This window comes from Aegilops tauschii, chromosome 2, assembly GCF_002575655.3.
Source record: "Aegilops tauschii subsp. strangulata cultivar AL8/78 chromosome 2, Aet v6.0, whole genome shotgun sequence".
Lineage (NCBI taxonomy): Eukaryota > Viridiplantae > Streptophyta > Magnoliopsida > Poales > Poaceae > Aegilops > Aegilops tauschii.
Window position 1 is genome coordinate 619,791,300 of NC_053036.3, and position 72,089 is coordinate 619,863,388.

The following is a 72,089-nucleotide window of genomic DNA, read 5'->3' on the forward strand; positions in this document are numbered from 1 at the left end:
CCAGGTCTGAGCGGGGTACCGGACAATAGCAAATCGAGATTGGAGTGTTAGGAAACGTAGCATGTAATTTCAAAAAATTTCCTATGCTCACGCAAGATCTATCTAGGAGATGCGTAGCAACGAGGGGAAGAGTGTGTCTACGTACCCTCGTAGACCGAAAGCGGAAGCGTTTTGACAACGCGGTTGATGTAGTCGAACTTAATTATTCTAGATCCGATCGATCAAGCACCGAACGTACGACACCTCCGAGTTCTGCACACATTCAGCTCGATGACGTCCCTCGTCCTCTTGATCCAGCAAGGTGTCCAGAAAGTAGATGAGTTTCGTCAGCACGACGGCATGGTGACGGTGATGGTGAAGTGATCCACGCAGGGCTTTGCCTAAGCACTGCGAGAATATGACCGGGGGTGTAAACTATGGAGGAGGGCGCCGCACACGGCTAACAATTGATCTTGTGTGTTCTAGGCGCCCCCCTCCTCATATATATAGGTGGGAGGGAGAGGGAAGAGGCCAAGGGGCGCCCCAAGTGGGGCCGAATCCCACTTGGGCTCCTGCCCTGGTTCGCCCCCCTTCCTTGTATAGGCTCCAGGGGAAGGAAGGGGGAGGTGCCCCCCCTTTCCTTTCTCCCTTGAGGAGGGGAAGTAAGGAGGGACTTGCCCTCCCCCCTTTCCTTTCCCTAGGGCTGGCCGGCCTAGTGGAGGGGCGCACCAGCCCCTTGTGGGCTAGTCTGTCCCTCCCTTGGCCCATTAAGACCATATCTTTGCCGGGGGTGCCCGGAACCCCTTCCTGTGACCCTATATGTACCCGGTACCCTCCGGAACACTTCCGGTGTCCGATACCATCATCCTATAGATCAATCTTTACCTCTCGACCATTTCGAGACTCCTCGTCATGTCCGTGATCTCATCCGAGACCCCGAACAACATTCGGTCACCAAATCACATAACTCATATAATACTAAATCCTCATCGAACGTTAAGCGTGCGGACCCTACGGGTTCGAGAACTATGTAGACATGACCGAGACACCTCTCCGTCAATAACCAATAGCGGAACCTGGATGCTCATATTGGCTCCTACATATTCTACGAAGATCTTTATCGGTCGAACCGTTATGACAACATATGTTATTCCCTTTGTCCATCGGTATGTTACTTGCCCGAGATTCGATCGTCGTATCCACATACCTAGTTCAATCTCGTTACCGGCAAGTCTCTTTACTCATTCCGTAATACATCATCATGTAACTAACTCATTAGTTACTTTACTTGCAAGGCTTCTCATGATGTGTATTACCGAGAGGGCCCAGAGATACCTCTCTGATACTCGGAGTGACAAATCCTAATCTCGATCTATGCCAACCCAACAAACACCTTCGGAGATACCTGTAGAGCGTCTTTATAATCACCCAGTTACGTTGTGACGTTTGATAGCACACAAGGTATTCCTCGGGTATCCGGGAGTTACATAATCTCATAGTCGAAGGAATATGTATTTGACATGAAGAAAGCAATAGCAATAAAACTGAACAATCAATATGCTAAGCTAACGGATGGGTCTTGTCTATCATATGATTCTCCTAATGATGTGATCCCATTCATCAAATGACAACACATGTCTATGGTTAGGAAACTTAACCATCTTTGATTAACGAGCTAGTCTAGTAGAGGCTTACTAGGGACACGGTGCTTTGTCTATGTATCCACACATGCATCAAGTTTCTGGTTAATACAATTCTAGCATGAATAATAAACATTTATCATGATATAAGGAAATATAAAATAAAAACTTTATTATTGCCTCTAGGGTATATTTCCTTCATGGAGCACACCAAATGCCCGCTCGATATCCTTCCTGCAAGCCTCCTGAACCTTCGCAAAGTGGGAGTTCTTGCCTCCTGGCACAGGGTTTGAGATAGTCTTCACAAATGTGGACCATCTCGGATAGATGCCATCTGCTAGGTAGTATCCCTTGTTGTAGTGCTGCCCATTGACCTCGAAGTTCACCGGAGGAGAATGACCTTCAACAAGCTTGGCAAAGATAGGGGAGCACTACAGTACGTTGATGTCATTGTGAGTTCCTAGCATACCAAAGAAGGAGTGCCAAATTCATAGGTCGTGTGTGGCCACTGCCTCAAGTACCACACTGCAACCACTTTTGGTGCCTTTGTACATTCCCTGCCAAGCAAATGGATAGTTTTTTCATTTCCAATGCATGCAGTCGATGCTTCCAAGCATCCCTGGAAATCCTCTAGCTGCATTCTGTGCTAGGATCCGACCAGTGACTTCAGCATTGGGTGATCGCAAGTATTGCGGTCCAAACACTGCCACCACTGCCCTGCAGAACTTGTAGAAACACTCAATGGTCATGAACTCGGCCGTGCGCCCATAGTCATCCCGTGAATCACCGGGAGCTCGTATGCAAGCATCCTCATAGCTGTCGTGCACTTTTGGAGTGAGGTGAATCCAAGTGTGCCGGTGCAATCCTTCTTGCACTTGAAGTAGCTGTCGAACTCCCTGATGGACTTCACAATCCTGAGGAAGATCTTTCGGCTCATCCGATAACGGCGCCGAAATACTTTGTCGCCGTGCAGTGGAGCGTCGACGAAGTAGTTGGAGTAGCACTAGTAGAAAACTGGGCTTTGGTCACAGGGCAATATTCATATTAGTCCCGGTTCAGTCATGAACCGGGACTAATGTGAGCATTGGTCCCGGTTCGTGCGGCCAGGGGCCTGCCGGGCCTCGTGGGGGCATTGGTCCCAGTTTGTCCGGCCCCGTTGGTCCCGGTTGGTGGGACAAACCGGGACCAATGGGCCTCGCTCCTGGCCCACCACCATTGGTCCCGGTTGGTGGCTTGAACCGGGACCAGAGGCTCACCCTTTAGTCCCGGTTCATACCACAAACCGGGACTAAAGGGTTGGTCCTAGTAGCGGTCAGAGTTTACTCCCACCTCGCCGACCGAAGGGCGCTCACACCTGTTTATCAGCCCGTCCCTCTCTGCCTCGTTGAGCTCCTCTCAAAGTGAAAATAGATGCCCTTATACAGGGAATTTGACCTAAATTCACAGTAAATTTCTTTGAATTTCATAGAAATTTATTATGAATTTAGGTTGAATTTTCTCTATAGGCGCATCTATGTTCATTTTTTATAGTAAATAAAATAAATAAACCTTAATAAAATAAATAAATCTTAATAAAATAAAATAAAATAAACTATAGTAACTAAAATAAATAAAACTTAATAAATTAAATAAAAATAGCAGCAGTAAAATAAATAAAAATAGCAGCAGTAAAATAAATAAAAATAAAATAAATAAAGTAAAATACATAAGTAATTAGAAACAAAATGGAATAAAATAAATAAGTTTTTTGTTGTAAGTAGAAACAAAACAAAATGAATAAAGCAAAAGAGAAAACAATAAAAAGAGAAAAAATTATGCCACCTACTGGGCCACCACGGCCTGAATACGACTTGAAACCCATCCATGGGCCAGGATTCAGGCCCGCAGAAGGCCCAGTAGGCCCCACAGGCAAAGAGAACGGTTAGGCCCGAAAGCCTGCAGTTGAGAGGAGCTCGAGAGGGTGGGCGCAACAGCGCTTATAAACCACTCTCGAGCTCTGTCAACTAGCGAGGTGGGACTAAACTTTTGACGTGGGGCAGCACAAGGCCTTTGGTCCCGGTTGGTGCCACCAACCGGGACTAAAGGGGGGCATTGGTCCCGTTTCGTGGCACCAACCGGGACCAAAGGCCTTTAGTCCCGGTTGGTGCCACGAACCGGGACCAATGAGTTGCCTATATATACCCCATCGCCACAGCAGAGCACTCCACAGTGCTCTGTTTTTTCTGGCCAGCGAGGGAAGGGCATTTGGGTGCTCTAGCTCACCTCCTATGCACATGAGGTGTTCGATGAAATGTCTGAGCCACACTAGTTAATCTTTCTCCTCTCGAAACTCGACCTCCGAGCTCCATTTTCCCCGAGATTTGTCTAGGTTTAGCGGCTCGTCACGTCCCGTCCCCGTCTTCACCGCTGTCGATCGCCCGCGCCGATCTCGTCGCCAGCACCACTGTGGTGAGCCTCTTGTTCTTATCTTCTTTCTGAAAGAAAAAAAATTCTTACTTTAGATAGATACTTGTCTAATTTTGTTACTTTTATTATTCCTTCTTATTACATAGTGCGATGGTTTTGGTATCCGCCCCCGTCGGCCCTCGTCCTGTCTATGATTCGGATGTGGTATATATTATCTTTTTATAACTATTTGGTTCATTTATTGTTTATGACAAATATGCCGACCAACGTGACATAGATTTTTTTTATCTAGGAGGTGGTTGAACCGGAAATTCTAACCGACCCTATTGTCGAGAGGTTAAATTTAGTTGAAGAAGAAAACAATTACTTGAAGGAAAAAATAAAAAACATTGAGGAGGAGAAGATGATATTGGAGTTGCATGTTGCGGATGTCGTCGATGATCACAAGATCAAGATGGATGCAATGCGCTTGAAGATTAGAAAGATTAGAAAATATGCCATTCATACCGAGGCTTGGTATCATTATGCTGTTGGATCAATTGTTACCTTGGTTGCGATTATGATCGCATTTGTTTTCGCATTGAAATGTTTTACATAGTTTCAATGTATGGTTTAATTAATTAGATGCTCTGGAGAGCTATATATATGTTGTTAGATGAGAACTATGTATGTACTTTGGTTTTAATGTGATGATGAACTACTATTAATTTGGTCACTTAATTATCTATTCATGATGTTCTGTAATGGTTTTTGACACATTTAATTATATATAATGCACGCAGATGAACCGGCAATGGATGTACGGTGACAGACACACCTCCGAGTACATTAAGGGCGTGCATGATTTTCTCGAAGTGGCTGAGGCAAACAAGCAGAATGGTTTTATGTGTTGTCCATGCCCTATATGTGGGAATACGAAGTCTTACTCTGACCAGAAAATCCTTCACACCCACCTGCTTTACAAGGGTTTCATGCCACACTATAATGTTTGGACGAGGCACGGAGAAATAGGGGTTATGATGGAAGACGGCGAAGAAGAAGAGGACGATGACAACTATGTGCCCCCTGAATACGGTGATGCTGCAACGGGGGAAGCTGCTGAAGATCAAGAGGAACCAGACGATGTGCCCAATGATGCTGCAAGGGGGGAAGCTGCTGAAGATCAAGAGGAACCAGTGCCTGATGATGATGATTTTCGCCGGGTCATTGTCGATGCAAGGACGCAATGCGAAAGTCAAAAGGAGAAGCTGAAGTTCGATCGCATGTTAGAGGATCACAAAAAATGGTTGTACCCCAATTGCGAAGATGGCAACACAAAGCTCGGTACCATACTGGAATTGCTGTAGTGGAAGGCAGAGAATGCTATGCCTGACAAAGGATTTGAGAAGCTATTGAAAATATTGAAGAAGAAGCTTCCAAAGGATAACGAATTGCCCGACAGTACATACGCAGCAAAGAAGGTCGTATGCCCTCTAGGATTGGAGGTGCAGAAGATACATGCATGCCCTAATGACTGCATCCTCTACCGCGGTGCGTACAAGGATCTGAACGCATGCCCGGTATGCGGTGCATTGCGGTATAAGATCAGACGAGATGACCCTGGTGATGTTGACGGCGAGCCCCCCAGGAAGAGGGTTCCTGCGAAGGTGATGTGGTATGCTCCTATAATACCACGGTTGAAACGTCTGTTCAGAAACGAAGAGCATGCCAAGTTGATGCGATGGCACAGTGAGGACCGTAAGAAAGACGGGAAGTTGAGAGCACCCGCTGACGGGTCGCAGTGGAGAAAAATCGAGAGAAAGTACTAGGCTGAGTTTGCAGCTGACCCAAGGAACGTATGGTTTGGTTTAAGCGTAGATGGCATTAATCCTTTCGGGGAGCAGAGCAGCAATCACAACACCTGGCCCGTGACTCTATGTATGTATAACCTTCCTCCTTGGATGTGCATGAAGCGGAAGTTCATTATGATGCCAGTTCTCATCCAAGGCCCTAAGCAACCCGACAACGACATTGATGTGTACCTAAGGCCATTAGTTGAAGAACTTTTACAGCTGTGGAATGGAAACGGTGTACGTACGTGGGATGAGCACAAACAGGAGGAATTTAACTTGCACGCGTTGCTGTTTGTAACCATCAACGATTGGCCCGCTCTCAGTAACCTTTCAGGACAGACAAACAAGGGATACCACGCATGCACGCATTGTTTAGATGACACTGAAAGTATATACCTGGACAAATGCAGGAAGAATGTGTACCTGGGCCATCGTCGATTTCTTCCGACCAACCATCAATGTCGAAAGAAAGGCAAGCATTTCAAAGGCGAGGCAGATCACCGGAAGAAGCCCTCCATGCGTACCGGTGATCACGTACTTTCTATGGTCAATGATTTACACGTAATCTTTGGAAAGGGTCCCGGCGGACTAGCTGTTCCGAATGACGCTGAGGGACACGCACCCATGTGGAAGAAGAAATCTATATTTTGGGACCTACCCTACCGTAAAGAGCTAGAGGTCCGCTCTTCAATCGACGTGATGCACGTGACGAAGAACCTTTGCGTGAACCTGCTAGGCTTCTTGGGCGTGTATGGGAAGACAAAAGATACACCTGAGGCACGGGAGGACCTGCAACGTTTGCACGAAAAAGACAGCATGCCTCCGAAGCAGTATGAAGGTCCTGCCAGCTACGCTCTTACGAAAGAAGAGAAAGAAATCTTCTTTGAATGCCTGCTCAGTATGAAGGTCCCGACTGGCTTCTCGTCGAATATAAAGGGAATAATAAATATGCCAGAGAAAAAGTTCCAGAACCTAAAGTCCCATGACTGCCATGTGATTATGACGCAACTGCTTCCGGTTGCATTGAGGGGGCTTCTACCGGAATACGTCCAATTAGCCATTGTGAAGCTATGTGCATTCCTCAACGCAATCTCTCGGAAGGTGATCGATCCAGAAATCATACCAAGGCTAAGGAGTGATGTGGCGCAATGTCTTGTCAGTTTCGAGCTGGTGTTCCCACCATCCTTCTTCAATATCATGACGCACGTCCTAGTTCATCTAGTCGACAAGATTGTCATTCTGGGGCCCGTATTTTTACACAATATGTTCCCCTTTGAGAGGTTCATGGGAGTCCTAAAGAAATATGTCCGTAACCGCGCTAGGCCAGAAGGAAGCATCTCCATGGGCCATCAAACAGAGGATGTCATTGGGTTTTGTGTTGACTTCATTCCTGGCCTTAAGAAGATAGGTCTCCCTAAATTGCGGTATGAGGGGAGACTGACTGGAAAAGGCACGCTTGGAGGGGACTCAATAATATGCAGGGACGGATATTCTTGGTCTCAAGCACACTACACAGTTCTACAGAACTCTACCTTGGTGACCCCGTATGTCGATGAACACAAGAACAGTCTGCGCTCCAAACACCCGGAGCAGTGTGACGACTGGATTACATGTGAACACATCAGGACTTTCAGCAGTTGGTTGGAAACACGTCTCAGAGGTGACACCACTGTTTGTGATGAGTTGTACTCGTTGTCCAGGGGACCATCTTCGACTGTATTGACTTACAAAGGATACGAGATAAATGGGAATACATTTTACACGATCGCCCAAGATCAAAAGAGCACCAACCAAAACAGCGGTGTCCGCTTTGATGCAGCAACCGAGAGGGGAAAGGACACATATTATGGTTACATAATGGACATATGGGAACTTGACTACGGACATGATTTTAAGGTCCCTTTGTTTAAGTGCAAATGGGTCAATCTGTCAGGAGGCGGGGTATAGGTAGACCCACAGTACGGAATGACAACAGTGGATCTGAACAATCTTGGGTACACTGACGAACCGTTCGTCCTAGCCAATAATGTGGCACAGGTTATCTATGTGAAGGACATGTCTACCAGACCGAGAAAAAGAAAAGATAAGGAAGCGAATACATCATACGATGAGCCAAAGCGCCACATAGTTCTTTCAGGAAAAAGGGACATTGTGGGAGTGGAGGGCAAGACAGACATGTCTGAAGATTATGAAAAGTTTCATGAAATTCCTCCCTTCAAAGTCAAGGCTGACCCAAGCATCCTGATAAACGATGAAGATTATCCATGGTTACGGCGCAATAAACAAATGACACAAGCAAAGAAAAAGTGAAGACTTTCTCCCGCAACTATTATGATGATACCATGCCAACTTTGTAACAGACGAGTATGATACCATTGTCCGTTTGGTACACGAAGTGCATCTAGTTTTTGCCGTAACCCTCTCAACTTTCTTGCACATGTTATGTGGATGAAATGATGATACCATGCCAACTTTCAACCTTTTCAGAGTTCATTTGAAATGCTTTTCAATTTTAGGGTCTTATAGCTCAAAATAATTAGTAAATGCATGAAAAATAACAAATGAAGTCAGAAAGGGTTGAAAATTGATGATGTGGCTTTGAATGGTGCATTTTGAACACACAAAAGTCAGGAGTTCAAATAAGTTTAAAAAAATGAAATCCCTTTGTAACAGACGAGTTTCCGTATGAAATCCTGATACTTCGAAAGAGATTGTCCGTTTTGTACACGAAGTGCATCTAGTTTTTGCCGTAACCCTCTCAACTTTCTTGCACATGCTATATGGATGAAATGATGATACCATGCCAACTTTCAACCTTTTCAGAGTTCATTTAAAATGCTTTTCAATTTTAGGGTCTTGTAACTCAAAATAATCAGTAAATGCATGAAAAATGGTGCATGAAAAATAATAAATAAAATAAATAAGTAATTAGAAACAAAATAATATAAACTTTAATAAAATATATAAGTAGAAACAAAATAAAATAAACTTTAATAACATAAATAAAATTTATGAAACTAAATTATCAAATTATTTTCTGTTCAAAACATTATAAAATTATCGAAGTATTTTCTGTTCAAAATCATTGAAAGCAAAAATAATTTTCATAAAGAACTTTTTTTGTTAGAAACTTTAATAGCAAAAAGAATTATCATAAAGTAAAATAAATAAGTAATTAGAAACAAAATAAAATAAAATAAATAAGTTTTTTGTTGTAAGTAGAAACGAAACAAAATAAATAAAGCAAAAAAGAAAACAAAAAAAGGCAAAAAATAAAAATTATGCCACCTACTGGGCCACCACGGCCTGAATACGACTAGAAACCCATCCATGGGCCAGGATTCCGGCCCACAGAAGGCCCAGTAGGCCCACAGGCATGTACAGAGAGGTTAGGCCCGTAAGCCTGCTTTAGAGAGGAGCTCGACAGCTCAGGCGCACCGCACCTTATAAACAGGTGCGGCTTTCTCTCAGCTAACGAGGTGGGACTAAACTCCCACCACCACGCCGCTGTGCAAGGCCATTGGTCCCGGTTGGTGGCACGAACCGGGACCAATGCCACCCTTTGGTCCCGGTTCGTGGCACCAACCGGGACCAATGCCCCCCCTTTAGTCCCGGTTGGTGCCACCAACCGGGACCAAAGGTCTCTCCCGGTTGGTGGCACCAACCGGGACTAATGCCCACCTTTAGTCCCGGTTGGTGCCACGAACCGGGACTAAAGGCTTTGCTATATAAGTTCACACTTAGGAAAATTTCACTCTCACCTTGCAGTTGCCGCCCCGACGACGCCGACGCCGCCAGGCTGCCCCGACGCCGCCCGCCGCCCCCGCCGTCGCCGTCGCCGTCGCCCGTGCCCGTCGTCGCCGTCGCCCGCTCCCTCGCCGTAGCCCGCCGTTGCCCGCGCCCTCGCCGTCAGCCGCGCCCCTGCCCCGACGCTAGCCGCCCCGGTCCGTCCCCGTCTTCGCCGTCGCCCTGCCCCGCCCTTCGCCGCCGTCGCCCCCTACCCCGAGCGCGCGCCCACTGCCCCGTCGCCATCCTTGCCGCCGACCCCACGGTCCTCCTCACCTTGGTCCGGCCGGCGCCCTCCCTAGCATTTTTTTCATATATATGCTTGTTTTTTTTCATATATATGCTTGTTTTTTTATATATATGATGATATATGTGCTTGTTATCATAATTGTTTTTGTTCACATATATATGTAATGATTTTTTATAGAATATGATGTTTTTCTCATAGATGATCACATATATGATGTATGCATGGATGTGGATGAAATATGATGTTTTTTTGTTCATAGAACATGATGAAATATGAACAATGCATTAGGCAAAACCTTTACTTTTTTTTCGAAATTTTCTATTTGAACTTTTTTTATGAATGAGAGGAAAAAGGAAAATAAGAAGAGGAAGAAAGGAGAAGAAGAGGAGAGGAAGAAGAGGAGAAATAAATAAGAAGAGGAAAAAAGAAGAAAAAGAAGAGGATAAGAAGAAAGGAAAGAAGAGAAGAAGAAAAAAATAGAAAAAATTCTATTTTTTCTTCTTCTCTCCTCTATTCCTTTCTTCTTCTCCTCTTTTTTTTTCTTCTTTTTTTTCTTCGATCTTCTCCTATATTCCTTTTCTTCTTCTCCTCTTTTTATTTCTTCTTCGTTTTCTTATGTTTTATCGGGTTTGTCGTCGTCGATATACCCCTCTCCTGATAACTTCAACACGAGGGGGGGGGGTCGATATACCCCCTCCCCGATAATATTATTTTCCCATGTACGTATGTCGTCGTTGTCGATATAACCCCCTCCCGATAACTTCAACACGTGGGGGGGGGGGTCGATATACCCCCTTCCCGATAACATTATTTTCCCATGTATGTATATCGTCGTTGTCGATATATATAACTCCCTCCCAGATAACTTCGACATGATGGACGGTCGATATTTATACCCCCTCTCGACCGTGATAACTTATACCACGGGAGCACCCCCCGGCCCTCTCGCTCGACCAAAACTCTCGAGGACACCCAAACCCTAGAAAAAAATGATGTCGGTCTCCTACCCCCTCCCGCCGCGCCCCTACCCTTGAAGCGTTGCCGAGGCCACCCCAAACCCGGAATAAGCTAGATCTACGTTTGCACTAATATATCCACCTGCGGTCATGTTTGTGTAATAATTGCCATGTTGTAATATTTGCAGAAACAATGGAGCACGGACGAGACGAGCAAGCAGAAGAGGTGTTGGGGGACATAATCTTAGCCGGAGGTGATATCTTGTCGTATCTTAACGACAATGATGGTCTGGAAGAACAGGGTGAAGAAGCAGGCTACGGTGATCGAGGAGTGGAGGAGGAAAGACATGATTATGATGGCTCCGGTGACCCAATGCTGGTGCAAGAAGGAGCCCGTGGTGACGGCTCCGGTGACCGAACAGAGTCCGGCCAGGTAAATATATTAGTTAAGCCTGTGCTGACTAGCTAATTGATGCATTCATTGTTTTGGTATGTACACATATTAATTAACACTCGTCTTTCTTCTTTTTCTAGCCCTCCGGATTGAGCACAACTTCGGTAAAGAGACGAGGCCCGAAGAGAAAGTTGCGCTCGGATGAAAGGTTTGAGATCACAGCAATCGCGCGCGACGGCCAACCGATTGAACCCATCTGGACAAAGGATGCATTTGCTGCTCAGTGCGGGGTTCTAGTTAGGGACAAGATCCCGATCAGCATCCAGCAATGGTATAAGCCTAAGAAGGAAGTCCCTGAGGTGTCTTATGTCAATGATATGCAGAAAGATGATCTTTGGACTGAGCTGAAGGCAAATTTCACCCTACCGCCAGAGGAGGATCCGGAGAAGCCAGTTAAAGAGCAATTAATCAAGTCTCATGCTCTTAAGAAGATGGCAGACCTATTCAGGAGGTGGAAGAATGAGCTGAAAACGTTTGTCGACAAAGAAGAGACACCAGAATTCATCGACCGGTATGAGAAGATCAGAGATCACTGGCCCGCATTTGTGGCCCACAAGACATCGGAAAAGAGTAAGAAGATGTAAGCGACAAACAAGAAGAATGCTGCGAAGAAGAAGCTTCACCATCGCACGGGGTCAGGTGGCTACCTCAAAGCCCGGCCTAAGTGGGCCAAGGCTGAGAATGATCTGCTTGAAAAAGGGATCGAACCACAGACAATGAACTGGACAGACTGTTGCCGAACTTGGTTCTTCGGGGCTGGCGGAACCTTGGACCCTGTATCAGGGAGGTGCGTTTGGACGAACGAGCTTTTGAGAATACCAGTCAAGAAGATTCAGCAATATATGGATGCAGCGCAGGAAGGGACGTTCATTCCAGACAGAGAGAACGACGAGCTCAAAATGGCCCTCGGGAATCCTGAGCACCCTCGATGGACACGAGGCACGCCAGGCTCCGTTCCGTGGAAGGCTGGTTTTCCGGACGCAGGCGGTTACAAAAGCCAGGAGAGGAGGAAAAAAATGGAGCAGACCCAAATTCAGAAGCTGCACGAAAGGGTTCAAGCGCTAGAGGAACGAGACGGCAATCGACATGCCGAAACTACCCCCGAAGCTACCCCGCCATCTCAGCGGAGAAGCAATGTGGCTTCCACCGAGCTGCTTCAGCCGGAGCATGTCTTGACGGCTCCTGCTAGCTACCCCGTGGATGCTATCACGGAGTCTCAACATTGCCACCTTATGGCGCAATGGCAGAACTTCAAAGTCAAGGCGGCTGTTGGCTCTGTTTTACCTCCTGAACCCGGCGCAACCTACCACTGCCGGCCGATTCCAGAAGGATATGCTAGGGTGATGGTGGATGAAATAACGGAGGGATTTGAGGACCTCCAGCTTGACCACCCTACCGGTGAAGGGGAGACTCGGCTGGGTTTAGCTCTGAACCTATGGCGGAAGGAGCTCATTAACCTTCCGAACTGGACACCTCCGGCGAGTAAGGGCACTCCGCCGCCGCCTCCTCCTCCGGCGAGTGATCAGGGCACTCAGCCTCCTTCTTCGGCGCGTGGCGGCACTCCGCCTCCTCCTTCGGCGAGTGATCAGGGCACTCATCAGCCTCCTTCTCCGGCGCGTGGCGGCACTCCGCCTCCTTCTCCGCCCGCGCCGGCGTGCCAGAGCAGCCAGCCTCCTCCTTCTCCGCCTCGTCAGCAAGGGCGGAAGAGACCCGCCGCCGCTTCGGCTGCTCCGGCGCGTCGTAGTCCTTCTCCTCCGCCTCGTAAGCAAGGAAAGAAGACAGCCGCAGCCGCTCCGTCTGCTCTGCCGGCGTCTAGCAGTACAGCTGCCAGAGGCGGGAGGCAATACAGATTCGGTCCTTCTCTGAAGACTCTAGAGAAGTTACCATATGAGAGGACCGAGGTGGAGAACGCGAAGATCGTGCGAGCCGAAGTGAAGAACTTCTTTGAAGGGGTGAAAGCAAAGAAACATCCACCTCCGGAGGAGAAGGTAGATCTGGTGAAAGCGAAGCGCACTCTGGATGCCCTGACAAAACCACCAAAGTCTTCGCCGAAAGGCAACTATGAGCGCATTATTGCAAAGACATTTGTCGAAGCGGAGCGGTCGGGAAGTACTGTCAGTGATCAAAGGTTAAAAGAACGACGAGCTGGAAAAAAAATTGCCCAGCTCGGCGAACAAGCGAACCAATCGTGCCCCCCGCTCAAGGTGTCTAAAGACATCGTCGCTAATGATCCGAGGATGGTGGCCGGTTATAGCAATCTTGGAGATTACCTGCCCGACGATGTACATTATGAAATCATGGAGGTGGATGAACACAAATACCATTATGGGAAGCCTCTCGTCAAAGATGAAAGATCTCTAACAACGATGATGCGAAGATTACATGATTGGTACATGAAAACCTACAGAGAGTCTGATGGGATGAATACTTTGACGCTGAGAGTTAAACCGGAGCATGACCTCGTTGGAATTGAACTTGCTACTGTCTGTAAGTAGTACTACTTCTGTCATTAAGTCTCTCTATATAGGTCAGCTCTTTCATTGCATATATTTATAATTATCCTCACTATATTATGCAGATTGAAGATCGCCGAATTGAAGAAAAGACAAATCGGTGATATTGGGTTCATTAACACAAATCTCATAGATGCATATACGGTTGAAAAACATGCCAAAGAAGCCGAGGCCAACTTGCTACGATCGTTGGTATTAAATCAAAACAAAGATATAATACTCTTTCCTTACAACTTCAAGTGAGTGTTACTGTCTTGTGCATATTCGGTTTCCCTTATTAGTCCAGGTTATGGTAATGTAATTGATGACTTATGCATGCATGCGCAGCTTCCACTATATTGTCCTAGAGATTAAGCTTGAGCAGGGAGTAGTAACCGTCTTAGACTCGAGACGAAAAGATCCCCAGGACTATGCGGACCTGACTCAAATGCTCGAGAAGTAAGTTAAATCGATCATTATCCACCATATCAGCAACTTTGTTCATTTCCTGATATCAAGTAATTGTTTTCTTTGTCTGGCAGGGTTTGGAGAAAATTCACCACAAAAGCTCCGGAACTGCCGAAGAAGCTGCAATTTAGACACCCGAAAGTAAGTACTATAGTAGCATGTTCCGCACATCTCCTAGTGATTCAAGCGCTAGTTTCATCAATACCATTTAGCATGCTTGCTTATCAGTTAGATTGACCTCTATTTCTTGTAAAGTGGTTGTGGCAGGAACAAGGGAATGATTTCTGTGGATACTACGTTTGCGAGTCTATCCGCCACACGACCTGTGAGCGGGGCTACTCTGACGAACAATATGAAGTGCGTAAGCAATAATATTCATAATTTTATTTTATTATCATCATTTGTGTCGAGTTTCATTTATTCATATATATATGTATTGACCCCCTTCTTCAAATTAGATGTTTCGGATGCGGGATGAACTCCTAGCAGAAGATCGTATGCGAGCAATTCAAGAGGAATTGGCGGCATTCTTCCTTGACCACGTGATCGCTGAAAACGAAGAATACTATGTGGACCCTGTGTTCTTACAATTTAATTAAGAGATTATATTGTAAGAGATAATTATTGTATATATGTAGCCGGTAGTGTCAGATAGATATACGAGAACTTGTTGTTCGACCAATCTGTTGGAGAAGGAGATGTGGTCGATATCACTTCTCTCTGTATGCATATGTTCATGACGATCTTCTGTTTCCTTCATTTGCTTACTAGCTAGCGTGTCTAGTCCTCTCCATACGTATATAGTACGTAGCGTCGACCAAGCACGGAGATAAGAGAGGACACTTCTCTCTATTAATTAGCTAGCTAACACAATATATGAAACACCTAAATTAACCCCCAAAACCCCCCAACCCCCCCCCCCCCCCCTTTAAAAAAAAACCCCCAGCCCCTGAAATGCTGACGCGTGGATGCCTATTGGCCCCGGTTGTTGACACCAACCGGGACAAAAGGCCCTGCCTATTGGTCCTGGTTGGTGGCACCAACCGGGACCAAAGGCCCCCCTGCCTGGGCTGGCAGCAGCGGCCACGTGGAGGACCTTCTGTCCCGGTTCGTGTAAGAACCGGGACTAAAGGGTTAGGGCTTTAGTAACAACCCTTTAGTCCCGGTTCGAAAACCGGGACAAAAGGCCTTTACAAACCGGGGTAAAAGCCCCTTTTCCTACTAGTGTAGATCAATCAATTGCCTTCTAGTTGATGCCGGTTCTTTGCCTTCATCCGGCCCGGTGCCGAGCCACCTCGCCGAGGCTTTGCATTGCTCGCGAGCAGGCTGGCCAGGGCGGCGAGGACCATGAGATGCTCTTCATCTTGGGCGTCGGAGTTGGCTTCCTCCTCCAGCAGCGCCGCGAGCGCCTCCTCGTCGTCTGAGTCCATCGCCGAGCAGACAAATCGCCGAACACCTGGCGGGCGTGGTAGACGCAGCCGCCAGTATCCCACCCTGCGCGGCCGGAGCGCCGGAAAGCTCGCCCAGGGACGGGGTGGAGGATGCCGCGGCGGAACCCTCTCTCTTTTCTGACGGGAAAATGGCCTATCTAGCGGCTATGGGGGGATCTAGACTTGCAAGATGCGTTTTCGCCTGACAGTGGTGGCCGAAACGCGTTTTCCCTTCCGCCGGAGCCCCCAGGACGCCCCCAGTGCGCTGGGTTCGGCCTGGGATCGCCGGGCCCAAAAACGGGCCGAGCCGGCGGATTTCGGCGTCTTGGGATGCGACTGGGTGATTTTTTCGGCGCTGGCGCTAAAAAAGTTGCCCGGGGGTCTGTTGGGGACGCGAGTGGAGATGCTTTAACCCATCTCCCGAGAGTGAGGCGCCGGCGTGAGGACCTTGGCAACAACGCCGGCGTGAGGACCTGGAAGTGACGACGGCAACGCGAGGTCTAGGACGCGAAGCCCAGGCTGGGCTTGGTCGTAGTCGCCACTCCCCACGGCCACGCCGCCACCGCCGTGAGGTCCTGGAGGGGACGACGGCGCGAGGTCCTGGAGGCTCCGGCTTCCGGCCGCGTTTGGTCGTAGTGGTGGACCAGGGGTGCAAGGTATCTCTTCCCCTGCGTTCATCTCTTCCTTCCGCCTCTCCCTCCTTGCACCTTCTGCCGGCGGTGGAGCAACTGCTCATTGCAGCACCTTCAAATAAAGATTCAGTAGCAGTTAGGGTTGGACAAACACTGGCCTCTGAATTGCCTATTGTTGATTACAAAATGTTGGTAACATAGTATCATTTTGTCCATCAGAATTAGAATGGCATAGCCCTAGCAGATAGTCACTACGGCGAAGTGTCCATGCCAACAGTGCTATAAAAGAGTCAATCATTATGCTACTCTGTAAATTTGTACAAGAAACCATGTGTTCTTTAATTAAAATATACATCTATCTTGTCCATCAGGCTGCACAATGTTGGTAAAGTATCACAGCTTGAAAAAGCTTTTCTGGTGTGTGGTGCATGCAATTTGCCATCAAGATTAGGCTAGAAGTGCTATTCAGACACAATGTAGCAGCAAGAAATAGGAAAAATCAGAGCATGTCTTCCTGACTAAGAAAAAGAAAACGAAAAAAGGAGCCAGGAAATTTAGAAAAAAATGTGCGAGTTACCAGCATACCTCATTACTTTCAAGTAGTCTGCTGGGGTACAACTGCAGATATACTGCACGTATATAACAATGTTTTATGTAAATTTCGCCTGATTTGTCTTGTGTAGTTGCAATACTTCTGTTGTTTGTACACTTCCTAAAACATGAGCTCCCCAATCGCTCACAGCGGTTAGCTAGTGAGAAACAATTTTTGAAACTTTGTAAGGAAATTCATCTCAGGCGAGGGGTATCATACTCCCTTTGTACTAAACTTGAGACACTTATTTTGGGACCGAGGGGGTATTATTTAACCTCCATCATTACACTAACATAGCCAGAAAAGTTGGCAGCCTAAAATTTACTAAAACTTAGGATAAATCTGCTGTTCCGGCCATGGTTTTACATAAACAGCGAGGAAAGCAGGCTTACAAAATCAACAAACGAACCAGCAGTACATGGCAACGGCGACAAACCTCTTCGGTGACAGCCGGAACCCTATCGGATCGACGAGCCGGAGAAGAAGCGGACAGAGTGGAGGAGGACCCGGGCACGCCGGGCGAGATGCCCCGCGGGCAAGGAGAACTGCAGAAGGACTTGCCGGAGTGAGCCCTCTGAAGAGGTTGGCCCCCTTTTCTAGCGCCCGCGCGAAGGCTATCGCAGTGGCTGCGACGGCGGAGAGCGGCCGGATCCATGAGCGGGAGAGGATGGGGAGGGAGCGAAGGAGGACCAGGGTCGCGCGCTAGAGGCACCGCAGGCGAGGATAATGGCGGCAAGGGTCGCCGGAGAGGTGGGGGGTTGGGGTGGGGGGGGGGGGGGGGGGGTCGTGGAGAGGATGGCTACTGTGTGTACTGGCAGCGTAGGACATGAGGAGAAAAGATGAGAAGCTAAAGATTTGGGGAGAGTGTGAGATAAGGGTTGATTCTGACCATGGTGAAAATAACGTATCTACCATTTTCAAAACATAAAAATAGAATATTACACCGACTGGCCCACCTAATTTTCGTACCGGTCCCGCACGTAATTGTACTTTCCAGTAATTACAGTCTCGCAACTCCATTTTTTCCTTCGTCGGATTGAGGTGGATGGACAGCTCCTGACGACGGCGACGGCGACGGCAAACTCCACTACAATATTCGGATGAAGTACCGACGCCCTCACACGACAGCGAAGACATGTCCCATAGGAAGCTATAGGCTGTAGCCGATGGATTAGTGTCAGCTTGTATGAGTAAACTGTATCTGTATTTACAGCTAATGGAATGGTAGAGTGTGTGATGCTTTCACCTGTTTCTGTTCATTTCTCAATGGTTTGGAAATCTTAAGGAATTTTATTGTATTCATGGTTTGATACTATCCCCTCGTCATTTTTTCGTAGGTAACCACAAGATTCTTTTTGTCTGTGTAGCGGATGCATTGCCATGATAGATTTGTGCCGCATGGCTGACAACCGATACCAGCTTATAACACTTCTACCTCAATTCTCTCAATGTGCCATCTTGTTCATTTTGCGTATGAATATATACAGTTGTGCAAAAACTTAGTTTCTTACCGTTTGATTCTTAAAGTCTGAAACATCGTTGCATTCATATATTCAGATACTATGGCAACTGCAGTTCTTTACAGGATACTGGTAACTGCATTGTGTTGTGTTATGTCTAATTCAGGCATGAGAATAAACATTGCAACTGCAAGCATTCTCATCATCTAAACTTCTGAATTTCAGCAACATACTTGACCATCCAGGTTGTCATAAAGCGTTTATTGAGATGCCTGACATACTGCCACTAACCCACTACACATCACATCCTTACATACAAATCACAATTTTAATCATGTTTCCATAGTTGGTAGAAAAACCTGAAGTACATAAAGGCTCCCTGATACAAAAAGTTGTCCAAGCAAAGAATGATTGTATCTATGTTATCATGTACACTTTGATGTACTGAATTCATGTAATGGATGAGAATTTGTGTTATGTCAAATTAAATTTGGCTTGATTTCTGACAAGTTTGATGCATGTCAAATTTCTGAACATATTTAATCATGATTAAATTTCTGGTTTCTCGATAACTTGTAATGCTGTGTAGTGGCAATACATGCATGTTTGTTGCCTCTTTATTTTTGGTCAGACCTTCATCATCCAGGAGCACACAATAAAGTTTCTAGATGTTTAGGAAACTTATGATAGTGACTTTTGCTTATACCTTTGATCTCAAAACTGGACATAGCCATCCCAGGCCACTTATGCAGTTCAAAAGCTTTATAGAATAATATATGTTTTGATCACATGACTGAGAAAGTCACTTATTTTTCCAACCCATAAACTGAATTAGTAACTGAATCTTTTGATAACAGCAAAGCGGATACTTCTTGCCAAATGCCAAGCCATTGTCATTGTCATTCATTGTACTACAATATTGATACACTCTGCAGATATGAGCATTCGCACTAGTGTGCGTGTCACTTGGCTGAATACGGAAGGACGATATTTGCACTTGTACATCTGCTACAACCTACAGCTTTCTCTAGACAAGAGGCTACAGCTGAATCATTGCCAACGACGAAGGCCATCCAGGGGGGATGGCGCCTCCTCTGAGACGCTTCGTCACTACCGCAGAGCGTCATGGCTTCGCCGCCAAGACGACCATCGGGTACCCATTGTCGCGGCTACTTGTAGGACTTCCAGGGAATCTTCCAGTCCATGGTTGGCTGGTTGCCATCGTAGGAGCCCTCCGGGGTTGGGATTTGATTCGGGAGCCGATGCGACTGATTTGGCAAGGACGATCTGGGGAAGGACGCACGACTCGAGGCCTTGGGTTGGGATCTTGGATCACAAGCTTTAGGGGGGTAAATATTTACAAAGAGGGCAGGTAAATGTAAATATTTGCTTGATTGCACGTGAGACATTGGATTTAAATCGTGGGGCTGAAAACGAAGAGATACGCGGATAGACGACACACCTCGGATTCACAGGATATGTTGCATATATGTAGACAAACACTAGTATGTAGGTATAGATATAGATAGATATAACGATAAAGGTAAAAGATAGGCACAATCACTGTATGGCTGATTTCCTGTGGGGCGTTTGTGCCTGCCTGGACGTGGCATATGCCCATGGAAAACCAATGCATACATTGAACGTTGAATAACTATTAAATTGAATGATTAGCTTCATGCACGCAACTTAACTTATTGAGTAATTGTTTAATCTTGCAGTCACGACTTCAACGTGAGTTTAGTAGTCATGTACAAAAAAGGGACATTTTTTCGACCTTATGATATTGGATATTAGGTAGGATTTTTCATGGCTTGATGCAGCCGTGGGCACTACCAATATATATAACGGGTGTTGGAGGACTACAACAAAACCGACATTGAATATGGTTTCTTTGTTAAACATGGCTTTGTTATTAAAAAATAAATGATCCATCGTCATCACAAGGTCCCCATGTTTGGCCACCGTTTCTGCGTGCGGCTGCAAAATAAGAGGATGTAGGACATTTCTAGAAGTTCTTGACGGTAGCCGTGTCCACTGCCAATATATAAAATAGGTGTTGAAGGACTACAACAAAACCAACATTGACTGTGGTTTTCTTGTGAAACACGCCTCTATTATTAACAATAAACGATCCATCGCCATCACAAAGTTCACAAGGTCACCGTGTTTGGCCATCGTTTCTTCGTGCGCCTGCAAAATCAGAGGATGTGGGACATCTATTTTCTACATGATGATATTGGACATTAGGTAGGACTTTTGATGGGTTGATGCACAAATTCTTGATGACAGCCGTGGCCACTACCAATATAGAAAATAAGTGCCGGAGGACTACAACAAAACCAACATCAACTGCGGTTTTCTTGTTAAACAAGACTGTAGTTAACAATAAACGATCCATCGTCATCACAAGGTCACCATGTTTGGCCACCATTTCTTCATGCGCCTGCAAAATCAGAGCCTATAAGACATTTTTAGAACTTCTTGTCGGCAGCCGTGGCCACTACCAATATATAAAACTGGTGCTAGAGGACTACAACAAAACAAATATTGACTGTGGTTTTCTTGTTAAACACGGCTCTGTTATTAACAACAAATGATCCATCGCCATCACAAGGTCACCATGCTTGGCCACCGTTTCTGCGTGTGCCTGCAAAATTAGAGGCTGTATGACATTTTTTTTCTACATGATGATATTGGACATTAGGTAGGAATTTTGATGGGCTGATACACAAGTTCTTGACGGCAGCCATGGCCACTACAAATATATAAAACATGTGCTGGAGGACTACAACAAAACCAATATTGATTGTGATTTTCTTATTAAACACATATCTCTTATTAACAATAAACGATCCATCGCCATCACAAGGTCACCATCTTTGGCCATAGTTTCTTCGAGCACCTGCAAAATCAGAGGCTATTGGGCATTTTTAGAATTTCTTGTCGGCAGTCGTGGCCACTGCCAATATATAAAACTAGTGTTGGAGGACTACAACAAAACCAACATTGACTGTGTTTTTCTTGTTAAACACAACTATGTTATTAACAATAAACGACCCATCACCATCACAAGGTCACCATGTTTGGCCACCGTTTCTGCGTGCGCCTGAAAAATCAGACGCTATAGGATTTCTTTTTGCTACATGATGATATTGGACATTAGGTAGGACTTTGATGGGTTGATGCACAAGTTCTTGATGGCAGCAGTGGCCACCACCAATATGTAAAACAGGTGCTGGGGTACTACAACAAAAGAAACATCGACTGTGGTTTTCATGTTAAACAGGGCTCTGTTATTAAAAATAAACGATCCATCGCCATCACATGGTCGCCATTTTTTGCCACCGTTTCATGTGCACCTGCAAAATCAGAGGTTATAGGACATTTTTTCAACGTGATGATATTAGACATTAGGGATTTTGATGGGTTGATGTAGAAATTCTTGATGGCAGCGGTGGCCACTACCAATCAAAGAGGTGCCGGAGGACTATAAAAATTCATCATTGCCAATGGTTTCCTTGTTAAACACATCTCTATTATTAATGGTGAATGATCCATCGTCATCACAAGGTCACCATGTTTGGCCATCGTTTCTACGCGTGCCTACATAATCAGATGTTGTCAGACATTTTTTTTCTATAACATGATATTAGAAATTAGGACTTTTGATGGGTTGATGCATGAATTCTTATCGGCAGGCGTGGCCACTACCAATAAAAGAGGTGCAAGAAGACTACAACAAAATCAACATTATCAGTGGTTTCCTTGTTAAACACGGCTCTGTTATTAACAATAAATGATCCATCGCCATCACAAGGTCACCATGTTTGGCCACCGTTTCTGTGTGTGCCTGCAAAATCAGATGCTATAGTACTTCTTTTTCTACAAGATGATATTAGACATTAGGACTTTTGATGGTTTAATGCAGAAATTCTTGACGGAATCCGTGGCTACTACCAATAAAACTGGTGCTGGAGGACAACAACAAAATCAACATTGCTAGTGGTTTCATCGTTAAACTCGGCTCTGTTATTAACAATAAATGATCCATTGCCATCACATGTTCACCATTTTTGGCTATTATTTTAGCATGCGCCTGCAAAATCAGATGTTGTAGGACATTTTTTTCTAGCTGATGACATTGAATATTAGGACTTCTGATGGGTTGATTTAGAAATTCTTGAAGGTAGCCATTGTTGGAAATATTCCCTAGAGGCAATAATAAAATGGTTATTATATTTCCTTGTTCATGATACACTACTAGAGAAAAGTTTACCAGTAGCGCTAGTTTTTGTGCTACCAGTAGCGCGGGCACCAGCGCTACTGCTACGGCGCTACAGCTATTTTGTAGCAGTAGCGCGTTTTTAGGCCAGCGCTACTGGTAAGTTCAAGTACTAGTAGCGCGTTTTTAGCCAGCGCTATTGCTAACATTTATGTTTTTTTAGCATTTTGGCGATGTACATGTTTAAACAGATATATCTTTTATACAATAAGAACTCATCATGAACTAGTCTGTTTAAATAACATCTTCATTACCACTTGTCATCACCACCAAACAATGTTTGTCAATGAGACATCATATAACAAGTTGGTCACTAGTCATAATCATAACTCCTCATCATCATCATCAACTCTAACACATTGTAGCACATAAATACACATTCTAGCTACGACCTACTCCTCTCATAGGACCTACTCTACCCTCTCTTAGGTAAAATATCATAAAACAAGATAGGCATTGACTCTCCATTAAGGAAAATTGACTCTCCATAATAAAGAACGGAGATCATCCTGTCTCCAAGTCTTGGCCTAAGCACAATGTTGCTTCCAAGTAGCTCTCTACGATGGTTCAAATTTTTTTTGAAATCATTTATTATCATGGCTTTCTCGCTCATAGGAATCCGGTATGGACAGGAGTGATGTGGATACTGCGGCTGACCTGGCCGTGGTGGCCGTAAACTCATAACATTAACGCGACCTCTCGGCAACATCAGATGAGGCACACAATCCATCGGGATTTTCTGTTAAAAAACATAGTAATAACTTTGTAGTTAGCAATGTAGTTTAGTTTTAGAAGAATTTATGCAAAAGACGCACGGATGTCGTAATAGTAGAAAATCTTACCATGATATCTCCATTGATGTTACCGTAGTTCAACACGTGCACTAGTGGCACGTATTGACCATAATGTGGAGGAGTTTGATAATAGCTATTGTAATTCTCAAGATTAGTAAAAAATGCGATAAGACCATCTTGCTCCTTATAAGTTAATTGTGCTTCATCATTGTAGTAGTAGGTTCTGTCTACCATTTTCCATACATTTTTTGAACAATGAAAATAAGCTGTCAAATATTTTGAAATAAACAATATAAATTACTTAGTAAATATGTTTAAGAAACTCACACAGCGGTAGAACTGGAAGCGTGTCAACAAGGACCCAAATGGTCATATCATTTTCGTCGATGTCATGATCACCAAGATCGAAGGTGAGAAGCATACCCTCATGAAAATCATACGCCTTGCAAAGGGCTTCCCAATTCAGGCAACCAAAATTGGATGAGTTCACAAAATTGTATAGATTTACAGCAAAATCATAACCATGATGGGTCCTTAGTTGAATTATCTTTGTCTCCATTCTTTCATGATCTTCAAAACCCATCTTCTCCAAGACATAGTGTCTTGCATGGCATGGGATAAGCTAGTCGAATTGTAAAAGACGGAAATTACACGTTGAAGAAGCAGAGAAGTCGTGCAAAAAATAACAAAAAACACTTGTCGTCGTTGCGTACTGTTTCAACATTGAAGGTCTCTTGGAGCTTGATGCTGAAGCGCCGACCTTCTACCAGGTGAGGCCTGTCGCACAGACCGCGCTCATCTTCGCAGTACTCGCACATAGCGAATTCCCTTTCATCGTCAGACATTTCCTAATATGTAATTAATAATCCATCATCGAATACATATATAGTAGTTTGTAGCAAAGATCATCATATAATATCACTAATACATCTCGAATAATAGCTCCTCTAGGTTCAGTGGGCCGCGGTGGACACCCAAAGAGAAGGAACCATCACCGATCATAGCTCCGGTGAGATCCCCAAAGAATCTGCCAGGTATTGGAGAACCGACCGTTCGCTAACGCAACCAAGTAGCGCTGGACGTGCGCGTTCTCCTCCATGACACGGTGCTGTACCACCTGCGCGGGGGACTCAAGCCTCTCCACCGATGCAGGCCCACGTGACCGCCACCAAAGAAGCTTCGGATCGACGACGGACTGGCTCCTCACTAAGCTGCGCTCACCAGAAGGTAGCACAACCCAGTACCAGCCCGGCGGAGCCCAGTCCCGGACATGGCCCCTCGGCTCAACCAGGAGTCCTCCGCCGAGTCGACGACGAGGATGCGGGATAGGCATCGTCGACGTCGAGAACAAAATGCTTAATTATGAAAACAAAATTAATAAACACTTAGCAAAATTTGGCATGACCTTTGCTAAAAACAGGACATATCGAGCGCCTGAAATTTGCCAGAACGTAAACGAATCAACATTTCTGGCAAAACATAGGCCACTCGGAAAAATATGACATGTCCAAAATGTGACATGTTCAAAATATGACATGTCCACTGCAAATTTGCATATAACAGGAAAAATTGCTTTAACTAAAAAAATAACAACAATTGCTTTAACTAAAAAAAATACCTAGAATTCTGTTAACTACACCTAAAACAACTAAAACACCTAAAATTCTTTTAACTACACATAAAACAACTAAAACACCTAAAACTCTTTTAAATACACTTAAAACACCTAAATTCTATTAACTACATCTAATTAAAAACCTAGCTAAATTTTTGTCCTAACTTTAAAACCTAGCTAAATTTAAAAACCTAGGGTTCATACGAAATAACTAGGGTTCATACCTAATCTGTCCTAGCTAGGGTTCGATCGTAACCTACATTATTCTGATAACCTACATTTTTTCAACTACATAGGATTCAAAATAACTACTCTAATAACTATAACTAGGGAAGGAGGGAGGAGGAGGAAGGAGGGAGGAGTACCTCTAGGTGGATGAGGGCCGGCGCGGGGGCCGGGGCGGAGGAGGAGGCCGACGCGGGGGAGCTGGGCGGCCGACGGGGAGGAGGGCCGGCGCGGGCAAGGGCGGCCGACGCAGGGAGGAGGGCCGGCGCGGGGGACGGTAGCGTGCGGGGGTCGACGGCGGCGCGCGGGGGATCGAGGGAGGAGTGTGGAGTGTGAGTGAGAGTGATGAGGCCGGGCCGGGGGTTGCGCGGGCGGAGGTAGTGGGCTTAACATCAGCGCGGGGAATGGGCCGACGCTACTGCTAAGCCCACTAGCTGTAGCGCTGGTTGGGCGACAAGCGTTGCTAATATTTATTGATCAGATATTGTGGTGTGTTACACTTAGCAGTAGCGTTGGTTTAGATGACAAGCGCTGCTGCTAACTGATACCAATAGCGCTCTTTCTAGCCAGCGCTACTACTAACTACTAGTAGCGTGGGGTCATAAACAAACGCTACTGGTAAACTTCTATCTATAAGCGTTTTCCTAGTAGTGATAATTGTCTATTGTTCATGCTATAATTGTATTAATCAGAAACCGTAATACATGTGTGAATACATAGATCACAACATGTTCCTAGTGAGCCTCTAGCTGACTAGCTCGTTGATCAATAGATGGTTATGGTTTCCTAACCATGGACATTGGATGTCCTTGATAACAGGATCACATCATTAGGAGAATGATGTGATGTACAAGACCCAATCCTAAGCATAGCACAAGATCGTGTAGTTCGTTTGCTAGAGCTTTTCTAATGTGAAGTATCATTTCCTTAGACCATGAGATTGTGCAACTCCCGGATGCCGTAGGAATGCTTTGGGTATATCAAACGTCACAACGTAACTGGGTGACTATAAAGGTGCACTACAGGTATCTCCGAAAGTGTCTGTTGGGTTGGTATGAATCGAGACTGGGATTTGTCACTCCGTATGACGGAGAGGTATCTCTGGGCCCACTCGGTAATGCATCCGTAATGAGCTCAATGTGACTAAGGAGTTAGCCACGGGATCATGTGTTACGAAACGAGTAAAGATACTTGCCGGTAACGAGATTGAACAAGGTATGGGGATACCGACGATCGAATCTCGGGAAAGTAACATACCGATGGACAAAGGGAATTGTATACGGGATTGATTGAATCCCTGACATCGTGGTTCATCCGATTAGAGATCATCGTGGAACATGTGGGAGCCACTATGGGTATCCAGATCCTGCTATTGGTTATTGGCCAGAGAGGTGTCTCAGTCATGTTTGCATGGTTGCTGAACCCGTAGGGTCTACACACTTAAGGTTCGGTGACGCTAGAGTTGTAACGGGAAATTGTATGTGGTTACCGAAGGTTGTTTGGAGTCTCGGATGAGATCCTGGACGTCACGAGGAGTTCCAGAGGTAAAGATTTATATATGGGCAGTCTAGTTTCAGCTGCCGGAAGAGTTTCGGGGGTCATCAGTTTTGTACCGGGACCACCAAAATGTTGGAAATATGCCCTAGAGGCAATAATAAATGGTTATTATTATATTTCTGTGTTCATGATAATAGTCTATTATTCATGCTATAATTGTATTATCCGGAAATCGTAATACATGTGTGAATACATAGACCACAACCTGTCCCTAGTAAGCCTCTAGTTGACTAGCTCGTTGATCAACAGATAGTCATGGTTTCCTGACTATGGACATAGGATGTCATTGATACGGAAGTGTCTGTTGGGTTGGCACGGATCGAGACTGGGATTTGTCACTCCGTGTGACGGAGAGGTATCTCTGGGCCCACTCGGTAATGCATCATCATAATGAGCTCAATGTGACTAAGGCGTTGGTCACGGGATCATGCATTGCGGTACGAGTAAAGAGACTTGCCGGTAACGAGATTGAACAAGGTATTGGGATACCGACGATCGAATCTCGGGCAAGTAACATACCGTTTGACAAAGGGAATTGCGTACGGATTGATTGAATCCTCGACACCGTGGTTCATCCGATGATATCATCGTGGAACATGTGGGAGCCGACATGGGTATCCAGATCCCGCTGTTGGTTATTGACCGGAGAAGCGTCTCGGTCATGTCTGCATGTCTCCCGAACCCGTAGGGTCTACACACTTAAGGTCCGGTGACGCTAGGGTTGTAGAGATATATGTATGCGGAAACCCGAAAGTTGTTCGGAGTCCCGGATGAGATCCCGGACGTCACGAGAGGTTCCGGAATGGTCCGGAGGTGAAGAATTATATATAGGAAGTCCAGTTTCGGCCACCGGGAAAGTTTCGGGGGATATCGGTATTGTACCGGGACCACCGGAAGGGTCCCGGGGGTCCACCGGGTGGGGCCACCTGTCCCGGAGGGCCCCGTGGGCTGAAAGTGGAAGGGAACCAGCCCCTAGTGGGCTGGGGCGCCCCCTTGGGCCTCCCCCCCATGCGCCTAGGGTTGGGAACCCTAGGGGGGGGGGGAGTTCCCCCTTGCCTTGGGGGGCAAGGCAACCCCTTCCCCCTTGGCCGCCGCCCCCCCTTGGAGATCCCATCTCCTAGGGCTGGCGAACTCCCAGGGGCCTATATAAAGGGGGGGGAGGGCAGCACACTACAGCCTTTGGCGCCTCCCTCCTCCCCTGCAACACCTCTCTCTCTCTCGCAGAAGCTCGGCGAAGCCCTGCCGGAGAGCCGCTACATCCACCACCACGCCGTCGTGCTGTTGGATCTCCATCAACCTCTCCTCCCCCCTTGCTGGATCAAGAAAGGAGGAGACGTCGCTGCACCGTACGTGTGTTGAACGCGGAGGTGCCGTACGTTCGGCACTCGGTCATCGGTGATTTGGATCACGGCGAGTACGACTCCGTCATCCACGTTCATTGGAACGCTTCCGCTCGCGATCTACAACGGTATGTAGATGCACTCCCTTCCCCTCGTTGCTAGTAGACTCCATAGATGCATCTTGGTGAGCGTAGGAAAATTTTAAAATTATGCTACGATTCCCAACAGTGGCATCATGAGCCAGGTCTATGCGTAGTTACTATGCACGAGTAGAACACAAAGCAGTTGTGGGCGTTGAGTTTGCCAATTCTTCTTGCCGCTACTAGTCGTTTCTTGTTTCGGCGGCATTGTAGGATGAAGCGGCCCGGACCGACCTTACACGTACGCTTACGTGAGACAGGTTCCACCGACTGACATGCACTAGTTGCATAAGGTGGCTAGCGGGTGTCTGTCTCTCCTACTTTAGTCGGAACGGATTCGACGAAAAGGGTCCTTATGAAGGGTAAATAGAAATTGGCAAATCACGTTGTGGCCATACGTAGGTAAGAAACGTTCTTGCTAGAAACCTACAAACCACGTAAAAACTTGCAACAACAATTAGAGGACGTCTAACTTGTTTTTGCAGCAAGTGATATATGTGATATGATATGGCCAGAAGATGTGATGAATGATATATGTGATGTATGAGATTGATCATATTCTTGTAATAGGAATCACGACTTGCATGTCGATGAGTATGACAACCGGCAGGAGCCATAGGAGTTGTCTTTATTATTTTGCATGACCTGCGTGTCATTGAATAACGCCATGTAATTTACTTTACTTTGTTGCTAAACGGTTAGCCATAGAAGTAGAAGTAATCGTTGGCGTGACAACTTCATGAAGACACAATGATGGAGATCATGATGATGGAGATCATGGTGTCATGCCGGTGACGAAGATGATCATGGTGCCCCGAAGATGGAGATCAAAGGAGCATGATGATATTGGCCATATCATGTCACTATTTGATTGCATGTGATGTTTATCATGTTTTTGCATCTTATTTGCTTAGAACGACGGTAGCAAATAGGATGATCCCTTATAATAGTTTCAAGAAAGTGTTCACCCTAACTGTGCACCGTTGCGAAGGTTCGTCGTTTCGAAGCACCACGTGATGATTGGGTGTGATAGATTCTTACGTTCGAATACAACGGGTGTTGACGAGCCTAGCATGTACAGACATGGCCTCGGAACACACGCAATACACTTAGGTTGACTTGACGAGCCTAGCATGTACAGACATGGCCTCGGAACACGGAGGACCGAAAGGTCGAGCATGAGTCGTATAGAAGATACGATCAACATGGAGATGTTCACCGATCTTGACTAGTCCGTCTCACGTGATGATCGGACACGGCCTAGTTGAGTTCGGATCATGTTTCACTTAGATAACTAGAGGGATGTCTATCTGAGTGGGAGTTCATTAAATAATTTGATTATATGAACTTAATTATCATGAACTTAGTCTAAAATCTTTACACAATGTATTGTAGATCAAATGGCCCACGTTGTCCTCAATTTCAACGCGTTCCTAGAGAAAACCAAGCTGAAAGATGATGGCAGCAACTATACGGACTGGGTCCGGAACCTAAGGATCATCCTCATAGCAGCCAAGAAAGATTATGTCTTAGAAGCACCGCTAGGTGAAGCACCAATCCCTGAGAACCAAGACGTTATGAACGCTTGGCAGCAGCGTGCTGATGATTACTCCCTCGTTCAGTGCGGCATGCTTTACAGCTTAGAACCGGGTCTCCAAAAGCGTTTTGAGAAACATGGAGCATATGAGATGTTCGAGGAGCTGAAACTGGTTTTTCAAGCTCATGCCCGGGTCGAGAGATATGATGTCTCCGACAAGTTCTTCAGCTGTAAAATGGAGGAGAACAGTTCTGTTAGTGAGCACATACTCAGAATGTCTGGGTTGCACAACCGCTTGTCTCAGCTGGGAGTTAATCTCCCGGATGACGCGGTCATTGACAGAATCCTCCAGTCGCTTCCACCAAGCTACAAGAGCTTTGTGATGAACTACAATATGCAGGGGATGGAAAAGACCATTCCCGAGGTATATTCAATGCTGAAATCAGCTGAGGTAGAGATCAGAAAAGAACATCAAGTGTTGATGGTGAATAAAACCACTAAGTTCAAGAAGGGCAAGGGTAAGAAGAACTTCAAGAAGGACGGCAAGGGAGTTGCCGCGCCCGGTAAGCCAGTTACCGGGAAGAAGTCAAAGAATGGACCCAAGCCCGAGACTGAGTGCTTTTATTGCAAGGGAAGTGGTCACTGGAAGCGGAACTGCCCCAAATATTTAGCGGACAAGAAGAAGGCCGGCAACACCCAAGGTATATGTGATATACAAGTAATTGATGTGTACCTTACCAGTACTCGTAGTAGCTCCTGGGTATTTGATACCGGTGCGGTTGCTCATATTTGTAACTCAAATCAGGAACTACGGAATAAACGGAGACTGGCAAAGGACGAGGTGACGATGCGCGTCGGGAATGGTTCCAAGGTCGATGTGATCGCCGTCGGCACGCTACCTCTGCATCTACCCACGGGATTAGTTATAAACCTCAATAATTGTTATTTAGTGCCAGCTTTGAGCATGAACATTGTGTCTGGATCTCGTTTAATTCGAGATGGCTACTCATTTAAATCCGAGAATAATGGTTGTTCTATTTATTTGAGAGAGATGTTTTATGGTCATGCCCCGCTGGTCAATGGTTTATTTTTGATGAATCTCGAACGTGATGTTACACATGTTCATAGTGTGAATACCAAAAGATGTAAAGTTGATAACGATAGTCCCACATACTTGTGGCACTGCCGCCTTGGTCACATTGGTGTCAAGCGCATGAAGAAGCTCCATGCAGATGGACTTCTGGAGTCTCTTGATTACGAATCATTTGACACGTGCGAACCATGCCTCATGGGTAAGATGACCAAGACTCCGTTCTCCGGAACAATGGAGCGAGCAACCAACTTATTGGAAATCATACGTACCGATGTGTGCGGTCCAATGAGTGTTGAGGCTCGCGGAGGATATCGTTATGTTCTCACTCTCACTGATGATTTAAGTAGATATGGGTATGTCTACCTAATGAAACACAAGTCTGAAACCTTTGAAAAGTTCAAGGAATTTCAGAGTGAAGTCGAGAATCAACGTGACAGAAAAATAAAATTCTTACGATCAGATCGTGGTGGAGAATATTTAAGTCACGAATTTGGTACACACTTAAGGAAATGTGGAATAGTTTCACAACTCACGCCGCCTGGAACACCTCAGAGAAATGGTGTGTCCGAACGTCGTAATCGCACTCTATTGGATATGGTGCGATCTATGATGTCTCTTACCGATTTACCGCTCTCATTTTAGGGTTATGCTTTAGAGACTGCCGCATTCACTTTAAATAGGGCACCGTCTAAATCCGTTGAGACGACACCGTATGAATTATGGTTTGGGAAGAAACCTAAGCTGTCGTTTCTAAAAGTTTGGGGATGCGATGCTTATGTCAAGAAACTTCAACCTGAAAAGCTCGAACCCAAATCGGAAAAATGCGTCTTCATAGGATACCCTAAGGAAACTATTGGGTATACCTTCTACCTCAGATCCGAAGGCAAGATCTTCGTTGCCAAGAACGGGTCCTTTCTGGAGAAGGAGTTTCTCTCGAAAGAATTGAGTGGGAGGAAAGTGGAACTTGATGAGGTGATAGTCACCCCTTCCGAACCGGAAAGTAGCGCAGCGCGGGAAGATGTTCCTGTGGTGCCTACACCGACTGGGGAGGAAGTTAATGATGATGATCATGAAGCTTCAGATCAAGTTACTGAACTTCGTAGGTCCACAAGGACACGTTCCGCACCAGAGTGGTACGGCAACCCTGTCCTGGAAGTCATGTTGTTAGACAACGGTGAACCTTCGAACTATGAAGAAGCGATGGCGGGCCCGGATTCCGACAAATGGCTAGAAGCCATGAAATCCGAGATAGAATCCATGTATGAAAACAAAGTATGGACTTTGACTGACTTGCCCGATGAGCGGCGAGCCATAGAAAACAAATGGATCTTTAAGAAGAAGACGGACGCGGATGGTAATGTGACCATCTACAAAGCTCGACTTGTCGCTAAGGGTTATCGACAAATTCAAGGGGTTGACTACGATGAGACTTTCTCACCCGTAGCGAAGCTGAAGTCCGTCCGAATCATGTTAGCAATTGCAGCATACTATGATTATGAGATATGGCAGATGGACGTCAAAACAGCATTCCTTAATGGCTTCCTTAAGGAAGAGTTGTATATGATGCAGCCGGAAGGTTTTGTCGATCCTAAGAATGCTAACAAAGTATGCAAGCTCCAGCGCTCAATCTATGGGCTGGTGCAAGCATCTCGGAGTTGGAACATTCGCTTTGGTGAGATGATCAAAGCGTTTGGGTTTACACAGACTTATGGAGAAGCCTGTGTTTACAAGAAAGTGAGTGGGAGCTCTGTAGCATTTCTCATATTATATGTGGATGACATATTATTGATGGGAAATGATATAGAATTCTTGGAAGGTATAAAGGCCTATTTGAATAAATGTTTTTCAATGAAGGACCTTGGAGAAGCTGCTTATATATTAGGCATCAAGATCTATAGGGATAGATCAAGACGCCTCATTGGTCTTTCACAGAGTACATACCTTGACAAGATATTGAAGAAGTTCAGTATGGATCAGTCCAAGAAGGGGTTCTTGCCTGTATTGCAAGGTGTGCAATTGAGCACGGCTCAATGCCTGACCACGGCAGAAGATATAGAAGAGATGAGTGTCATCCCCTATGCCTCGGCCATAGGGTCTATTATGTATGCCATGCTGTGTACCAGACCTGATGTAAACCTTGCCGTAAGTTTGGTAGGAAGGTACCAAAGTAATCCCGGCAAGGAACACTGGACAGCGGTCAAGAATATCCTGAAGTACCTGAAGAGGACTAAGGATATGTTTCTCGTTTATGGAGGTGACGAAGAGCTCGTCGTAAAGGGTTACGTCGACGCTAGCTTCGACACAGATCCGGATGACTCGAAGTCACAGACCGGATACGTGTATATTTTGAATAGAGGAGCAGTAAGCTGGTGCAGTTGCAAGCAAAGCGTCGTGGCGGGATCTACATGTGAAGCGGAATACATGGCAGCCTCGGAGGCAGCACAGGAAGCAGTCTGGATGAAGGAGTTCATTACCGACCTAGGGGTGATTCCCAATGCGTCGGGCCCGATGACTCTCTTCTGTGACAACACTGGAGCTATTGCCCTTGCGAAGGAGCCCAGGTTTCACAGGAAGACCAGGCATATCAAGCGTCGCTTCAACTCCATTCGTGAAAGTGTTCAAAATGGAGACATAGATATTTGTAAAGTACACACGGACCTGAATGTAGCAGATCCGTTGACTAAACCTCTCCCTAGGGCAAAACATGATCAACACCAGGACGCAATGGGTGTTCGATTCATCACAATGTAACTAGATTATTGACTCTAGTGCAAGTGGGAGACTGTTGGAAATATGCCCTAGAGGCAATAATAAATGGTTATTATTATATTTCTGTGTTCATGATAATAGTCTATTATTCATGCTATAATTGTATTATCCGGAAATCGTAATACATGTGTGAATACATAGACCACAACCTGTCCCTAGTAAGCCTCTAGTTGACTAGCTCGTTGATCAACAGATAGTCATGGTTTCCTGACTATGGACATAGGATGTCATTGATAACGGGATCACATCATTAGGAGAATGATGTGATGGACAAGACCCAACTTAAGCATAGCATAAAAGATCGTGTAGTTTCGTTTGCTAGAGCTTTTCCAATGTCAAGTATCTTTTCCTTAGACCATGAGATCGTGCAACTCCCGGATACCGTAGGAGTGCTTTGGGTGTGCCAAACGTCACAACGTAACTGGGTGACTATAAAGGTGCATTACGGGTATCTCCGAAAGTGTCTGTTGGGTTGGCACGGATCGAGACTGGGATTTGTCACTCCGTGTGACGGAGAGGTATCTCTGGGCCCACTCGGTAATGCATCATCATAATGAGCTCAATGTGACTAAGGCGTTGGTCACGGGATCATGCATTGCGGTACGAGTAAAGAGACTTGCCGGTAACGAGATTGAACAAGGTATTGGGATACCGACGATCGAATCTCGGGCAAGTAACATACCGTTTGACAAAGGGAATTGCGTACGGATTGATTGAATCCTCGACACCGTGGTTCATCCGATGATATCATCGTGGAACATGTGGGAGCCAACATGGGTATCCAGATCCCGCTGTTGGTTATTGACCGGAGAAGCGTCTCGGTCATGTCTGCATGTCTCCCGAACCCGTTATGGTCTACACACTTAAGGTCCGGTGACGCTAGGGTTGTAGAGATATATGTATGCGGAAACCCGAAAGTTGTTCGGAGTCCCGGATGAGATCCCGGACGTCACGAGAGGTTCCGGAATGGTCCGGAGGTGAAGAATTATATATAGGAAGTCCAGTTTCGGCCACCGGGAAAGTTTCGGGGGATATCGGTATTGTACCGGGACCACCGAAGGGTCCCGGGGGTCCACCGGGTGGGGCCACCTGTCCCGGAGGGCCCCGTGGGCTGAAAGTGGAAGGGAACCAGCCCCTAGTGGGCTGGGGCGCCCCCTTGGGCCTCCCCCCATGCGCCTAGGGTTGGGAACCCTAGGGGGGGGGGAGTTCCCCCTTGCCTTGGGGGGCAAGGCAACCCCTTCCCCCTTGGCCGCCGCCCCCCTTGGAGATCCCATCTCCTAGGGCTGGCGAACCCCCAGGGGCCTATATAAAGGGGGGGGGGGGGGAGGGCAGCACACTACAGCCTTTGGCGCCTCCCTCCTCCCCTGCAACACCTCTCTCTCTCTCGCAGAAGCTCGGCGAAGCCCTGTCGGAGAGCCGCTACATCCACCACCACGCCGTCGTGCTGTTGGATCTCCATCAACCTCTCCTCCCCCCTTGCTGGATCAAGAAAGGAGGAGACGTCGCTGCACCGTACGTGTGTTGAACGCGGAGGTGCCGTACGTTCGGCACTCGGTCATCGGTGATTTGGATCACGGCGAGTACGACTCCGTCATCCACGTTCATTGGAACGCTTCCGCTCGCGATCTACAACGGTATGTAGATGCACTCCCTTCCCCTCGTTGCTAGTAGACTCCATAGATGCATCTTGGTGAGCGTAGGAAAATTTTAAAATTATGCTACGATTCCCAACACAAAAGGGTTCTGGGGTCCACCGGGTGGGGCCACCTGCCCCGGAGGGCCTAGTGGGCTGAATATGGGTGGGGACCAGTCCTTTAGTGGGCTGGTACACCCCCAAGGGCCCAAGGCGCCTAGGGTTGGAAACCCTAGGGGATGGGGGCGCCTCCCACCTGCTTAGGGGGCAAGTCCCCCCTCCTGGCCGCCGCCCCCCTCTAGATGCATCTAAGGGGGCCGGCCCCCTCTCCCCTTCACCCTATAAATAGAGGGGGGGGGGCAGCCGCACCCTTCCCCTGGCGCAGCCCTCCCCCTCCTAGTGTGGGGTTATGTAGTATTTTAAAAAAATTCCTATGATCACGCAAGATCTATCTAGGAGAAGCATAGCAACGAGCGAGGAGAGTGTGTCCACGTACCCTCGTAGACCGAAAGCGGAAGCGTTTAGTAACGCGGTTGATGTAGTCGAACTTCTTCGCGATCCAACCGATCCAAGTACCGAACGCACGGCACCTCCGCGATCTGCACACGTTCAGCTCGGTGACGTCCCTCGAACTCTTGATCCAGCTGAGGGCGAGGGAGAGTTTCGTTAGCACGACAGCGTGGTGACGGTGATGATGAAGTTACCGGCGTAGGGCTTCGCCTAAGCACTGTGACGATATGACCGAGGTGTAAAACTGTGGAGGGGGGCACCGCACACGGCTAAAGATCAACTTGTGTGTCTATGGGGTGCCCCCTCCCCCGTATATAAAGGAGGGAAGGAGGAGGCCGGCCGGCCCCTAGAGGCGCGCCCCAAGGAGTGGAGTCCTACTAGGACTCCAAGTCCTAGTAGGATTCCACTTGCTGGAAGGGGGGAAGACGGAAGGAGAGGGAGAGGGAGAGGGAACGAGGGGTCGTGCCCCCTTCCCCTAGTCCTACTCGGACTCCCCTTGGGGGGGGGGCGCCACCTCCTGGCTGCTGCCCTCTCTCTCCCCTAAGGCCCACTAAGGCCCATTACTTCCCCGGAGGGTTCTGGTAACCCCTCCGGCACTACGGTTTTATCCGAAACTATTCGGAACACTTCCGGTGTCCGAATAACATGGTCTAATATATCAATCTTTATGTCTCGCCCATTTCGAGACTCCTCGTCATGTCCATGATCTCATCCGGGACTCCGAACAACCTTTGGTACATCAAATCACATAACCCATAATACAAATCGTCATCGAACGTTAAGCGTGCGGACCCTACAGTTTCGAGAACTATGTCACTACAAAAAAAAAGACACATCCGTGACATTTTGGGCCGAACGGAAATTTTTTCTGTCATACATATGACACTTCTATGACGATAATTGTGACAAAACCCGGTATCATCATAGATGTGGTGGGCTCCTACTTCTATGACAAAAAATCATGACAGAAAATGGGATTTTCGTCCTGGGCGGGCCGGAGACGCAGCTGCATGACATTCTTTGGGCCGTCCATGACGGAAAAAACCATGGTAGAAGCGAGGGCGAGGAAAATTTCGGGGAGTTCCCGGTTACGGTGGGAGGTCGGGGCCGAGCGATGCGCGTTTCTCTCATACACGTACGCGCGTGTGTGCGAGGCGTTGGCTCTAACTGAACCCGAGCGAGGCGTTGGGCTCTAACTGAACCCGAGCGATTGCACTGCAGGCTACGCGTTACTGAACCCGAGCGATCGATATATGGCTGTTAACTGAACCCGGTCGAGCGATTCCTTCGCTACTGCTGCTAACTGAAGCCGATCGATGCTGCCTCTGGATGAACAGTGAGCGTTGCTGGGTGGGTTTGGATGAACAGTTCCCGGTGGGGGTGGATGAACAGGACCCCGTGGTGTTGCCTCTGGATGAACAGGACCCCGATCGATCGAGCCGGTTGGGGTTGGATGAACAGGACCACCCCGTGGAGGGCAGGATGATCAGTAGACGGTGGAGGGCTGGATGACGGTATCCCGTGGAGGGGTGGTTGAACAGGAGCCCGTGGAGAGGGCTGGTTGAACAGTAGCCGGTGGAGTAGCGCGTGGTGGAGGCTGGATGAACAGGAGCCCGTGGATGAACAGTCGCAGGTGGAGGCTGGAGGAGGTCGACGGTGGATGAACAGTAGCCCGTGGAGGCTGGAGGGGGTCGACGATGGAGATGAACAGTATCCCGTGGAGTCCCGTTTTGCGGTACGCCCCACCCCTCCCGATGAATAGGACCCCGTTTCGACCGTAGCGCTCCAACACAAGTCCGTTTCCTCCGTTTTGCGGTACGCCACTCCCGATCAACAGGACCCCCGTTTCGATCGTAGGAGGTCTGTTTCCTCCATTTTGCGGTACGACAGACCCCTCCCGATGAACAGGATCCTGTTTCAAACGTGGCCGGTCGAACACAAGGCCGTTTCCTCCGTTCTGCGGTACGCCAGGCCTCGTTTCCATCGGCTGTTCCGTCCAAGCCCTCCCAATGAACACGACGACGCATTCCGTTCCGACCCAGCTGGTTGGCTCCCCATGAACACGACGACGACGCTGTTTCTCCGTTCCGACCCAGCCATGTACACGAGCCCTGGCCGTACGTATGGGCGAGTAGGCATTCGAGACCCTGCCCGTATGTACGTACGAGGCTGCCGTCGCCGCAGGGCCTGACCAGTGGTGGGAATAGTAGGGGGCGGTGAGGCCTCCGCGGCAGCACAGCAGGCTACGGGAGGCAGGAGCATGCGGCACGACCGGTGCTGCTTTGGGCGGCTGGAGCAAGAAGACCAGAGGTTGAAGAAGCACTACGGCCGTTGGATGGACATCGTACGGTCACTGGAGCTAGAATTGTTCATATTGACTAAAGTTGACAAAGGCCCCCGTCCCAGTCAACTTAGTAGGCCCACAAGTCAGCCTCCCACCATGGTGGGTCCCAGCTAGCAGGGGGAGTATTCATTTTTTTGTGCGTAATAAGGAGGCACTTCCTTGCGTGTGGCCGTGGACCCAGCTGTCGGCCTCTCCACGTACAGTCCACTTCAGATGCATGTCGGTCGTTGACCACGTTGACCAGGCCGCGCCGAGAGCACCAGGGCGGTGGACGACGGCGAGGCCTAGGAAGGGAACGACACGGAGGCAGGGAAGACTCGGCAGTTGTTTCCCACGCGGAGGGGAGTACGACTGTACGAGGGTTTACTGGTTCGTCTGCCGTCGCCGGAGAATAACAGTAGGTGTGGGTGAGTAGAGGGATGGCTAGGCCAGCGATGGGAGTACGGTGGGGCGGTGAGGCCTGCGCGGCAGCAGAGCCGGCCACGGGGAGGAGGGAGCAGGAAGTCCCGCCGGCGCTTGTTTGAGCGGCTGGAGCAGGAAGAGCAGAGATTGAAGAAGCACGACGGCCGTTGGATGGACATCCAACAGTGAGTGCTTGTGCGTCAACCTTTTTTTAGGAAAGCCTCAAATCTGTGGAAAACAACATACAGCCCATCTGCCATTATTTCTAATAATTTACAGCCCATGGCCACGGTTAAAAAATTATATGAAATTTTGCATATTTCGGTGCGGTCCGAACTGTTTTTAATCCCGAAATTTCGACTCACATTACTGATTTTAAAAATAAATGTATATCGATATAAAATCCAACAAATTCTCCATGCATAAAAATTAATGTAATTTAAAATCTCGAAATGAAAAAAAAAATATTTGAAACTAATTGCCGGCTTGATGTGTTTTAAAAATGTACAACCCATTTCTCATTACTGATGGGCCATTTTCTCGGCCAGCCGAATGAAAGCTTTCCTCGTCTTGAAAGATTTGCAGCCCAACAGGCCTGACAAAGCGACTTACTTGGCAAATCACAAAAAACTGGGCTGTGGACCCAGCTGTCAGCCTCTCCACGTACAGTACTCTTCTGATGGAATGTCGTTGACGATGTTGACCACGCCGCGCCGAGAGCACCAAGGCGGTGGACGACGGCGAGGCCTAGGAAGGGGACGACGCGGAGCCGGGGAAGACGCGGCAGTGGATGCCCACGTGGAGAGGAGTACGAGGGTTCACTGGTTCGGCTGCGGTGTGAGGCTGCCTTCGCCCAGGGCCTGCCTAGCGGTGGGAGTAGTAGGGGGCGATGAGGCCTCAACGGCAGCACAGCCGGCCACTGGAGGCAGGAGCAGGCGGTCTCCCCGGCGCTGGTTTGGGCGGCTGGTGCAAGAAGAGCAGCGATTGAAGAAGCAGGAGGACCGTTCTATTCAAATCCAACGGTTACTGCTGCTAGAATCGTTTGTTGACTAAGTTGACAAGCCCTGCGTACGTGTCAACTTTGTAGGCCCACAGGTCAGCCTCCCAACCGGTGCGCCCCAGATGTCAGTGGGAGGAATCATTTTTTTTCGCGTAATAAGGAGGCAGTTAATTGCGTGCGGCCAGGCCAGCGGAGGGAGTAGGGTGGGCCAGGGAAGCCTGCGCGGCATCACAGCGGGCCACAAGAGGAGGGAGCAGGCAGTCCCGCCGGCGCTAGTTTAGGCGGCTGGAGCAGGAAGATCAGAGATTGAAGAAGCACGTCGGCCGTTGGATGGACATCCAACAGTCACTACTGCTAGAATCGTGTGTTCACTGACAAAGCCTTGCGTAAACAAGCCAGCCTCGAAATCTGTGGCGTGTACAACCCATTTGTATTATTTTTATAATTTTTACTCATTTTCTAATTCATATGGAATTTATTGCAGCCCGTTTTCCATTTTTAGAATTGCTGGCCTTTTTTGGTCTGTACCAGGGTCAAAAAATTAACTAAATATGTGGGAAATTTTGAAAATTCGCAAATTTTTGCTGGGGAACGAAATATTCTTAATCCAAAAATTAGTAGCCATACTAAAACAAATTTAAAAATAAATTAGTACTATGTCATGTTAAATCCAATGAAATACGTATAAGATATCAGTGAAGAACAAAAACAAAAAAAAGAAACTTATATCCCATTTGCTATATTTTTTTTTGAATTTTCAACCCCTTTTGATATTACTTTTAACAGACATTGACCATACTCTTAAGCCAGGCCGGAATGCATCCCTCCTCGTCTTGAAAGATTTGCAGCCCAGTAATTCGGAGAAAACAAATAGGCCTAGCTTGGGTATTCTTCAAAAAGAAATACTGGGCTACCTATTTTCCCAAAGAACTGGTGCATGAGCATTTAGCTTTATTTATTTATTTATTTACTTATTTATGTTTACAGGACCATGAGCATGTACCTGGGCCGGATTCATGTGAGAGCCTCCCTTCCAGTTAATTATGGGCTTCTCTATTGAGCCTTCATCAGTGGGCTGCATGTTATCAACAAGTGGAAAATGTGTTCCGTACGAAAAATAGTATGCGCTACGTACGGTACGGGGCACTAAAGGATCGAACCATGCAACGACTTCCAAAACATTGTGTTTGTTGTTCTAACAACACATTTATTCAACCAACAGACGAAATATACTACTGATTGTACATTGAAAACAGTAGCGGCAGCAACCAGGGCTGGGGGTGCAACAGAAGCAGTAAGCAGGCCAAAAGAGTGAAGACACAACTCTCTCTTCCAAACCAAACATCAGCCATCATTACAAAAGGGCAACCAAAAAAGAACAAGTGTATGCATCAAACTAAATAAAGATCCTACTACACCAAGTGTACGCATCTAACTAACTGGCTCAGTTAGACGTTACTATTTATTAAGCTGTGGAGATTGGCTGACGGCTTGAACCAGATGGGTGCCTGACGGGGGAAACTCCAGCCAACAGGTCGAAGTCTGATACTTGCGAACCTCTCTCCTACTTTGGGCTGCAGAGCGTGGCGGCACATATCAGGGTATGGTGCATGCAGAGACGCATGGTACGCTGTGTACACACAGTTTTTCCTGATGAACGAAACCGCGCTGCCATCATGATCCTTGCCGTCGGTTATCTCCTGGTTAATCGGATAATTCAGTCCGACAAACAGAGAGCGTGTACCAAGGCTACTTACCAGCCTCTAGTCAAAAATTCCTGAAGGCCCAGAGAAGCTGGGATCCCGCTCAAAGACCTTGCAGTGACTGTGATTGTATTCCGCGAGACAACACGTCCGGTACGTGCGAACGATCATCAATCTTTCACCGTCGTCTGATCGAGCCAGGACCCACCTGCAACTGCCATGCCGCTTTTCTTTGAAAGGTTCTGGGATTAGGAAGGGTAGGGACACCAGGCGGCCTACAACATCATATCAAGTTGGAGTCAAATAAAAAAGGGCTCTTGATTTAGTCAATCTTAAGAACAACATGTTATGAGCATGAATATTTTTTCAGCAAATGTTGTCAGTAATATAAGCAAGCCATCATGATATCATAGGAAAGTAACATACTGCTATAACAACCGTTTGTAGCGATGACTGGAGTAGGCCAGCAATACGTCCAGCCATAGAAGGAGTCGACAGCGTAAATGAAGCCCTTGTGTTCAATGGCATCAGAGAACCATGGAGGATGTATGATCCTGCGATGGACGTGCAGATTTATCCACGTACCACAGTGACCTGTCAGATAGGCGAGACCGCGGTTGATGAACGCAATTAGCCTGAAGTCTTTATAATTCGCAGATCTTGTGGGTGTTGGGGATCGTAGCAGAAATTAAAATTTTCTACGCATCACCAAGATCAATCTATGGAGTTTACTAGCAACAAGAGGGGAGGAGTGCATCTACATACCCTTGTAGATCGCGAGCGGAAGCGTTCAAGAGAACGGGGTTGAAGGAGTCGTACTCGTTGTGATCCAAATCACCGATGATCCAAGCGCTGAACGGACGGCACCTCCGCGTTCAACACACGTACGGAGCGGTGACGTCTCCCACGCCTTGATCCAGCAAGGAGGAGGGAGAGGTTGAGGAAGAAGGCTCCAACAGCAGCATGACGGCGTGGTGGTGGTGGAGTGACAGTTCTCCGGCAGGGCTTCGCCAAGCACACGCGGAGGAGGAGAGGTGTTGGGGAGGGGAGGGGCAGCGCCTTGGATGTGGTGCTGCAGCCCTCCCCTCACCCCTCTGTTTATAGGAAGAAGGGGGAAGGGGGCCGGCCCCTCTAGATGAGATCTAGAGGGGGGCGACGACCAAGGGGGGAGGGAGCTTGCCCCCCAAGCAAGGGGGGCGCCCCCCCTTTAGGGTTCCCCCCAAACCCTAGGCGCATGGGCCCTAGGGGGGTTGGCGCCCAGCCCACTAAGGGTTGGTTCCCTTCCACCTACAGCCCATAAGGCCCTCCGGGGCAGGTGGACCCTCCCGGTGGACCCCCCGGAACCCCTCCGGTGGTCCCTGTACAATACCGGTATACCCCCGAATATTTCTGGTGACCGTATGGTGACTTCCCACATATAAATCTTTACCTCCGGACCATTCCGGAACTCCTCGTGACGTCCGGGATCTCATCCGAGACTCTGAACAACACTCGGTAATCACATACAAACCTTCCTTATAACCCTAGCGTCATCGAACTTTAAGTGTGTAGACCCTACAGGTTCGGAAATCATGCAGACATGACCGAGACACCTCTCTAGCCAATAACCAACAGCGGGATCTGGATACCCATGTTGGCTCCCACATGTTCCACGATGATCTCATCAGATGAACCACAATGTCGAGGATTCAAGCAATCCCGTATACAATTCCCTTTGTCAATCAGTACTTTACTTGCCCGAGATTCGATCGTCGGTAGGCAAGTCACTTTACTCATTCCGTAATGCAAGATCCCGTGACTAACTACTTAGTCACATTGAGCTCATCATGATGATGCAATACCGAGTGGGCCCAGAGATACCTCTCCGTCATACAGAGTGACAAATCCCAGTCTCGATCCGAGCCAACCCAACAGACACTTTCGGAGATACCTGTAGTGCACCTTTATAGCCACCCAGTTACGTGACGTTTGGTACACCCAAAGCATTCCTACGGTATCCGGGAGTTGCACGATCTCATGGTCTAAGGAAACGATACTTGACATTAGAAAAGCTTTAGCAAACGAACTACACGATCTAGTGCTATGCTTAGGATTGGGTCTTGTCCATCACATCATTCTCCTAATGATGTGATCCCGTTATCAATGACATCCAATGTCCATGGTCAGGAAACCGTAACCATCTATTGATCAACGAGCTAGTCAACTAGAGGCTCACTAGGGACATGTTATGGTCTATGTATTCACACATGTATTACGATTTCCGGATAACACAATTAAAGCATGAACAATAGACAATTATCATGAACAAGGAAATATAATAATAACCATTTTATTATTGCCTCTAGGGCATATTTCCAATAGTCTCCCACTTGCACTAGTGTCAATAATCTAGTTACATTGTGATGAATCGTACACCCATAGAGTTCTGGTGTTGATCTTGTTTCGCTCGTGGAAGAGGTTTAGTCAACAGATCTGCGACATTTAAATCCGTATGCACTTTACAAATATCTATGTCTCCATTTTGAACATTTTCACGAATGGAGTTGAAGCGACACTTGATGTGCCTGGTCTTCTTGTGAAACCTGGGCTCCTTGGCAAGGGCAATAGCTCCAGTGTTGTCATAGAAGAGAGTCATCGGCCCCGATGCAATGGGAATAACTCCTAGGTCGGCAATGAACTCCTTCATCCAGATTGCTTCATGTGCTGCCTCCGAGGCTGCCATGTACTCCGCTTCACATGTAGATCCCGCCACGACGCTTTGCTTGCAACTGCACCAGCTGACTGCCCCACCATTCAAAATATACATGTATCCGGTTTGTGACTTAGAGTCATCCAGATCTGTGTCGAAGCTAGCGTCGACATAACCCTTTACGACGAGCTCTTCGTCACCTCCATAAATGAGAAACATATCCTTAGTCCTTTTCAGGTACTTCAGGATGTTCTTGACGGCTGTCCAGTGTTCCATGCCGGGATTACTTTGGTACCTTCCTACCAAACTTACGGCAAGGTTTACATCAGGTCTGGTACACAGCATGGCATACATAATAGACCCTATAGCTGAGGCATAGGGGACGACACTCATCTTTTCTCTATCTTCTGCCGTGGTCGGGCATTGAGCCGTGCTCAATCTCACACCTTGCAATACAGGAAAGAACCCCTTCTTGGACTGATCCATATTGAACTTCTTCAATATCTTGTCAAGGTATGTGCTTTGTGAAAGACCTATGAGGCGTCTCGATCTATCTCTATAGATCTTGATGCCTAATATGTAAGAAGCTTCTCCAAGGTCCTTCATTGAAAAACACTTGTTCAAGTAGGCCTTTATACTTTCCAAGAATTCTATATCATTTCCCATCAATAGTATGTCATCCACATATAATAAGAGATTTGCTACAGAGCTCCCACTCACTTTCTTGTAAACACAGGCTTCTCCATAAGTCTGCGTAAACCCAAACGCTTTGATCATCTCAGCAAAGCGAATGTTCCAACTCCGAGATGCCTGCACCAGCCCATAGATTGAGCGCTGGAGCTTGCATACTTTGTCAGCATTCTTAGGATCGACAAAACCTTCTGGCTGCATCATATACAATTCTTCCTTAAGGAAGCCGTTAAGGAATGCCGTTTTGACGTCCATTTGCCATATTTCATAATCGTAGAATGCGGCAATTGCTAACATGATTCAGACGGACTTCAGCTTCGCTACGGGTGAGAAGGTCTCATCGTAGTCGACTCCTTGAACTTGTCGATAACCCTTAGCGACAAGTCGAGCTTTATAGATGGTAACATTTCCATCCGCGTCCGTCTTCTTCTTAAAGATCCATTTATTTTCTATCGCTCGCCGATCATCGGGCAAGTCTGTCAAAGTCCATACTTTGTTTTCATACATGGATCCTATCTCGGATTGCATGGCTTCAAGCTATTTGTTGGAATCTGGACCCGCCATTGCTTCTTCATAGTTCGAAGGTTCACCGTTGTCCAACAACATGATTTCCAGGACAGGGTTGCCGTACCACTCTGGTGCGGAACGTGTCCTTGTGGACCTACGAAGTTCAGTGGTAACTTGATCATGATCGTCATCATTAACTTCCTCTCTACTCGGTGCAGGCACCACAGAAACATTTTCTTGTGCTGCGCTACTTTCTGGTTCGAGAGGGGTCATCTCATCAAGTTCCACTTTCCTCCCACTTACTTCTTTCGAGAGAAACTCTTTCTCCAGAAAGGACCCGTTCTTGGCAACGAAGATCTTGCCTTCGGATCTGAGGTAGAAGGTATACCCAATGGTTTCCTTAGGGTATCCTATGAAGACGCATTTTGCCGACTTAGGTTCGAACTTTTCAGGTTGAAGTTTCTTGACATAAGCATCGCATCCCCAAACTTTAAGAAACAACAGCTTAGGTTTCTTTCCAAACCATAATTCATATGGTGTCGTCTCAACGGATTTCGACGGAGCCCTATTTAAAGTGAATGCTGCAGTCTCTAAAGCATAACCCCAGAATGATAGCGGTAGATCGGTAAGAGACATCATAGATCGCACCATATCCAATAGAGTGCGATTACGACGTTCGGACACACCATTACGCTGAGGTGTTCCAGGCGGCGTGAGTTGTGAAACAATTCCACATTTCCTTAAGTGTGTGCCAAATTTGTGACTCAAATATTCCCCTCCACGATCTGATCGTAAGAACTTTATTTTCCTGTCACGTTGATTCTCAACCTCACTCTGAAATTCCTTCAACTTTTCAAAGGTCTCAGACTTGTGTTTCATTAAGTAGACATACCCATATCTACTCAAGTCATCAGTGAGGGTGAGAACATAACGATAGCCACCGCGAGCCTCAACGCTCATTGGACCGCACACATCAGTATGTATGATTTCCAATAAGTTGGTTGCTCGCTCCACTGTTCCGGAGAACGGAGTCTTGGTCATATTACCCATGAGGCATGGTTCGCACGTGTCAAATGATTCATAATCAAGAGACTCCAAAAGTCCATCTGCATGGAGTTTCTTCATGCGTTTGACACCAATGTGACCAAGGCGGCAGTCCCACAAGTATGTGGGACTATCATTATCAACCTTACATTTCTTGGCATTCACACTATGAATATGTGTAACATCATGTTCGAGATTCATTAAGAATAAACCATTGACCAGCGGGGCATGACCATAAAACATATCTCTCATATAAATAGAACAACCATTATTCTCGGATTTAAATGAGTAGCCATCTCGCATTAAACGAGATCCAGATACAATGTTCATGCTCAAAGCTGGCACTAAATAACAATTATTGAGGTTTAAAACTAGTCCCGTAGGTAAATGTAGAGGTAGCGTGCCGACGGCGATCACATCGACCTTGGAACCATTCCCGACGCGCATCGTCACCTCGTCCTTCGCCAGTCTCCGCTTATTCGGCAGCTCCTGCTTTGAGTTACAAATATGAGCAACCGCACCGGTATCAAATACCCAGGAGCTACTACGAGCGCTGGTTAGGTACACATCTATAACATGTATATCACATATACCTTTGGTATTGTCGGCCTTCTTATCCGCTAAGTACTTGGGGCAGTTCCGCTTCCAGTGACCGTTTCCCTTGCAATAAAAGCACTCAGTCTCAGGCTTGGGTCCATTCATTGTCTTCTTCCCAGCAGCTTGCTTACCGGGCGCGGCAACTCCCTTGCCGTCTTTCTTGAAGTTCTTCTTACCCTTGCCTTTCTTGAACTTAGTGGTTGTATTCACCATCAACACTTGATGTTCCTTTTTGATCTCCACCTCCGCTGATTTCAGCATTGAATATACCTCAGGAATGGTCTTTTCCATCCCCTGCATATTGAAGTTCATCACAAAGCTCTTGTAGCTAGGTGGGAGCGACTGAAGGATTCTGTCAACGACCGCGTCATCCGGGAGATTAACTCCCAGCTGAGACAAGCGGTTGTGCAACCCAGACATTTTGAGTATGTGTTCGCTGATGGAACTATTCTCCTCCATCTTACAACTGTAGAACTTGTCGGAGACTTCATATCTCTCGACCCGGGCATGAGCTTGGAAAACCATTTTCAGCTCTTGGAACATCTCATATGCTCCGTGCTGCTCAAAACGCTTTTGGAGCCCCGGTTCTAAGCTGTAAAGCATGCCGCACTGAACCAGGGAGTAATCATCACTATGTGACTGCCAGGCGTTCAGAACGTCTTGAGTTTGTGGGAAAACAGGTGCATCACCTAGCGGTGCTTCAAGGACATATGCTTTCTTGGCAGCTATGAGGATAATCCTCAGGTTACGGACCCAGTTCGTGTAGTTGCTACCATCGTCTTTCAGCTTGGTTTTCTCTAGGAACGCGTTGAAGTTGAGGGCAACATTAGCGTGGGCCATTTGATCTACAAGACATATTGTAAAGGTTTTTTAGACTAAGTTCATGATAATTAAGTTCACCTAATCAAATTATTAACGAACTCCCACTCAGACAGACATCCCTCTAGTCATCTAAGTGATACATGATCCGAGTCAACTAGGCCGTGTCCGATCATCACGTGAGACGGACTAGTCATCATCGGTGAACATCTTCATGTTGATCGTATCTGCTATACGACTCATGTTCGACCTTTCGGTCCTCCGTGTTCCGAGGCCATGTCTGTACATGCTAGACTCGTCAAGTCAACCTAAGTGTATTGCGTGTGTAAATCTGGCTTACACCCGTTGTATGCGAATGTTAGAACCTATCACACCCGATCATCACGTGGTGCTTCAGAACAACGAACCTTCGCAACGGTGCACAATTAGGGGGAACACTTTCTTGAAATTTTAGCGAGGGATCATCTTATTTATGCTACCGTCGTTCTAAGCAAATAAGATGTAAAACATGATAAACATCACATGCAATCAAATAGTGACATGATATGGCCAATATCATTTTGCTCCTTTTGATCTCCATCTTCGGGGCGCCATGTTCATCATCGTCACCGGCATGACACCATGATCTCCATCATCGTGTGTTCATGAAGTTGTCTCGCCAACTATTACTTCTACTACTATGGCTAACGGTTAGCAATAATGTAAAGTAATTACATGACGTTCCAGTTGACACGCAAGTCATAAATAAATTAAGACAACTCCTATGGCTCCTGCCGGTTGTCATACTCATCGACATGCAAGTCGTGATTCCTATTACAAGAACATGATCAATCTCATACATCACATATATCATTCATCACATCCTTCTGGCCATATCACATCACATGACACTTGCTGCAAAAACAAGTTAGACGTCCTCTAATTGTTGTTGCAGACTTTTACGTGGCTGCTATAGGTTTCTAGCAAGAACGATTCTTACCTACGACAAAACCACAACGTGATATGCCAATTTCTATTTACCCTTCATAAGGACCCTTTTCATCGAATCCGATCCGACTAAAGTGGGAGAGGCAGACACCCGCTAGCCACCTTATGCAACTAGTGCATGTCAGTCGGTGGAACCTGTCTCACGTAAGCGTACGTGTAAGGTCGGTCCGGGCCGCTTCATCCCATGATGCCGCCGAATCAAGATAAGACTAGTAACGACAAGTAAATTGATAAAATCGACACCCACAACAACTTGTGTTCTACTCGTGCATAGAAACTACGCATAAACCTGGCTCTGATACCACTGTTGGGGATCGTAGCAGAAATTAAAATTTTCTACGCATCACCAAGATCAATCTATGGAGTTTACTAGCAACGAGAGGGGAGGAGTGCATCTACATACCCTTGTAGATCGCGAGCGGAAGTGTTCAAGAGAATGGGGTTGAAGGAGTCGTACTCGTCGTGATCCAAATCACCGTTGATCCAAGCGCCGAACGGAAGGCACCTCCGCGTTCAACACACGTACGGAGCGGTGATGTCTCCCACGCCTTGATCCAGCAAGGAGGAGGGAGAGGTTGAGGAAGAAGGCTCCAACAGCAGCACGACGGCGTGGTGGTGGTGGAGTGACAGTTCTCCGGCAGGGCTTCGCCAAGCACACGCGGAGGAGGAGAGGTGTTGGGGAGGGGAGGGGCTGCGCCTTGGATGTGGTGCTGCAGCCGTCCCCTCACCCCTCTATTTATAGGGAGAAGGGGGAAGGGGGCCGGCCCCTCTAGATGAGATCTAGAGGGGGAGCGGCGGCCAAGGGGGGAGGGAGCTTGCCCCCCAAGCAAGGGGGGCGCCCCCCCTTTAGGGTTCCCCCCAAACCCTAGGCGCATGGGCCCTAGGGGGTTGGCGCCCAGCCCACTAAGGGCTAGTTCCCTTCCACCTACAGCCCATATGGCCCTCCGGGGCAGGTGGACCCCCGGAACCCCTCCGGTGGTCCCTGTACAATACCGGTATACCCCCGAATATTTCCGGTGACCGTATGGTGACTTCCCATATATAAATCTTTACCTCCGGACCATTCCGGAACTCCTCGTGATGTCCGGGATCTCATCCGGGACTCCGAAAAACATTCGGTAATCACATACAAACCTTCCTTATAACCCTAGCGTCATCGAACCTTAAGTGTGTAGACCCTACGGGTCCGGGAATCATGCAGACATGACCGAGACACCTCTCTAGCCAATAACCAACAGCGGGATCTGGATACCCATGTTGGCTCCCACATGTTCCACGATGATCTCATCGGATGAACGACGATGTCGAGGATTCAAGCAATCCCGTATACAATTCCCTTTGTCAATCGGTACTTTACTTGCCCGAGATTCGATCGTCTGTATCCCAATACCTCGTTCAATCTCGTTACCGGCAAGTCACTTTACTCGTTCCGTAATGCATGATCCCGTGACTAACTACTTAGTCACATTGAGCTCATTATGATGACGCAATACCGAGTGGGCCCAGAGATACCTCTCCGTCATACGGAGTGACAAATCCCAGTCTTGATCCGAGCCAACCCAACAGACACTTTCGGAGATACCTGTAGTGCACCTTTATAGCCACCCAGTTACGTTGTGACGTTTGGTACACCCAAAGCATTCCTACGGTATCCGGGAGTTGCACGATCTCATGGTCTAAGGAATGATACTTGACATTAGAAAAGCTTTAGCAAATGAACTACACGATCTAGTGCTATGCTTAGGATTGGGTCTTGTCCATCACATCATTCTCCTAATGATGTGATCCCGTTATCAATGACATCCAATGTCCATGGTCAGGAAACCGTAACCATCGATTGATCAACAAGCTAGTCAACTAGAGGCTCACTAGGGACATGTTATGGTCTATGTATTCACACATGTATTACGATTTCCGGATAACACAATTAAAGCATGAACAATAGACAATTATCATGAACAAGGCAATATAATAATAACCATTTTATTATTGCCTCTAGGGCATATTTCCAACAGCGGGCACTTGGCAGATTACAACCTTGAGCAAATCAAACTTGGTATCATGTTGGCTACTGTAAGATTCCGAGTATTCTGGGCCGCGGTGCCAAAGCAGTGCAGTGTTAATTGAAGAAAGGGGGATCAATCGCCGGGTGTAGACCTCCACGAGCATCCAGCTGCCACGACCGTCGACGAGCACCTTCCAAGACGTGTTCATGCCGACCCAGTACATACCGTTAATGTAGTTGAGGCTGACGGGGATCGGATCGCAGTCAAGGGGGTTGATGCTCGCCACCCTACGATCGTTATGTTGCGTGACACGCCATTTCTGAAGATCAGGCGGCATCAGCAAGCAAGGAGCTGGCTTAAAAAGCTCCGGCCTGAGGGCTTTGAGTAAACGATACAGCCCCAACGAGCACGCGGCGAGCGGCATGGTACTGAGATTGTCCACACGCGAAACAATGAGCTTGATTACCTCTGTGGGGAGAGAATTCCAGCCACTCTTTCGGCGGACACTGCTCGGTTCTGCCATTGTTAGCGGGGATGGAAGATTGGACGAGATTATGTGCGGACAAAGATGGAGAAGCAAATATGTGCTGCAGGAAGTGGACAGGTGATGATGACTACAGCACGCCGCTTGACTTACGAGACACATACCAGCAGCATAGGGTCATGTCGATGCCAGACAACTTGCTTGAGTGATCACAGTACTGGTACTCCCTACAGTGCTATGCCCTAACTTGCTTGAGTTGAGTAGTAGAGTAGGACTCTGCTCTACTAGTAGCACCGGAGGAGTAGTATATTCTAATCTAAAATAGTTACAAACTTCAATGCCCGAGCATGGAACGACTACGAACCGTGCTCAAAGACCGTGTCTACGTGGTGTTTGGACATGGGCGACAACCTCAACGCCAACGGTGCTGCTCCCGTTGCACCGTATGTGTTTCTGTCCTTCCTGTTCGAAATCGTGGTAGAATTCATGTTTCTACTCTGTATCCTACTACTATGCTAGTCCACATGATTAGTTTCATCTCTGTTATAGCCGTCATGATTTATTTTGTGCTTATTCGGATTAAATCTCGTAGTAACTTGCCCATATATTCAACTGGCGCAACGCCCCCTACAGCCACTCCCGTTTCATGGACGGCCTGGTCAAGTCCTGCAAGGAGCCCTTCGTCCACTGCTACGAGTGCCCGATGCCATTTTGTGGCTCGCCGGCGGACATGGTGCATCGCCTCATGGATGCGTGCAGCGGTCACTCCTGGCCCTTGGCGGAGAACATCAAGTACGAGACGTGCTACCCGTTCACCATGCCGGAGTCGCTGGAGGATCACCGCCGCCTGCTAGTCTTGAAGGAGGACGGGAGCGTCTTCCTCTTGATCGTGGGCAGGAGTAATCCCATGTGTAAAAACTATTGATATCTTGAGAATTTTTATCGGAAAATAGTATGTCGACCATTTCATCGAAAAAATGATATGTCGAGAAAGATGATAGAGGTGAGGAGGAGTGGGGCGTGGTGGTGACTGGTGGTCGGACTGCGCGGAGGCATGGGGATGGACGGCGCCGGCAGCGGCCACCATGCCAGATTGTTCCAGAGACTTCCTTTTGTAGTGGAGTAGGACCCTGCTCTACTACTAGCACCGGAGGAGTAGTATGTTCTAATCTAAAATAGTTACAAACTTCAATGCCCGAGCGTGGAACGACTACGAACCGCCATCGGTGCTAACTCCAATCCTAGTCATGTATTTGTTTCTTTTTAACTTTTTGTACGAATCTGTAGCCAGCCTGCAAGTCATGTACACTGTACTGACAGTGGAACCCACATAGTACTTAGAATACAAGATTAAGGATGCAATTAACTTTTTATAGAGGGAGAATCATACACGCAATTAACTCAAACGGATTGGACGTGACTCTATTATTCTCCAACGGCAACCGGCAAATTTCCTCCCGCGGGTCGGAGTAGGTTTCTCGGTTTGCATGCGGGTTTAACGGAGGGGTTTGATGGAGGCGAGGAGGCGTGTTCAGCCGGGCGTGCAGTTGACGGCGCAGTACTATTCGATTTGACAACTACAACTAGTATATTATAAAAAACAAAGAAGAGTAGTAGAGATAGAGATAAGAATAGAGACTAGGGAGGGCACCATCTACTGCTTCGTGGGCTACTCCTGCGCTCCATTCGGCGGCCGCAACGTCCCCTACAGCCACTCCCTCCTGCGCTCCATTTGGCGGGCGCTGTTGAAATTTGGGGAGCGCACTCTCGCGACTGCTAGCAGCGATGACTTCACCGACGATGACTTCTTCCCCGACCTCGGCAACCTCTTCCTCAACGACATGGGCGACAATCTCAACGCCAATGGTGCTGCTCCTGTTGCACCGTATGTGTTTCTGTCCTTCCTGTTCGAAATCGTGGTAGAATTCATGTTTCTAGTCTGTGTCCTAGATTCGATCTGTTCATCTACTATGCTAGTCCGCATGATTAGTTTAATCTCTTTTATAGCCGTCATGATTTATTTTGTGCTTATTCGGACTAAATCTCATAGTAACTTGATCATATATTCAACTGGCGGAACGTCCCCTACGGCCACTCCCGTTTCATTGACGGCCTGGTCGATGCCTCCAAGGAGCCCTTCGTCTAGTAATATGAGTGCCCGGTGCCGTTTGGGGGCTCGCCGGCGGACATCGTGCATCACCTGACGCAGGCATGCGGCAATCACTACTGGCCCTTGGCGAAGAACATCAAGTACAAGACGTGCTACCCGTTCACCGTGCCGGAGTCGCTGGAGGATCAGCGCCGCCTGCTAGTCTCGGAGGAGGACGGCAGCATCTTCCTCTTGATCATGGCCACTGGCAAGGCCTGCGCAGGCCGCCGCCACATCTCTGTAGTGTGCGTCAGGGGCGATGCCGCTGACGCTGACACTGACATGAGGCCGATGTACGCGTGCGTGCTCACTATTACTACCCCTCAGAGGTACGTGGGCGGCGACACTGGCTACGTCAAGTTGACTTGGACTCTGCCGAGCTGGGACCTTCCCGCCGATGTGGACATGGAAGACGCATGGTATTATTTGACCCCCAACAATGCGCACGGGGACTCCAAGGAGGTTCACCTGGACATCTGCATTATCAAGTTAAATGTTGATCATTAGTCTTCGCTCAATGTAATCCGCTGTCTAAGCATGTGGGGACTTCCATGCATGATCTTGCTCTATTGGAGTATCACGCATGAATAAAAGTGTATCCGTTTATGGTTTAGTCTAGAATCTTCCATGTATGAATTTTTACTACAGTACTGGTGAAAGACTTACGATGAACCATTTCTTACATCTCCTCTGCCCGCTTGCAAGTCATCCTGATTTAATCCCTCCGTCTAGGTGTATAAGGGCATGGTTAATATTACTTAATAGTATAGCCAACTGTTGACTATAAGAAAGTGCCATGTCATCTGTAGCCAACATGTATAACAATCGATACTCAAAAACTAATTCTTAAAGATCATTTCTTGCAAAGCACAATAAGTGTTATTTCTTCACAAGTTTTGGATGCAGATTGAACAGTTGAACGCTTTTGTTTGCAAAAGATACCTTTTTATCTATTTCACCCGGATGTTTGTGAGCTCTAGAGATGAAATAATATCCAAAGAAACCTATCGATACCCGTTACACATGAGATGACCCCCACATCCTTTGTCAAAATAAACAACTCCCCGATCAATGCATTTCACTCTTCGGTGCAACGCACGGGCACCTTACTACTATAGATTAGTACGACCAAAAATTGAACTAACATTATATATAGTACGATAAATGCTGATGCATGTCACCTAAAATTATATCATTCAAAACTATGTTCAAATACGAATCCAACGATATAGTTTTTGTTGACATGCACTAACATTTTGTCAGTTAAATCTTTAGTCAAATTCAATGGGGGCCTAATAAACCACGACCGATGTAGTACAAGTGTAGAGGGCGGCGCTGCACGGGAGTCTCACCTCTCACCCCGCTCGTGGCGCAGCAGTAAAGCCGTCATATCACAAAACCTAACCACTCCCAGTAATAAGTGGCCTGGTAAAATAAACGGACAAGCAACCATCACATCCCTCCGTCTTTTTTGCATTTCATCTCTCTGCATTTACTTTCTCCGGTTCATCTCGCACACTCGATCCCTAGCTACTACTCCTAGGGCCAGTTCTTTTGGCGGCTTCCCCATCTTTTCCCACAAGACTAGTCACAGTGGAGAGTAACAATAAGGCGCCTCACTCATTTATTTGGGCTTCTAAACTACTACTCCGTCCTGGTTTATTCCTCACCATTGTAATTTGTGCTAAATTTTGACCAAAGCTTTAACTGGTTTATTCCTCACCATTGTAATCCCTCCGTCTAGGTGTGTAAGTCATCTTACGAAAACCAAATAATCCCAAAACGCTTAGGCGCGGTGCATTAACTTCTACCTCGTTTCTTGTTTCTTGACATATCAACCAATAAGAGATAAAGAGTGTGCATGCTTTTAATGACTTGAGATATCGAACACGACATGCAGTGGTTAGTTCATTGCATGCAATACTATTAATTAGCAAATAAACAGTAACGTTTCTCATTTTCTCCTCCTCCTTGGTCACGGTGCATAGCCTAGGATGACTTACTCACCTAGACGGATGGAGTAGTGCATGTGACATGCACTAACATTTCATAAGTTAAATTTATGATCAAAATTTGACACAGATTACAATGGGGACCAATAAACCAGGACGGAGGTAGTAGTTAGAGCATGGTTAATAGTATAGCCAGCTGCTGGCTATAAGCCAGTGCCATGTCATCTACAGCCCATCTTATAGCCAACATGTACAATAATAGATCAAAAGAGTGTACTACTTTTTTATTATGTGGCCCACTTCTCATTCTCACAAAGTGCCTACGAGCACGTGCTAGAGCTGGCTCTTCACAAAGAGCCTGCTTACCTTCTCTCTCCTCTTCTCTTTCCTCCAACTAAGCAGAAATATACTAGTTTATTTCTTATAGCCCGCTGACTCAGCTCTATTGTACTTGGTCTTATGGGATTACTAATCTAGAAGCCTAAAAGAACTGGCCCCTGGTACTCCTACTACTAGTAGTACTCAAGTTGGAATTCCAATTGCACGGCACAACTTGTTAGGCAAAAAAATCGATACAGGGTGTAGGAAGTGGTTTGGGAATTTGCATGCCTTTCCAACCAGTGAGATACTCCGTACAAAGTACGACAGAGAAATAACCACAGAGAAGGAAGCTAAAAGTAAATAATCAAACGAGCATTTTTGCATTTGTTTTGCATTGAATCGTTTCACAAGCTTGACTAGTGCTGTTTTTCTACTTTTACAAAAACCGCATCGTAATGTTAAAACGTGCATTTGCATGTACATAAGTAATAGTAGTACTCCCTCCGTCTAGGTGTATAAGTCTTCCCTCCTTCTTGGTCACGGTGCACAACCAAAGATGACTTATTGACCTAGACGGAGGGAGTAGCACAGTCTGCAAGCATATATCGAGAGAGATGTGTAGCGCGATAGTATATAGTAAAGTTTGTGCTATATGCACGTAGTTGCAAAATGCGTATGAATACACAAGGTTTCCAAACTTTCCCTTTTACATACTAAATTAAGGACGCTAAAAATTCCTGAACGTTCGGGATTTATCATTTGTGTCCCAAAACTAATGAGATCGCCTTACGAAACAAAAATTATACTCCTCCTAAAAGCCACGGCGCTCGCAGGAGCGCTTGCGGCGGGCCACGAGTGCCCTGGTGCACGGCCGTTTCCCAGCGCGCCGACACAACGCCTCTTCCTTAGCCTCACAACTCGCGAGGTGCTGATTGGCGGCTTGCTGGCGGGCGAGCGCGATCTCACCGGTGTGGTGATCCGGCGCCAACAGGTACTCCTCCTTGCTGGAAGCGTGCACCCGGTCCATGTACCGCCAAGCGTAGATGAGGCGCTTGGGCCCGACTGCAATCAGGGCGTCGGCATGGGTGTCCTCCGCCACCCTCACGACCCTCGCACGAGACTTCTGCCAAAGAGCCAATTGCCTGACTCTCTCGGACGCGACATGGGCCTCCCAGGCAGCTTGTTCCGCGGTGCGCTTCTCTTCCTCGGCCTTCTTCTCCGCCTCTATTTTGGCGCGCTCTGCTGGAGGCGAAGCCTCCCACCAGGCGACATCCATTTCTTTCCAAAGCTCCTCAAGGCTGGGGGCTCGGCGGGCGGCGCGGCGTTCTCCTCGTAGCGGGGAGCCGACGCGTCCTCCGGCGCGCGTGCTAGCGAGATTGGGAACACCGACGCGTCCACCTCGACGCGTCGCGGCGAGGAGCGGAACGCCGACGCCTCCTCCTCGACTAGTGGCGGCGAGGAACGGAACGGCGACGCGTCGCGTCGCGGTGAGGAGCGGAACGCCGACGCGTCCTCCTCGACTAGTGGTGGCGAGGAACGGAACGGCAACGCGTCGCGTAGCGGCGAGGAGCGGAACACCGACGCGTCCTCCTCGACTAGTGGCGGCGAGGAACGGAACGGCGACGCGTGACCGTCCGCCGGTGCAGCGAGGGGCTCCTAGGGCTTGGGAGGGGCGATGCCATGGTGGTCGACGTGAGAGGGAGGGGGAGGAGATAGCGATGAACGTGAACGTGAGGGGAGGAGACAGCGATGTCGTGGGAGGCGCAGTATTTATAACGAGCAATGGCACACCTACGTAAGATATGGACTGAGCTGCACTGACTTAACTGCAGGTCCAGTTGCGTCACTGACATGTGGGCCAGACCCCTGTTGGGCCCATATGTCAGTGACCCGATGCACCTGCAGTTAAGTAATAGCTACGTGGGCATATTTGTTGGAGTAAATTACGGGGGAGCGAAGGGGTGGAAATATTGCTGGTCACAACGGATTGGACGAGCGTGGGGGGAGGAGAGTCATGCATGCAGATTTTTTCACACGGGGTGGAGTGGTGGGACCGCCGGAGGGAGAAGGAGAGTTTGGCAGGCATATTGTTTCCACACATGGAGAGGAAAAGATTTGGAGACGAACGGGCTTCTTGCAGGTATGGGGAACGGTGCATAATAAGTCATCTTGCATGCCGGGCTAGGTATAGTCTCAAGTCATTAAAAACATACACGCCCCACACATGTTCATATTTCAAGGTGCACTAAATTATTGCATGCGATGATTAAGGCTGGCCATAATGGTGGTATCTTAGCTGGTATCATGCATACGGGAATAGCAAACATGCTGATGTGGCAAAGAATTAAAGAAGAGAGGGGGGTTAGAGTAACTAGTGTTCATGCATGCATTGGTAAACACATTTTTTGTGAAGAACGACAACACTAGTTGAGTACTTTTGCAGACTTCAAAAACTATTCCACCGCCTCTACTATCTTGCTAAGATTAGGTGAAATTTTTGAATCGAGCCCTTTAAACTAGAAGGGAGGTAGTGGTACTCTAAGGCTGGTCATAGTGGGGAGTAACTTATACTAGTAACATGCATATGTTACTAGTCTATGTTACTACCTCTATAGTGCATAGTATCATAGATTAGTATCATAGGTGGTCTCATTTATTGCCATGCATGACACATAGTAGCATCACATTTATTATGTTACGGTATCTACCTATGTTACTATAATCATCTCTCTCTTATACTCATTATAACCAGTATTGTAGATATTGATATTTTTAGTATAAATTTGGTCGTGGGATTTCATTGATGCCTGTCAAAGTGTGGAGGAAGCGGAGCTTAGGGCTTGCATTGCCGGTCTCTACATAGGTATTTCTCTTCATAATCCTGTAATTTTAGAGACTGATTGCGCTTTTGGGGTAGCGTCTCTTGCATCGGGGGACTATGACAGGTCTGTAATGCGTGACCTGAAGATGAAAGCGTTGAGCATCTCGAAGTTGATCAACAATCTTCAATTGTCAAAGATTAGCCCTTCGGCCAATAAGGTGGCACACTTAATCGCTAAGTATAGCTTTGACAATAGATTAGATGGTATTCTTGTAAATAACATACCGCCCTGTGTGGTGAATATTGTATCGAATGAGTGTACTGGTGTGGCTGGTTAATTAATATAAGGTGGTGTTAAAAAAGTATAAATTTGGTCAAACACTTTGCAAATGGTTGACGGGAGTAAAAAGGACCAGAGGGAGTATCATGCATGCGGAGTAGGCAAAAAAAATTGCTTGTCTAAAAAAAAGGCAAAACAAATTGCTCATTTATAGCCGGTCGAAGTCTCAAAGGGCGCGACCGCGCGAGGGAGGCGAAGGTCGTGGGAGGCGCGACGTTTGACGGAAATAAGTGAAGTTACATCCACGCGCCGGCATGGCGTGCGAACAGGCAGAAGCTATACCGGCAGGCCTACGATATCGGTCTAGTAGACATGACATCTAGTGGGTCCCGCATAGTTCTCGAGAACTCTTTGGGGGCTTGCATCCGTTTATCCACCGGGCAAGCCAGCAACCCCACGCCGTTCGCACGCCCTACCCGTCCCCGTCTTCTACCTTACAATAGTTCGCTCCCAGTCGTCCCGTCCTTTCACATTAGTTTGCTCCCAATTTTTTTTGCGGGGTACAACAGTTCAACTTCTCCTAACCCTCCTCCAAAATTAATGGCCTCCCAAATCTCCATGGTCGCTGCTGAGTACCAGGTTAGAGCCATCACCGGCGATCAGTTCATCGTCATCTACACACGTGGATCCAAGATAGTGAAAGCATGGCTTGCTCGCTTCCTACGCATGTTCAACAGTTCAACGGATGAGTGGGTCGCTGGGCTAGATGTTGAGTACACCACAGTCCTGGGACGAGAGAAGGATCTAAAGGACGAAGAGAGGAAGAAGCCCGCCGTGATCCAGGTTTGCGTACATAATGTTTGCTTGGTCTACCACATATGCCATGCCGACGTTGAGTGCCAGGATTTTAAGAACTTCCTCAAGGACAAAAGAGTGAAATTCGTTACTGTAGGCTTTAAGAACGACAGGGATGTCCTGCGTCGGATAGGTCTCGTTGTAGGCCAGCCCTTCGATCTCCAGAAGGCAAGCCTGGTGTCCTCCTCTCAACCTTCAATGCTGACCCTGGCAGCAGCCAGGATTGATCCTTCGTACGCTAAACTGAAGAAACCTCATCACGAGTTTCATCATGCATGGGAGTCGAGGACATTAGATGAAGATCACATCCTGTACGCAGCAATGGATGCCTACCTTTGTTTAAATATCTACAAGCGTTGGATGAAGAAGCAGAGCCCAGTGTCCGGTTCAAGCAAAGAAGCGTCGGCGAAGAGGAAGAGGAAGAGGGACGAGGACGAAGTCGAGGACGTGGACTCGGACTCCGAGTAGGTGGCAGTGCCGTCGCTCATGCCGGTTCTACTGCAGTGTCAAGCGGACTAGTTGCTTACTTTATTTTCAAGGTGTGTTGTGCTGAGGCCCCAGCAGAACTATGTTTATGTTCTTTCTCGTTATTTCAACTCTTTAGTACGTACTGTAGTACTAGTACTATGTCTTACTACTGTTCTTCTTGCAGTTGGTACTACTGCTCGTATCTTCGTGTTCCTACTATACTTAATACGTTCGTACTAGTAGTATAATTTGGGTCAGTCGATTTGTGAAAGAAGTTCGACGGAGCGAAGGAAGAAGACGGCAGAAGAGGTGGAAGAAGCCCTTCTAGCCATCCATGTTGCATCAAATGGCTCACATGAGTCGACTGACCCAAATTGCTCCTTCAGATTGCAGGATCCACGTGGCATTCAAGGTCTCGAAGGTAGATTCCGCGTCCGCACCCGGTTTGCGGGCTCGACGCGCGCGCGACCGGCTTCCGCTGCGACAGCCACCATGCGCGCCTCCTCCGCGCGGGCGGAGACGACAATGACACGCTAGTTCCTCCTCGCCGGCGTGCTGGAGCACGCGCTCGTCCTCCTCTCCGTACGCTGCGTGCATAGACGCGGCTCCACCAGCTGCTCACGCGCTTGGCAGCGCGGCGGCATCGCGAGGAGTGACTGCAGACGACGTGAGCGGGCGAGCCTTCGGCTTCATGGCACAGGGATGGCGGCGACACGGCGGTGATGGGCGAGAAATTGTTAGCCGGAGCAGGCGGGCGCCGGCATGCGCAATGGCGGCGGCATATTGATGAGTGCGCGTGTGGGAGCTTACTTTAGTTTTATATATAAGGTTGGTCAAACTTAAAAGAAAACCGTACTAGTACAGACTTAGGCAGCGCTTTTATTAGTTAGTACCACAGCCACGATATGGAATCATGTGCAAGCGCGTGAACCGCGGCCGCGCGGTCGATCGAACGGTGCGTCACCGTGTCGCGTTCGAAGGACATCCACCGAACCTTTTTGTGTGTGTGAAAACAATCCTCGAATATTACTCAACTTTTTTTCCTGTGAAAGTTCTTGACGCTGCAATATTTCCATATATTTGAATTTAGCTCCAGTTCGTGTTTATTTGGATTTGGACGTTTTAGGTGCGCCCTAGTTTTTTTAAATACTGATTTTGTGTGTGTGAGTGAGAGAGAACGTGTGTATGTGTCCATATGTGTGTTGTGGCGGAAGGGCAATGTGGAGACGGTGTGCGTGTGATACAGACATAGAGTGGTGTGAGTGTGCAAATGATCATGCATGAGTGAGACATAGGCAGATGCCGATACGTTGTGTATACATGAGAGAACGGTCTTCTAGTTTACTTTGTGTGTGTGTGTGTATGTGAGTTTGAGCATGTTGTGAAGTACTATAGACCTTGTATACATCTTGGGATTCAACAATGATTGTAACTATTGAATTGTATGGACCATTACATTCGAAGTCAATAGCCTAATATATTTATTTCACAATTTCAACAAATGATTAGTTCACTACAAACTAAGAAAACAAATGTGTACTCCCTCCGTTTTTATTTAAGTCCGCGTATTAGCATTGGTCAAAGTCAAGTTTTGTTAACTCTCAGAAAGCTTATAACAAAAAATATTAACATATACAATAACAAATAAATACCATTAGATCCATTATTGAATGTACTTTCACATCATACATATTTGTTATGGTAAATGTTTATATTTTTCTATAAACTTGGTCAAACTTTAGGAAGTTTGACTTCGGTCAAACCTAATATGCAGAGTTTACTACTACTACTCGCTAGTTGCTTAGCGGAATCACTCAACACGCCACACGGGGAGTCCAGTGTCACAAAATTTTGAGGTCGGCGGGAAAATCTCCCGCGACCCTGATTCGAGCAGTGGGAAGTTACCATCATAGCCTTCAGAACAGGCCTACGGATGACGCTTGGTAGGGGGTTGTTTTCGTAACTTCAGGTTCACCCTACCCAGCCAACCCCACCCCGGCACCCAGAGTAGTACACCTGAATACTCCCCATTTTCTATCCCCACCGCAAAATAGACTTCTCCACGGCACCGCAGCCTTCGTGCTCCTCCCCTTTACATCGGTGCACTCGTCCACCGCAGCGCATCTGCCTCATCGACGACCTCGTACACCGCACTGGAGCCGGTCCACCGTCGTCGTCGTACACGGAGCCTCTTCCCCAGCATCGTCTTCCACGGTCTCGGATCTGCTTCCCGGAAGCCGACGCCAAGCGCAGAAGTACCACCGTCGTGGACAATGAACTGACTCCCGTTGCCGACCATGACTCATAGAGGCCGCCGCGACCATCGTTCTCCTCCTCGATTGGTAATGTGTGTATTGAATCACTTAGCAGTACATGTGCAGTTCCAATTTTGTTCATACCTACCCTTCAAATTTCCTGGGTGCTATTCTCCCCGTAAAAGTAATTGGTTATAGCCTCCATTGTCCAACAGAATATCAGCTTGTAATTGTGCGTCGCTCCTGTATCGCGCTGTGCTTGGGTAGGTTTTTCATCTGCAACCAGTAGTGTGGCAAATGATGGAAAGGTTTTTAGAACTAGCAAGATGCCCATGCATTGCACGCATCAAGATGCATTTGTATGAGTAGTTTATCTTGTGGGAGAAAAGGATGAACGAGGGAAGGCCTTATTTGCAAATCTGGAGAGGGGTATGGGTATCTTTTTGCAAAATTCCCATTTGTTTCCTTCCTATCTGTCAGATATAAATCGGACGGCCTATATTGCAAGAAAAAAAGTATAGAGAAAAAAAAGTAGACAGTAAAGGAAGTAGAGATAAATATTAAATATTAAATATACAACAAATATAACAGTAGAGAAGAGAGTAGAGATAGCAGAGACGTCGGGAAAGGATCGCGCGCGCGCGGGAAAAAGCGGCCGGGTGTGCGCTAGTTTTGGCGCGCGGCGTCCGGCGCGCTTTATAAAATCCAACGCCCTCCCACCGCTCTGTGCCTTACCACCGCTCTCTCCCCGCTCTGTGCCTTGCCACCGCTCTCTCCCCACTCTTTTTCGCCTCACCGCCGCCGCGCCACCATGCCGCCGCGTCGCCGGGAAACTTGGGGATACCGCGATGTCCGCGCGCGCCCCTCCGGCGGCTTCTCTGCCGAGATCCGGTTCCGCGGGATGTGCCTCGGCCTCGGCAATTTTGACACCGCCAACGAGGCCGCCCGCGTGTACGACGCGGCGGTGTGGCGCCTCCGGTGGCCTCATGGAACATTGAACTTCCCCAACGTGCCGACGCGGAAGCGGGCGCAGGAGCTCGCGCCTCTGCCGCGGCTTAGCACCGACGAGGATCGTTGCGACAACTGGAGGCGGGAGCACCGTCTCGGCATCGCCGAGATGGACGAGGAAGCCATGGCGCTGTGGCGCCAACACTTCCCGCAGGACATCATCAAAGAGCGCGAGTTCTACGCGCAAAGGAGGGCGGAGAGGGATAAGAGGAGGGCGGAGCGAGCCTCCTATCGCGAGGACAAGCGTAGGCGAAAAGCGGACGCTCAATTCAACATGAGGCTAGGAGCAGCGTCGCCCTGGGAATCCGATGACGATCGGTATCTTCACGCCTACAGTCAGACGTCGGAGGAGGACATCACCGAGGAGGAGTCGGACGACGAGGAGTAGTTGAATTATCTTTTTTATCTATCTATGCTGAGAACTATCCTCTACTCTCTAGTATCTACTTCTCGATCTCAGCACTGTAAATGCTTTTTAAAGCGTCGCGCGTTGCGATTCTGTTGGAGATGCTCTAACATGGCAGACGAGCGCTTTAATGTTGCCCACAAGATGCGTGAGTATTACTAGTAGTATATTTTTCTTGCCATGTTGAGATTTTAAAACCATGAGTGCGAACATGCAGAGGAGCAATGAAGACCAAACACGGGATATTCGGGACATCTTCAAGGAGCGTTGCAAGTTAAAGAGGAGCTGCACCGAACCTGTAAAATGAGCTTTGGTAAGTAACACCCTTTCAATTACTTTCGTGTAGCCTCGTGTTCTTCGATGTGTATATGTTGTAGTTTCTGTTTCTCTTAAGCGTGGTGTTCTTCGATGTGTAATAAGAAGAGTCTTAATCGTCCTATGCCTTCGTTTTTAGCTTGATGTAGGAAGTGGGTGTTCTCACCTTGTAGTCTGTTTTTATTTATTTTTTTCCTTTTGAATTCACTTCTTTGAGTTCTGTTTATCTTGCTTATACTAAATGGATCTAGGTTGCTCTGAGTATTGATCTAAAAAAGAAGTAACTTCATGTCAGGATGCAGTTCCTGCGAGGAGGGAAGTATGGTCAACCTCGAGATCATGTTTTCAAAATGAGGCTGGATTACACACAAGGTGCCAGTTCCCTAATGATGCTGGATTAGACACAAGGTGCAAATTCCCAGATGATGCTGGATTACACACAAGCCAGGTGGAGTCGTCAGCTGTTCGTGTCCTCGTGGCATTAGTAAAGGCTGAAAGAAAGCGTGCAGCAACCCTTGAGAATGTAGCTGAGTTCCTGAAGAAGCGAAAAGAGCAATCAGATGCTCTCTTCACCCAAGCCAAAGAAGAGATGGAAGAAGCCAGAAATAAGCTAGCAGAGGCAGAGCAGGCTAGGCGTCTCCTGCTATCTAAAACTGTTATCAATACAAAATTTCCTTCATAATAGCTAGGTTCAAATGTTTATCTAGTCAGCATGCCTGTTGTGATGTCCGTGCATCTACTGATGTGGCACAAAATGTTTTTTTCGGGTCATGTAATAACAACCATTACTTTCCAAACAATAACAGACGAAGCATTGGACATGGTATAGTTCACGCGCAAGCCCGACATTCCAAGTTCAACTTCCACATCAAACTCATGTTCACAGATATCTATACATTCATACATAATGTCCACAACCATGATTCACTTCAAAGCCAAAAAAATGTGAGGAGAGTTATAAATAAAGAAAATCCTCTACTAGTTCCTGCTACCAGTGCGAGCACAACAAGTCAAGACCATGCGTAAATTAATTATATTTTAGTCATTTTTTGGTTCTAAAATGCCTGCCGGCTCGCGGAAGGACGTGTTGCCGGCACACGCGCGGATTCAATGAAGGCAGGCGGGGCAGTCTTAAGCTGGTTGCACGCGGCGAGGAGGCGTGCTCAGCCGGGCCTGCAGCGAGTGCAGCCCTCTTGGCCGACGCGCCAGTTCAATGCCTGCGCTATGCGAGTTCGCGTCCGTGTCAGAGCAATCACTCCCTCCAGTCCTTTTTTGTTTGGGTATAACAAAATCTCGTTTTCCATTCACATTTTACAAGTAAAATTCGTGGACAAACTTTGACCCAAAGTACGATGGGGACTAGTAAACCAGAATGGAGGTAGTAGTTTTTTTAATCAAAGAAGGGTTTCCCCTTCCGATTTTCATTACTGAAAACCAGCATCTAAATCTAAACCAGAGTATTTTCCCTAGAACTACCAGGTTCAACATCTCGCAACATAAACCCATACAACCGCCATCACAAAAAAACCATACAACCATACGCCAAGGAGGTACGTAGTACTATGAATTCCATTTTCGCTCCATACCAATCGTTCTAAAAACTACTTACTACTTATAACGCGCCATTGAAAATCGGAACTCTTAACCTAGCTAAAAAAACGATATTTTAAACATGGCTACTCGATCTGTGGCAACTGGCGAGCCACCGCGCTCCAAGTCGTTCACCTGTGGTCCCGACCATCAACTCCTACGGATCAAATTATCACGCGAGCTGACTATTCCTACAAAGGTGCTCCACCACGTACCCGGTACCCGCAGATGCAGCAATCGTGCACCTAGGGTTTTAGGGTTTATTTGTTAACGTCGCCTTTACGTAACACTCATGTGTGCGAGACAGCGAGAGGCCGACTGCGTGCGTGCGCCTCTTCTCTTCGTATATGTACTCCACCGTTTGTCTGGTGTCCAAAAAATTATAATAACTACTAGCAATGTGCCAATGCATTGCCACACGATCAAAGTAGATTAATACATATTCACCGATTTGATAGAAAAAAAGTCTAGTTTTGAAATACGTATATCACTAAAAATATGTTATGTTTCACTCAAAATATATTCCTTTGGCGGTTTTGATGAGATAAGGGAGGAATGTTGTTGGTTTCAAGATTCGAGAAGTGGTATATGTCTAATTTCTACTCTTACTAGCAAGATGCCCGTGTGTTGCACGGAACATCAAGATCTTGTGGGAGAAAAGGATGAACGAGGGAAGGCCTTATCTGCAAATGTGGTGAAGAGTGCGGGTAAATTGCCATATTTTCCTTCCTGTCCGTCAGATATAAATCGGACGACCTACATTGCAGGATGGCAGGCCCACCATCATCACCAACTCTATTTTTATCCCTACTCTTATAAAAAGCATTGTAGGTGATGATCGTGTGCCTGCCATCCTGCAATATAGGCCGTCCGATCTATATCTGACGGATAGGAAGGAAACTATGGCAATTTTGCAAAAAGATACCCACACCCCTCTCCACATTTGCAAATAAGGCCTTCCCTCGTTCATCCTTTTCCCCCACAAGATAAACTACTCATACAAATGCATCTTGATGTTCCGTGCAACGCATGGGCATCTTGCTAGTTGTTGCAAAAAGCCCATGTGTGTGTGAGAGAGAGGGAGAGTGGAGGAGGACGGAGTGCATGTGTGACAAAGACACAAGGAGTGTGTGTGCGATAGGTATCAGCTTAAAATGAGGCGATAGTGTGTGTGTGTGCACGATCGAGAGGGCGTGTCTCAAGAAGGGAAGAAAAATCTACATAGATACAAGGAGCGGGAGAGAGACATGTATGCGATGGTGGAAGCACGAGTGTGCGGGTGTATAAACCTATCTAGAGGCTAGCTAGTCGATAAATGTTTGTGAGAGAAATACGAGTCGGGGTGCGAAAGTGAGAGTTTTGTGTGTGAGAGAGAGAGATGGTAGTTGGGAAGGGGAGTGGAAGCAGGAGTTGTGTGTGTGTGTCTGTGAGAGACAGAGAGAGGAGACTGTAGTCAGGGTTGTCTGATCGATAAACAAATGAATAATGTCAGTCTGGGATGGAGACGAAAAGGAGACCACAACAAATGTTGTGTCTACAGGAGAGGGAGAGAGAGAGTAATTTTAGTGGTATGAGTCATATGTAGAGACATATAGGGTGTGTGAGAGAATCCCATAGAGAGAAAGACAAAGTGAAAGACGAGTGGAGACTGTGTGTGTGGCGGTGAAAAAGAAAGCTTAGGTACCGAGTGATACCAGAGAACAGTAGAGACGTGAGAGATAATGAAAACCGTGTAATGTATAATGATAGGGAGAGTGTGACACTTCTCAAGGGAGACGTCGAGAGACCATGTTTGCGAGAATAGGAGAAACATGAAGCGAGCGTGCGGGTGAGCTGGAGAAAAGAGAGTGATAGCTACCTGAAGGAGCATGCATGCGAGAGAGATGGGCGTGAAAGGAGTGAACAAAAAAGGGATTCAAATATTTGAATTCGAGATGATGATACATGTAATCCATACTCGAACCAAAATTGATCTATCAAACATGCATACTCATATGAATTCACGCACATCTATGTTATTTAATATGTAGATATTACTGATCCATACATTTTAGTATAACATAATTTGGTTAAATTTTTTTGAATTCAACCTTAAGATTTCGAGATTGTTGTATTTGTAAATCATATTATACATATAAAGGAGCAGAATTCTTTGTTGTGCTTTTGAAAGTATATATTAGAAAATGATGTATATAGAATGTAATTCCAATTGAAAATGGATCCCGCCCGAAAAAATAGAATACAAACGGGATTCGAATTGAGTTGGCACAGTAAACGTGCACTCTGCAAAATTTGAACGAAGCGGGGAAAGTCGCAGTAACCGCCCGAAACCAAAATCTACGAGATGGAAATCACTACTGCCTATCCCTGCCACGCAAAGCCTATCTGCTGGATTTCTATAGGTTTTGATAGGGGTAGGTTTGTAATTTCACCCAAACGTGACGTAACCGCCTCTCACCCGGATTCATACACGGTGGCCGCCAAAACACAGTGTGTCCTCGGCCGAAATCGACTCCCTCCTCGATTCATATTCATACACGGCGGGCGCCAAAAACAAACTCTCGTCGGCAAATATTCGGTGTATGCGAGATTACCGTCCTATCCCCAACCGACTAATGTTGCTGTGATGTAGTAGAAATTTGAAACGGGGGCTAAGTTTGTAAATTTCCTTGCATTTGAGACAAGCGCGCCCTGAATACATGGTTCCCCCCTTCCTCTCTACCTCCCTTTTCCCATTCGTACTCCGTGGGCGCCAAAACACCCTCTCCACCCCACCCTCCTCCGTCCGCCACCGTCCGCCACCCCATCCACCGCCGTCCTCCACCATGCCGGAGCTGATACCCCGACGCCGCCGTCCATTACAAGAGATCGACCTCTCTAATCCACGGCTTCGGACCGGGATCCTTGCATCCCGTCCTCTCGCTTCATCCCCGCCGTCGTCCACCTTGCCGGCGCCGCTCCTACGACCGTCTCGTCCACCGCGCCCCGCCGCCACCGTCTACCCTCCTAGATCTGCTTCCACGCCGCCAACAGCCATCGCTACCACAGCACCGTCAAATTCTCAGCAGATGCGTACACGGCGCCGCACCAGAGGCGGTACTCTTTCGTATCTGCTCAACTTATTTATCGTAGCAAGAAAATAGATCGCCACTGCTTTACTCTGATTTCTTGTCTTGGTTGCGAAGTTGCCTTTGTCCGATTTGCACCTTCAGATCCGCCATGGCACGCTCAACCAATGCTTATGGTTTTCCCCTTTTATATTCCACACTAGTTAAATCATAGTAGACTAAATTTCAAAATTGAGTCAGTCGATTTTTCAGAGCTCGCCGGAGTTCGCCGGTGCGATCGAAGGGGCTCGGGTGGTTGTGGGGCCTCGCCGAACGAAGAAAACTCGACGCGGGTGGGGGTTGGGGCGGGGGTGGGGGGTGGGGGTGGCGGAGGAACACAGGCGGTGGGGGCCGGTGGTCCGGCCGGCGGCCCGTGCGGTGTTCTGTATGGGACGAATCAGAGACGAGGAAGAAGAAGGGTTAGGTGACGTAGGATCTTCATCCAACCGCCTGAAATGGTTGAGAGACAGCTGGGAGTTGCATTCTTAATGCGCTCTGGTTCATCATGTGTGGGCACTGCGCAACCAACATTTTATTATCCAAAATCTGCTTCCTCTTCTTTACCATGTTCCTCTTCCGTTCTTCTTTAATATGTACTCTCTCCGTTCCTAAATATAAGTCTTTGTATAGATTCCACCATGGACTACATATGGAGCAAAATGAGTGAATCTACACTCTAAAATGTATCTGGATACATCTGTATGTGATCCATAGTGGAAATCTCTACCAAGACTTACATTTTGGAACAGAGGGAGTATGATAGTAGTACAATATGTTCCTTGTACTGAAGATGAGCAGGGACATTTGCAGTGTAGAGGTCTATACGGTCAGTTGTGATGGACACTTTGAGCCTCTTTGATTCGTAGGATCTTGTAAACATAGGAATAGGATTTGTAGTGGCCTGCCCACTTGAATCCTATAAGAATAGCAAGGAAATGTGGGGAGCTGTGTCGCCTTTGAGAGTTACACTGATATTAATAGTACCGCACCTTCACTTGAAGAGAGCTGGTATCTGAAGCCTTTCTAGCCGTACCGGCAATACTAGCACATATATTCCAGCAAGTTCCACTTTGCTGGTTTTACTCTGATGCTTAAGGTTTTCCCGTTATATCTACACTATGATCTGTGTAGCTGCTTTGTGTCGCACTAGCAGCAGTCCACTCTTGAAGCTAAACACCCCAATGACTTACAAAATTGGCACCAAGGCATTGAGTGCCATTCTGGATGCAATGAAACTCATACGCTCCCCACCTATTGATTATTGTTCAGAATATGATCCTAATGACTATTCTAACCTCAAGGAGTCAAAGACAGATGGCCTGTCCTGTTCACCCATTAAGGTGCCTGTTCTAATTTGGCAATGTTTTATTGATTGCGGGTATCTTGCATATGTTGTCTTGCATTTCTTCTACTTTGTTGCACCGACATCTGCTTAGTTTACTCATCATATATGTCGAGATGCCATGCCCATCCATTATCAATACATATTCCATCTATCATCATACCATGTTTTTCCACTCAAATGCTGTTCTTGTGCATCAGACATCAAAAAGGAATAGGGTGATTGCCGAACCTGAAGGAGCACCAGCAAAGTCCTTGAAAAACGTGGTGGTGCCGGAGAAATCAGACAACACCCCGCTTATATTGGCTGTACAACCAGTGACACAAAACGTAGGACCGACTCCAGCAGACTGTACCCATACTTCACTGGCCACACCACTAGCCCCACCACACAGGACCTGCACTCCAGCAAAAGGTATACCGATTTCATTTGCCATAGCACCAGCTGTACCACAAAAAAATCCCACTCCAGCAAAAGGTACAGCAAGTCCACCGGCCGAAGACCTATCCCAACTGCAGAGACGGCCAATTCCTGCAGATTGGAACCCCATTCCATTTATTCCCAGTTTAAAAGACAATGCTTTCAATGTTGTTAGGGACTACGTGCATATATTCCCATCATGGGAAGATTATTGTGAAGACAAACACCATTTTCACATCTTCCTGTCCAACTTACGTGTAAGTGCTATTATTCATGGTTATTATTTTCCTGTTTTCTGCTGATTGAACACATCAATGATTTACATTACATTGTTGTAACTAGGCGAGGGTCAATCTGGATAGTCATGACGAGCAAAGCTTGCTTGTGCTTTTCAAGGAAGCATTGCAGCAGTATCGGTGTTACCTGAGGAAATCACACTTTGATGGCAAGTCTATAAACGAATTTCCGGTGAAGTCTCCTATGCTAAATTTAGAAGACATTGAATGGAAAAACCTTGTTATGCACTGGTCTCGTTCCCAGGATGAGGTACTGTCTATGAAATCACATGACAATTTGAACTTCTACTTTTCCGCATGTGCCTTACGGATCTTTTTTGCAGGAAATCTGTTCGAAGAAGAATTCCGGTTTGACAAGAACGACAGGATATCGCAAATATGCTGCCCGCTGCTTTGCTCTTGTTAGTACCTGTTGTCCTGTATCACTCTACTTGCATACATACCTGGTTCATTATGTGACAGCAGTATGCATGATAGCTTGCTTATCAATTGTTCGCTCCAAATTATCTGATCTGTATGAATGGTTACATTAGTGTAGAATATATCCAATGCCAATGTTTTTTTAGCTCTGCATTGTTCTTGTAAGTACATGCTGTCCTTTATCAGTGTACTTATAATGACAGGTAGTTGTTCATGTACCATCACTCTGCAGCTTATTTTCCTTTGCCCTCCATTTTCTACACATCAGATCTATATTTACTCTTACCATAAGGTTGGTACTGAAGAAGTTTAGCTGTGCATTGCTCTTGGCTGTACCTTTTGCCTGTATCGCTGCACTTACATTTATAGATACTTGGTTATGTAGCATCACTCTTCATCTTATCTTAAATATTCTCCATTTTTTTGTATATTATCACATCTATATTTACTCTTAACAAAATGTAGAATAAAGGCAATGCTTTTGAAGAAGATTATGTGGTAAACTTCTTGAATTGCCCCCCCATCAGCATGGACAAGGCCTTTATAGAGCCTGTCTTCACTAATAATGTAAGTTTGTCCATCTCAAGCCTTCAAACTTTGTTGTATATATTCGGTTAGGCATGACTGCAACAGCTGTTTATTTTTGGTGTTTGCATCAAATTGCTTGTTTAAAGTTTATTATGTAGTTCATAAACAAAAGTTTGTCCTTTCTCAATTTAAGTTTTCAGTTGTACAACCAAGTTCCTTCTTCATACCATGTAAATTAAACTATACAGAGCAAGTGATCTTCTTTTGCACTGCATGTATGCTTTTGTTCTTCATCCGTAATCCAGTCGTGTGGTGAACCTACCCACTACAGCACAATGTCATATTCTGCAATGTCTTAACTATGAACAATGTCATATCATTCTACTATTATTTAAACCGTCTCTTTATT